At 34.5% G+C, this 72,089-nt stretch overlaps 4 non-coding genes across 4 annotated transcripts; 2 read left to right on the plus strand and 2 right to left on the minus strand.

Annotated features, from left to right (window-relative positions):
- Nucleotides 1-23,246: 23,246 nt before the first annotated feature.
- On the minus strand, nucleotides 23,247-23,318 carry TRNAQ-UUG. Its single transcript has one exon. It is a non-coding gene; the product is annotated as a tRNA-Gln (tRNA).
- A 4,262-nt stretch (nucleotides 23,319-27,580) lies between these two features.
- On the minus strand, nucleotides 27,581-27,652 carry TRNAC-GCA. Its single transcript has one exon. It is a non-coding gene; the product is annotated as a tRNA-Cys (tRNA).
- A 10,153-nt stretch (nucleotides 27,653-37,805) lies between these two features.
- TRNAP-AGG lies at nucleotides 37,806-37,877 on the plus strand. Its single transcript has one exon. It is a non-coding gene; the product is annotated as a tRNA-Pro (tRNA).
- An 8,641-nt stretch (nucleotides 37,878-46,518) lies between these two features.
- On the plus strand, nucleotides 46,519-46,591 carry TRNAV-AAC. The gene has a single exon. It is a non-coding gene; the product is annotated as a tRNA-Val (tRNA).
- Nucleotides 46,592-72,089: the final 25,498 nt, after the last annotated feature.

Raw genomic sequence — 72,089 nt, forward strand, 5'->3', positions numbered from 1 at the left:
GAACCAATAAATACATCAGATGGATATTTGAAAGAAAAAAAAAAGGAAGCTATATTTAATTATAATTTACAAGTGTCTTTATAACATGTTAATTGAAGAGAGCAAACAACAAAAATAAACAAACAAAGGAAATTTGTGTATGTATGATTCTTTCAAATCTTGGAAACTATGAGGATTCCTCTCCTTTCTTGACATAAAGACTTACTTTTTGGGGACTTGGACCATAAACAGTCATCTAGTCTTACTCCTACTCCCTTCTCTAAGAATCAACATAGCATAATCATTTCATGAAGGCCGAGGTAGTCTTATAAAAGAAGATGAGGGTACCACTTTCAAATCATTCCATGAGGACTTGAGAAAGTTTTGTAAAAGAAGATGAGGGTACCACTTTCTATTGCAGAATTTCTATGTGAATAGAGAATGAACCATATTCTTGGGAGATAAGATAGAGCCTCAAGCCTAACTTCAATGGCATTACACAAATTGTTCTATGATATTTTTTCTAGGAGCTCTTTGTTATGTTGTCCGCTGAAGGTTTCAGGAAAGGGACACAGATTCTCTATTGCACTGATCTCCCAATAGAAGTTTTACCTAGGTCATCTGTCGTCACAACCCTTTTAAGGAAGATGCGCCCAAATAACCAGTGAACAATAACATTTAAAAAAGTTTTAGAGAGCGAGAAGAGGATTGTGATAGAAGTTGCCATAGGTAAAACTTCTTTAAATGTCTTAGCCAATCATGACCTCATAATGAGGAGTCTCTTGGACAACAAATGTCTTAGTCAATTATGACGGTCATGATTGCTCAAGGCGTGTCGCCCAAATAATCGGTAAACAATAACATTGCCCAAAGAACCGCCTTGGACAACAAATCGTTTACAAGAATGGCTGAGACATGCAACATGCAACCACAGGCAGCACGCCTTGGGCAATCATGACTGTGACATTTGCCCCCACACAATTTATTGGATGAGGCTTACTTTAGGTCTCTCGATGCGCTTCCAGCTGATCTCATAATGAGGAGTCTCTTTCAACCTACTAGGTGCTGTTGAAAATCACTTCACGGTTTGTTGAGTCTTCATGTCTTCTCGGTTCGTGTCTTTTCTACTTTCTTCGATTGAAACTTTTTCTTATTTGTATGACGTCATACCACCTGCTTCTGCTTGATGTCTTCTTGGTCGAAATAATAACGTTTCAAGTTACTAAAGGAAGCTCTCTTTAATATCATTAATACAATTATGCTAGACATGAAACTAAAACTGCGTTCAATTTAACTCCATTTTATTGTCATTTTGAATGACGTGTAGGATATATTCTTGATTTACCTTGATATTTCATATTAGTTAAGCTTTTTGCAAAATCACAATTAGACAACAACAAAGATGAACTTGGGTCTGTTTGTTATTTTAAAGAAAATTTCTTTCTCCATTTTATTCCTAATAACTATGTAACTCAATTCATATTAGGTTAAGAAACAAATTTTTTACTCGCAATAAGTAAAATATGCAACTTTAACTAAAATTTCATTGAAACAAATTTGGTTGCCATACAACATAAATGACAATTATAGCCTTTCAACAAAAACTAGAGTAGTTGTGGTAAACGGGATAGAAACTCTAGTGTTCATCCATAATATACAACCACTACCTAAATTATGACCTAAAAATTTGAAAACATAAGTTATAGTTGAAAATTACATAAAACAATCCCCTAAATCCAAGAACTCTCGTCCAATTAGTAAATCCTAAAGATAGTAGCTAACATAGAGTAATTGATGCTTCACATGAAGTAATTTAAAGTTCGTGTCCAATTATCTCGTCTTTAATGAAGCATGAGTTGCACTTGAACTAAATGTTTATAGACTTCAACTCTTAGTACTATTAATGCAATTATATTTCATATAAGTTTGTCATAAATCAAATTATGGTACATTCAATACAACTTCATTTTCTTGTCATACGAAGCAAAATAGAAGAATTAAATAAAAAAAACTAATGAACTGAGCCGAATAAATCCAACCCAACCCAAACTGATTAGTTTGATTCTTTTGTTGGATTGTAGTTTAATCGATAACACTTGCATATTAGAACAATTCAACATTATATGTCTTCTCTATAGTAATAATAACTTCTAACTTACTAAAACTTACCCTAGAAAATAACTTCTATTCTTTTTTCTCTCTCTAAAGTAATAATAACTTCTCACTTACCCTAGAAAATAATTTCTATTCTTTTTTTTTTCTTTATAGTAATAATAACTTCTAACTTACACTTGAAAATAACTTCTATTCTTTTTTCTTCTCTTTATAGTAATAATAACTTTAACTCACTAAAACTTATCTTCTCTTTATATTAATAATAACTTCTAACTTACTAAAACTTACCCTAGAAAATAACTTCTATGCTTTTTTCTTCTCTCAAGAGTAATAATAACTTCTAACTTACACTATAAAATAATTTCTATTCTTTTTTCTTCTCTTTAGAGTAATAATAACTTCTAACTTACTGTAACGCCCGTTGGGTTTAGTTATATATATATGTGTGTGTTAAAATAAAAATAACAAAATAAAGAAAAAGAAAAAAAAACTGACCACCTCCTTTAATCTCTCCGTCCATCCCCTAAAATATCTCCCTCAGTATCAATAGCTCAGCAAAAAAAATACAAAAAAAACAAAAATAGAAAGAAAATATTTTTCTGGAGGAAACCAGAAGGAAGGCAGATAATGGAGAGATGGTAGACAGAGATGTCATTTGAAAAGGTTAGTAGTCAGATTTACCTTTTTTTTTTTATTTTTCTCTTTCTTTCTGCAAAGGATATTAGCAATTATTTAGATCTGAGTTAGAAATTTAGAAATTATCTGTTGCAATGATCTGAATTAGAAATTATATGTCCTAGCGAGGGTCCATGAAAATTGATATAAAAAAAAAAAATAGATAGATAAGGAGGAGAGAAAGATAGAGAAAAGAAAGATCTGGATACATATTCAAAGAAAATAAAATCTAGCAATAGAATTAAAATATGAGACAGAGAGGAAAAGAGAAGAGAGAAAGATTGGAAGACAGATCAAATAAAAATAAAAAATACCAAATTTGGAAAACATAATCAAAAGAGATTTTCAAAGGAGAGAGAGGAGATTAGATTTGGAAACAGTAAAGTTAAAGAAAGTCTGGTGAGTAGAATTAAACCCATTGTAATAAACTGCCTAAAATAATGAAACTAATTAAAAGAATTAAATTTAAATGGCTTAAAATAATTAGATATGGAAGTAGAATTGAAAGGCTAAACAGAATTAGAGTTGAAAGAAACAAGAAAAAAAAAAACAAAGAGAGAGGATTTTAGGAAAGAAAAGAAAGTTAGAACAGTTTGAAAATGGCAAGTACCGTTCATATGGCAATGACAAAATTAAAAGGCTAAACAGAATTAGAGTTAAAAGAAAGAAGAAAAAAAAACAACAGAGAGAGGATTTTAGGAAAGAAAAGAAAGTTAGAACTGTTTGAAAAAATGGTAAGTACCTAAATAGAATTAAAATATGACATAGAGGAGAAATAAGTGATAGAAAAAGATATGAGAAATGGTTATATTTGTATCTATAGGATATAACATTAAATGTTGAATTATCCAAGCCACTTGAAATATTAATAATATTGACATATTATTAATTTAAGTTTTAAGTTTTATTATCCTATATAATTTAGAAACAATGAAAACATGGAATTCGATTTTTATTGAGACCGTTTAGAGCAGTTTTTCACACGGTTAGTTGGATTATTAATTAAAATGTGAAATACTAACAAAATGTGACGAACGATGCGATAGGAAGCAAACCTTGACAACATTTGGTGTAGTTCTCGAGAAACGGGAGCTTACGTAAATAAATTAGGGAATTCTTCGGCTAAGGCCAACCAGGTAAGTGGCCTTACTATAGGATAGGCTAAAAATTGTATGAGTTATGATGATGTATGAACTATGTCGTACGATGCGGTATATGACTTATGATGATGTATGATGTACGAGTTATGATGATGTGTGGGTTATGATACCTGATGATGTGCTCAGTATATATATATATATATATATATATATATATATTGATGAATGTCGTACTTGATATGTTTGATGCACTTTGTGGCAATATGATGAGTATGATGATTGCGTGACGTTTACCTTAATATGATGATGTTTTATGCACTTTGTGGCAATATGATGAGTATGATGATTGCGTGACGTTTACCTTAATATGATGATGTTTTCATATTGAGCATGCTATATGATAATGAGTGTCATATTGCATCATGTCGTTAGATCGACATAGGACACAACCCTAAGAGCGTGAAAATGATATTAATATAAATATCCACGAGTATGTGTTACCTAGAGTAACAAAGAGATGAGACTAGAGGGTTGTGTCAGAAGAGACATTATGATGGATTTAGAGGGACCTCATGCATATTGTATGTTCATAAGCATAGGGCTACTTCCCCTAGAGATGATGAGTGCGGACGCGCACCATATGATGAGCGCGAATGCGCATAGGTGCGAATGCACACAGATGAGGGTGTTCATGAGGCGCATGACACTATGGGGTTCCGCTGACCTCCGGACGTCGCTACAGATTAGCTTGACCAGAGGGTCCAGGGGGTGTGCGAGCGCCCTGGGGATTCACACTCGCACGTGTGAGTCGTGTGTAGGGAAGTACTACACATCCAATTTTCCGAGACTGGAGGCCACCCCTAAGATGATTAGAGATAGGTCCCTAAATCATGATTGCATGTGTTTGCATTTGCATGGCCCCTATAGCGGGGCCACTTACTGATTATTCTTTGAAATACTCAGGCCATGTGCCACATCATTTTTCAGGTAAAGGCAAGGCGCACTTGTATGGAGGACGGCGGCATCGCGAGCAGAGACTGTGGCACGTGCATAGGGTAGATTCATATTTAAATTTCTAGTCTTAAGTTAGAACAGGTTGTTTTGCATTTCATTGTTTTAAATTATTTTTATTTGTTTTTGTTTTTTCTAAATTTCAGTATTTCATATTTAAACACGTAAGACCATGGCTGTGTTTTCCGGAGAAGTTGTTTTAAACGTTTTTTTTTTAATTTACGTTATCAATTATGTTCATGTAAGAGCTATATTTCCGCATTATAGATGAGCATGAGACGTTAGTAGCGACTCTGAGTATGTGGAAATTTAGGGTCGTTACACTTACACTTGAAAATAACTTCTAACTTTAACTCACTAAAACTTATCTTCTCTTTATATTAATAATAACTTCTAACTTACTAAAACTTACACTAGAAAATAACTTCTATGCTTTTTTCTTCCCTCGAGAGTAATAATAACTTCTAACTTACACTAGAAAATAATTTCTATTCTTTTTTCTTCTCTTTAGAGTAATAATAACTTCTAACTTACACTTGAAAATAACTTCTATTCTTTTTTCTTCTCTCTATACTAATAATAACTCCTAACTTACACTAGAAAATAATTTCTATTCTTTTTTCATCTCTATACAGTAATAATAAGTTCTAACTTACACTAAAAAATAACCTCGGTTCTTTTTTCTTCTCTCTATAGTAATAATAACTTCTAACTTACCCTAGAAAATAACTTCTATTCTTTTTTCTTCTCTCTATAGTAATAATAACTTCTAACTTACCCTAGAAAATAACTTCTATTCTTTTTTCTTCTCTCTATAGTAATAATAACTTCTAACTTACACCAGAAAATAACTTTTACTCTTTTTTCTACTTCTATTCTTTTTTCTTCTTTTTATAGTAATAATAACTTCCAACTTACACTAGAAAATAACTTCTATTCTTTTTTCTTCTTTTTATAGTAATAATAACTTCTAACTTACACTAGAAAATAACTTCTATTCTTTTTTCTTCTCTCTATAGTAATAATAAGTTCTAACTTACACTAGAAAATAACTTCTATTCTTTTTTCTTCTCTCTATAGTAATAATAAGTTCTAACTTATACTAAAAAATAGCTTCTATTCTTTTTTCTTCTCTCTATAGTAATAATAACTTCTAACTTACACTAGAAAATAACTTCTATTCTTTTTTCTTCTCTCTATAGTAATAATAACTTCTAACTTACACTAGAAAATAACTTCTATTCTTTTTTCTTCTCTCTATAGTAATAATAACTTCTAACTTACACTAGAAAATAACTTCTATTCTTTTTTCTTCTCTCTATAGTAATAATAACTTCTAACTTACACTAGAAAATAACTTCTATTCTATTTTCTTTTCTCTAAATTAATAATAACTTCTAACTTACACTAGAAAATAACTTCTACTCTTTTTTCTACTTCTATTCTTTTTTCTTCTCTTTATAGTAATAATAACTTGTAACTTACACTAGAAAATAACTTTTATTCTTTTTTCTTCTCTTTATAGTAATAATAACTTCTAACTTACACTAAAAAATAACTTCTATTCTTTTTTCTTCTCTCTATAGTAATAATAACTTCTAACTTCTAACTTACACTAGAAAATAACTTCTATTCTTTTTTCTTCTCTCTATAAGGTATGCGTGGCAATGCACAACTTCAACTTATATAAATTTCATATATTGAGGCACGAAAAATATATAGACTAGCAACTAAGAATTCTAGATCTACTACACAGGCATTTGGTCTAAGTGGTATGATTATTGTTTTGGGTGTGAGAGGTCTCAAGTTCGATTCTCAAAATACCTCTAACAATATTATATCAAAATGAACCTATGCAAGATAATATGATTTAAAATGTTGTTTTTAAACATTGAACCTATGCAAGATAATATGATTTAAAATGTGGTTTTTAAACATTTAACCTATGCAAGATAATATGATTTAAAATATGGTTTTTAAACATTGAACCAAGAAGATGAGAATAGAGAATGAAACATATTCTTGGAAGAATAAAGATGGTCGGACTTCAAAAAGAGCATTACACAAATTGTTCTATTGTATTCTTTCTAGGAACTTTTCAGTCAAATGGGTCATCTGTTGTCACAATCCTTTTAAGGAAGATGCGCCGAAATAACCGTTGAAGAAGTTTCAGAGAGCCATAGGTTCGAATCCTGTCACCTTGATGTGGTATTCTCAGAGGCCGAAGTGCAAAGCCCTGTAGTCTATCCGTGGTCAGGAAGGCAGGCATGTTGTCCACTGTCGTCACATAGGTCATAATTAAGATGCGCCCAAATAACCGATGAAGAAGTTTCAGAGAGCCATAGGTTCGAATCCTGTCACCTTGATGTGGTATTCTCAGGGGCCAAAGTGCAAAGCCCCATAGCCTATCCGTGGTCAGGAAGGCAGGCGAACCGCGCACACTGAAAAAAAAAAATCTTCTTTTCTATCACACGTAGAATTGTCATTCTTTTGTCTTTTGAAACCCCTTACCTTATCAGTCATCAGGCAGGTTTTTGGTATCATATATCGAGATAATTATTATGAAAAAGCTATTCCACTAGTGTGACTTAGATACCCTTTCTTTGTGGCATCGGTCATGCTATTTGAATAGCCTGAAGTCATCATAGCCTCTCACCGGTTTCGAAGACTCCTTCGGCATCAATATGCTCCAATGAAAGAGATCAGACCCTTTCTTGAACTAGAACCAGGCACAAAACGCCGAGGAGAAAGTCGAAAGCGAGCTATTTTCACGTATACGCAATCTCGAAACCCAATTAGCTCACGGACTGTCTCCTCAACCCTGGCGAGTATGAGTGCTTGGTAAGAGAGAATGTCGAATGAGAAAGACATTGGATTACGGCAACATTCGCAACTACCAAAGTGCACTAAACCTAGTAGAGATCTTCGACCTAACGATAATGGAACTTCAAGCCCATTTAATCAATCCGCTTCGTACCTTATTGTTGACCAAATCAGATGCACGCCAGGCCTAAATTCTCTCTCAGTCACCTGGAGACGAAAGGAAGATCAGATCCGAAGTTTTCGAATCTAAGAGAAAGTGGATCTGAGTTCTACACGCTTTCATTTTCAAAAGCTTCGCTTGCCTACGGTATTTTATTCAAGATGTGCAACAATACAGTCATCTCTCAGCCATGTATAGAGAATTCCTTGATAATTTCCTTGGCGGATAACACAAATGGATGCGTATCAGTATCCTCTTTAGGACCGGTTGCTTCCTCTTTTTATTTATACATTTGTTGAAACCTGCTAAGCCCACCTTTCAGCTCAAACTTTACTATCGTCTGACGGAAAAGGTAGGAGTACGACTACCTTTTCCTTTTCTTTTCCGAGCCCAGGGATCATTTAGTTTCTACCAAAAAGTTCGCTATCTATTAGTTGCCGTAATTGAATGTATTTCTCATTTCATGTTAGCTCCAACAAGAGCTTCCTGGTCTGTAGTAGACGAAACCTTGGACTTCTATCGAACTTATAGCATTGCCTGGTGAGCTCGCCGTTGAGGGTTGGCCTTACAGGAGATCGAGCAGCCTTTCTTTCCCTACCTGGTATGCTTTTCCGCTTATCGTGCAACTAGCCAACTAGCCAAAGAGAGAGGGAGAGGGATCATGTCAATCAATTTGTATGTGCATTTTGTTCGTCCTATACTTGTTTGCTTAGTTTTCTTAGCCAACATCTCCGATTTTCCCCGAACCAAGAGGTCTTGCTTATCCATACCCAATAGTCACACTTTCAGCCGAAAGACTGATTTTTTTCATAAAGTCGGTTCATAGATCAAGAAAGAATGAAGCGTCTTATAGGAAGGTTAGGCGATACGTCTTTTCATACTCACCATTTCTTTAACCCTGCTATCAATCTCGCTTGTTGCTTTAAAGGGTCTCCCCACTGTAGATTACTCGGATAGGAGTGAGTCGTGCAAGGAAGAAGGAACTAGTAGGTTTAATTTGGGTTCGTTTGAACTAAAAAATGAACTAAAATTTTTCAAACGAACCCAAATTTAAGACTCACGAGCCCAAAGTCCATATGTGGTAAAAAAAAAAAAAATCTTCCGTCGCCCAACCCTTATTCGCAGTCCGCATCCAACCATTTCTTTTTCAACCTACACGTATGCTCTAGGTCAAACTCACGTAACTAGTCAGAAGATGCGGCCCACAACTGAATGGAAGACGAGTGTCACAATCGCACTCTTGCAGTAGTGAGACAATGATTATGTGGCATTTGTTCTAATCCAATGAACAAGTCAACCATGCAAAATTTAGATTGAACGAACAATAGCAGTGTATGCTCGAATCACGTTTAGAAGAAATATTTTAGAAAACGTGAGCGAGGAAATACATTAAAAACATTTTCAAATAAAGCAATGTTATAAGCTAAAAGTGAAGAAACAACAACTGGTCACATTCTCCTATAGTACATTTTGGGACATTTTAGTCCTGATGGGTATAGATATGATTTTGAGGACTAATCATACACACTGTATTGGCACAACAATAATAGTAAACGCCTATCTAAGATGAAAGCAAGTAAAACGTGTTTGGAATGAGCATGCCACCATGTACCACAAATCGTTTACAGGAATAGCTGAGACATCTAACATGCAGCCACAGGCAACATGCCTCGGCCAATCATGACCGCGACATCTGCCCTTACACAATTTGTAAATATCTCTATCAACCGACTCTTCATAAACTCAACGTTGTAGGATGAGGCTGACTTTAGGTCTCGCAACGCGCTTCTAGCTGATCTCAGTATTGAAGAGTCTTTTCCAACCTACTAGGAGCTGTTGAAAATCACTTCTCGATTTGTTAACTCTTCAAGTCTTCTCTGTTGGTGTCTTTCCTACTTTCTTCGCTTGAAACAATTTTTTCTTTGCATCACGTCATACCACCTGCTTTTACTTGATACTTTCTTGGTCGGAATAATAACATTTCAAGTTATTGACGTGGACAACAGCGTTAGTCTTTATCCGTAGGAGCAATTGGATCCTATATGATGTCTTCCTAATCTTGTGGATAACTTCGACTAGTCCATAGAATTTTCGCACCAGTCTTTGGTTCTTGTTGCTTTGAACTCAAAGTTGATCTAACCTTAACTTATCATAACTCACTATTTGCTTTGAAATTATCGTGGTCAACCCTTCTCTTCATCCATCTAGATGGTATTCTTGCGTGAACATGTGATGCTTTAGTGGTTTATTTTTGTCTCCCTTCTTCGGTCGAGGTGTTGGCTTGATGTCTTTGCCAAGCATTTGAGTGATCAGTGACAAGAGCCTTTGGTGGTCAAATAAACCCGACTGTGAACATGCCATTTTGCTATTTGTAGAATTCAGCTAGCTCAGGCTGAGCCGCATGACATCTATTTGTGGTAGGCGACATAAAACTAATCTTATGATTTATCTCTCTTGGTGGGGTTAAACCCAATATCTGACCTTCTTGTTTTGGGTCGTGGTATTCTTGTAGTGGCAAAAAAGTTTTTGTTGAGGTTGGCACACTTGAGCTCCCCCTTTTCAAATACAACAATGGCAGCAAGTGTAGATTCATCATGGCTAAGATTCTTTCTCAACTGTACTATCGTCATCATTTTCACCCCTCTTGGTTGATGGATGTTTGTCTGAATGATGTTCTTTGTGTTCTTTGTGTCATTAATCACAAAACCATTAGTCAATATTTCTTCTTACATTTTCTCTATCATGTTCTTTGTGTTCATTTAGATCAAGTGTGTGCGTTGTTGTGTGACTCTAATAACTGGTATCAGAGCGAGGAGAGATTCACCACGATCTGTGAAGATGGAAAGTCAATACTAGAATTGAAAAGTTTGATGGATTCGATATAAGTTTCTAGAAGATGCAGATTGAAGATTATTTATACGAGAAAGATATTCAGGAACCCATTTTGGGGGTGAAGCTGGATACCACGACCACGGAGGAGTGGAAGCTCAAGGATTGTCACGCTGTAGGGTTAATCTGTTGACGCTGCCAGGGAACTAAAGAAAGTGTGATTGGAAATGGTCCATACAGACGTTTAGGGACCATCTCCAGTTTCATGGAATAGAGGTCTCGCACTATGCAACGACGACTCTCTGTTTTTCTAAGGCTAGTCAGATATCTCATGACCACTCTTTTCCTTCTCACCATATCTAGACACTATAACGTTGATCCAGTATTGTCTTATATAGTTAACGTTCACTCTTTAACGTCCAAGGACATTTTAAAACTACCACGAAAATCAAAACATACAATAAATTTATACAAGTTTTACAATATATCATATACTACAAAATAGGGTTAGACTGCTTACTTGGTCGCGGAGAGACGTGTCATCAAGCTGAGTCATAAAGATATACGACTCTTTATCCTAAGAAAAAATCTATATAATTTAAAATCTAGTACCAATCTGTCACAACCCAAATTTCAAGGGTTCAAAACTCAAATAGAAACTAAAATTGAGAGTGAAAACAAATAAAAATAAAAGTAAATTAATATAAAATAAGAAAATGTTGTAAAATTAAAATGAGATTAAGAAAACAACACAACATTAAATATAAAATTAAATTAAATTATAATACGATGTTGTTCAAATTTATCAAAAAAAAAAAAAAGTGTTTGGGATACAATTACAAAAATAATAATAATAATAATAAATATAAAAAAAAAATCAAACACAAAGACAGACTAACGCTACATATCAACCCCATCTGTGAGTGCACAACCTTTGAAGGTTCCCTCATCTCAACGATAAGTTCTATTACGAACCCATAAAAAATAATCACACCTGTGACCGCATCTCCTAACTTTAAACTGCTAGTCTAAACATGGTTTTGTCACGAAAGCTTTAGAGATAAATCTATCTTTACAAAAATATTTTTCTCTTAATTTATAATTAGTCATAAAAAGAAATAATTAGGTATAAATTTGGTCTAGAATTCAAAACTTTCAAATCATACAGTTCTTTAACCAGATTCAAATCCAGATTCTTGATCTCCTAGTACCATATATAAAGTTGGTATCCTCTGATAAAACAGGAATTTCTCTTAAGATCATTAAATTCTTATAGACTCCATGCTCAATATCATTAATACAATTATGTTTTATCTTGAACACAACAAACATGAAACTAAAGTGCATTCAATTTAACTCCATTTTATTGCCATCTTGAATGATGTGTAGGGTATATTCTTGATTTACCTTTAAGTTCTTGTGACATGACAATTCATATTAGTTAGTTAAGCTTTTTGCGAAATCACAAGTTAAAAGACAACAACGATGAATCTAGGTCTATTAGTCAATTCAAAAAAAATTTCTTTCTCCATCTTATCGATGATAATAGTTCAACTAAATCCATATTATGCAAAGAAACAAGTTTAGGACTCATAAAAACAACTACCTAAATTATGTCCTAAAAATTTGAAAACATAAGTTGTAGTTGATAATTACACAAAAACTAAATCCGTATCTAATTAGTCAATCCTAAAGATTGTAACTAGCATATAGTAATTGAAGCTCCACGTGAAGTAATTTAAAGTTCCCCTTACCTAACTAAAGTTTATTTATCTTTAATGAAGCATGAATTGCACTAAAGTTCATGAAATGCTTATAGACTCCAACTCTGAGTACTATTAATGCAATTATGTTTCATATGAGTTTGTCATAAATGAAACTAAGGTGCATTCAATACAACTTAATTTTCTTGTCATACGAGGCAAAATAGAACAAATTAAATCAAACAATCTGATGAACTGAACTGAATCAATCCAACCAAAATTGATTAGTTTATTTCTTTTGTTGGGTTGTTGGTTTATTTGATAACCCTTGTATATTATAACAATTCAACTTTTCGTTTTATAGCCCTCCAACTACTAAGAGAAAAATATATTTGAGTAGAAGCTAAAAATATTTGGTGTTCAAGAAAAGGTATTTGATTTAGTGGTATGATTCTCACTTGGGGTGCAAGAGGTTTTGAGTTCAATTCTTGAAAAATCCTCTATGTTTAAGTCTTTTCTTATCTATGGACTTCATATTCGAAATCAACCTAACTTCATATTCGACATTTTATACTTACCATACCATCATGCTCTTAATACTCAGTCTTTCTTAACATCACATCCCAAGGCCAAGGCTTTATTCTCCCAAATTCTACAGGCCTAAGGGTGAAAATATATCAATAATAGGATCATGCTCTTAATACTCATAGTCTTTCTTAACATCCCATCCCAATGCGATGCTCTAACCTCTCAGCTAAGCGGGCTCACATAACGGAAATGTTACATGCATAGTAATTTAATAATTACTGGGATCTTAGCTATTCCCAATTAATATGAATATAGAATCTAATTCAATTTCAAATAAATATTGAATATTGGAATTGTTCTATTATAGAATATAACAATTAATATAATTATTAATAGAATAGAGCCATAGAAAATTTTGATCTATTTATCAAATGGGGTGTGTATCAATAATTAATGTGTTATTCTCAATTAGATTGTCAATTTTTATTTTTGAATTCAAATGACATTGGAAATTCTTATTATTTTTCTTATTTTTTGTTATTTTGATTTTAGGTTTTTTAGTTCTTTACTCTTTTCTTTATTTATTTTTTTTACTATGCTATTTGAATGTCAAGGCTTTATTCTCCAAGACAAATTCTACATCCGAGGACTTCACGTGTTTTCTGCAATACGACAAAATACGACCTTAATACCTAGGCCTAAGGCTTCATACATACGTTTCAAGTGGTATAACAAAGGCATTTGCTCTAGTGGTATGAAAGTTCGATTCTCAAAATGCCCCTTCAAGAGATTGTAGTATGAAAGACATTTACCAAGTAAATAAATACATTAAAATAACACAAGTGACACATATGTAAACTATGTTATTAATATTTTATTTCTATTACATCTTCCTTATTTATGAAATAATGAGCAGAGATATTTTTCATTTTCACAATTACTGATAACGGGAGGTTTAAGGTTTTCTAATGTAAGAATCGTGGGGATGTAGTTTAGATAGTAGAGCGCTCACTTCTGATGTGGAAAATACGGGGTTGATACCTTGCATCTCCAAATGAATCGATCACTAAATATATTATGTCTTTTCAATTTTTTCTTATTTATGACATAATGAGCATGGATAGTTTTTCATGTCACTATTATTGATGACGAGACGTTTAGGATTTTGTGACATAAGAATCGTGGGATGTAGCTCAAATGGTAGACCACTTGCTTTGCATGCGAGAGTTACGGGGATAGATACCACGCATCTCCAAAATAAAACTATCTATTATTAAATATATTATTGAAAATTATTTCTTTTCAATTTTTCCTTATTCATGACAGGTTGAGTAGCGATATTTCTTCATTTTCACTATTATTGATGATGGAAAATTTAGGGTTTTGTGATGCAAGAATTGTGGGGATGTAGCTTCGCTTAGCATGCGAGAGATACGACTTAGCATACGAGAGGTACGAGGATTGATACCTTGCATCTTGAATTGAATCGATTACTAAATATATTATTTCTTTTCAATTTTTTCTTATTTAGGACATAATGAGCCGGGATAGTTTTTTATTTTCACTATTACTGATGATAAGATGTTTAGGACTTTGTGACGTAAGAATTGTGGGGATATAGCTTAGATGATAGAGCACTTGCTTTGCATGTGAGAGGTATGGGGATTGATACCCTGCATCCCTAGATTTTCTTCATTTTCACTATTATTGATGATGGGAATTTGAGGGTTTTATGATGCAACAATTGTGGGGATGTAGCTTATGATGGTAGAGCTCATTTAGCATGCAAGAGGTAAGGGGATATCCCCCATCTCCAAAAGAATCTATTTGTTATTAATATTTTACTTCTATTCAACCTTTCCTTATTTATGACATAATTAGCGGAGATATTTTTTCATTTTCACTAGAATTGATGACGGGACATTTAGGGTTTTCTGATATAAGTATTGTAGGAATGTAGCTTAGATGGTAGATTGCTTGCTTAGCATGCGAGAGGTATGGGGATTGGATCGATACCCCATATCTCCAAAAGAAACTATTCGTTATTACTATTTTATTTCTATTCAATTTTTCCTTATTTATGACATAATGAATAGCGTTATTTTTTTATTTTTCACTATTATTGATGACGAGATGTTTAGGATTTTGTGACATAAGAATCTTGAGGATATAGCTTAGATGGTAGAGCATTTGCATCAAATGTGAGAAGTACTGGGATCGATACCATGCATCAACAAAGGAAACGATTATTAAATATATTAGTTCTTTTAAAATTTTCCTTATTTACGACATAATGAGCGGGGTAGTTTTTCATTTTCAATATCATTGATGACGGGAAGTTTAGAGTTTTGATGTAAAATCGTGGGAATGTAGCATGCAAGAGATATGGGGATCGATACCTCGCATCTCCAAAAGAAACTATTCGTTATTACTATTTTATTTCTATTTAATATTTCCTTATTTATGACATAATGAGTAGCGATATTTTTTCATTTTCACTATTATTCATAATGAAACGTTTAGGGTTTTGTGACGTAAAAATTGTGGAGATGTAGCTTAGATGGTAGAGCGCTCACTTTGCATGCGAGTTGTACGGGGATTGATAGCCCGCATCTCCAAAAGAAAGTATTTAATTTGTTATTATATTTTTTCATTTTCACAATTATGATGCCCCACATCACCAAACCAAACTATTTGTTATTAATATTTTGATATTTTTTTATTTTCACTATTATTGATGATGGGACTTTTAGGGTTTTATGATGTATAAATCATGGGGATGTAGCTTAGATGGTAGAGCACTCGCTTTGCATGTGAGAGGTACGGGGATTGATACCCCGTATCTCCAAAAATAAGACTATCTATTATTAAATATATTATTTCTTTTCAATTTTTCCTTATCCATGACATGTTGGGTAGCAATATTTCTTCATTTTCACTATTATTGATGACGGAAAATTTAGGGTTTTGTAATATAATGATTGTGGGGATGTAGCTCAGATGGTAGAGCGCTTGCTTAGCATGCGAGAGGTACGAGGATCGATACCATGCATCTCCAATAGAGAGAAATTATTTTTTTAAGTATGAGTTAATTTAACATGTTATGTATAAGGTGGGCACGAGAGAAAAAGAAAAGATGCTTACATAATGATTATTATATCATTATGACTATGCCATTTTTATATAAAAGAAAGCAATCTAGTAGTTATGCTACTTGTGGAGAGGGAATTTGATGAATTTCTCAAAAGAGCTTATAGGATGGCATATGACATAACTTCTATCATGAATATTATTGTCATTTATAGCTTCTATCACAATAATATAAAATTTGGGGTCAAAGCCTATATATGGGATTGAAAAGACCATTTACCACACGCTTGTAAATTAAATTATATTTACCACCTCTAAAATTTTCCACGGCAAACCTTCCAACAGCTTGCACTTCTTCATCATTGACATCCTTAATTGGAACTAGATTTTAAGGCAAATCTTCTCCACGACTCACTTTGGAACACTTTTATAGATAGTTTCAACAAACTTACTTTGCTCGTGAATACTTTGGAGTTCAATATTTATATGGTCGAATCTTACAACAAAGTCTAATTGAGCCTCCCTCTATTAGGAGATAGCTTCTAATCAAATTCTTTAGTTTGGACAATGGTTGCATTGTTTTAGTCAAACAACCAAGACTAATGTTGTCACGACCCGATCTTTTGAGGCTTTGAAAAACCGAATCGTGACTAAAAAGATGAAATCGAAAACAAACAAAAAGAAATGAAAATAAAAGGAAGAGTGAAATAAAAAGATGAAAATCAAATAAAATTAAAATATTTCAAAAGAGGATTTAAGTTTACAAAAAGGAAATAAAATACAAATATAAAAGAAATTAGCAAAAGACTTCAAAAGACCGAAAAGGGACTGATGCTCCGGAACGACCCGCTTTGTGACCGCACAGCTCTCGAACGCTCCTCCACCTCGACCAGCACCTGACAAAAAAGGTAGAAAGGAATGAGTATAAAAATTATACTCAGTAAGCCACCTACTTGTAGGCTCTCTTCGCATCTTAGTTTAACAGAATTTCCACGGTTTCCTACTTCGGTTCTAGGACATCTGGTTCTAATCTTAGTCCCTTAGGGCTTGCCCCTTTGGTTTCACTGGTTCGTCGGCCTTTCATTAAACGCCTAAAGGTTTCTTACGCCAAGCTAATGTGGTCGGTATCTCTCTATAAGGTGCTACCTCTACATGGCTATCTAGGACTACATGGTATCTAGCCTAGGGGTGTGCTGAATACCCCTACGCCCATATAGTCCCCCTATAGGGGGCGCGACCCAACCCATTCCCATGCAGCTAATGGGTTGTACGACATGGGGACACATTTCCTATGCGAAATGGCTAAGAGCAGTAAGGACTGATCAGGGACCCTTGGTCCTCCCACGAAGCTATAGATACCGTTCTCACGCTAGCAATCTATGAACACTCCGAGGTATCCTCTTGCCATGGTAAACCGCTAAGTTCCTAGGAAAAATTAAATCTGGCTGGCGACATATCGCTCCTAACAATAATTTCCTAAGCTTATTCTAGAAATGGGCCCTAGCAATTAACAGAGTGTGCATGCAATCATCTTCTAACATCGTACTATATAATTTATGCAAACTAGGCATACCGGCTCAACAGGCCGATGACCTCCATCAATCACCCAGAGCACGAAGTTCGCGCTCAATGGGGCGAATTCGTCCATCAAGCACCCGGAACATGGAATACACAATTCCAACATAAATTAAATGCATGCATACATACAGCGAAAGCATAAAGCATACGGCAACACTCATGTAAATCACCCAATATAGTCATATCAAATACTCTGACAAATAATTTACATGGAGAGCTAATATGAAGTAAAACTCCTAGCATGCATGTAATCCAAGCGAATCCTACAAGTACTTCTTCCTAAATACCGGATGGTGACTTACCTGGTTGATGCGTGCCCTTTTTCTAGTGTTTCTTTGCGCGTGAGGTGTCCAATAATACTGATTTCTTTAAATTAGGTCCCTATTCAGGTAAAAACAGTATTAGAACAGGAACCGGGACAAAAATCGGGCAAATAGAAAGCAACCGGACCAAATTGGCCGTCCCACGCATACTCACGCGCCAGTAGTGGGCTGGGAGTGTGTGGTCACGCACGCGGGAAGGCGCCAGTCGCAGGCTGCACGGCTTGCAAGCAACACGTGTCGACGCCTCACTGGAGCTGCGTTGCTCCAGTGGATGGTCGACGCGTGTCCGGCGCCTGTCGCCGCCCTCCGCCGCTTGCCGGCCGACTTTTTTTTTTTCTTCTTCTTCTTTCTTCTCTGCCCTCTGAAAATCGAAACACAGTCCTCTTTTCCGATTTTCATATATTTTGATCTGTAGATCAAATCGACATGATTCATTCGGTAAAGTTTTAGATCGTGTTACGGGCTACGTCCTAGTATTTTTTTTGTAATTTTTGCTTGACTACCGGACGAGTTAAGAACGTCGGAAGTTCACTCACCGTTCTCGGACGACTCTCAGATCTCCGCCTTTGGGTTGAGGTCTCGGCCAAACTTCTTCACAGATCATGCGTAGAGTTGTTCCTAGATGAATATATCAAGATTTTAGTTCTTGATTCACAAAGAAAAATCGTAGATCTGAGAAAATGTTCAAGATCCTTACCTTGCAGGTTTTCCGATTTCTTGATGAAAAATGGGACTCCGACCACCCACATTCTCTTTTCCCTTCCAAGAAAGTCTCCCTGTATCATGATCTTCACCTCCTTGCATCATGATCTTCACCTAAATAGACTCTGATGGTAGTTTTCGGTGAGTCTTCTGGCGGTTCATCCTCTCTCCTCTCTCTAGGTTCTCTCTACCCCTTTCTCTCACTATTTCTCTTTTGCAGGACTCTCGATAGGGTTTCATTTGGACCCCTTAGAATTTGCCCCTCTCAACTTTTCCTTTTTTTTTTCTTTTTCTATTTCTATTTCTTTGGGTATTACAAATGTATTACCAATAGTATAAACATTTTGTACGTATATTTTCTTACATATTAACAATTGTATACAAATAATAATTAAATTTATGAGTAGAAGTTTGGATGGAGTTTTATTGAATAGGTAATCTTAAATTATATCTAAAAATATATAATTTTTTTTTTCTTTTTATATACATTTACGAGAACAAAACAAAGATTCAAGAAGATGTCATTCATGCCAAGTTTTAATTTTTATTCTTCCTTATTCCTCAAAGATTAAAAAAAAAAAAATTATCCTCTCTCAAATATGGTTCGTTATTTGATTCTTTTCTCTTGAGTGAATTTTAAGTGAAACACATTCTCTACCCAAGTAATTGCAAGATGGAAGCTTCACACTAAGAGGAATCAAAGTCCTAAGTTGTCAATTTTTATTCTCCATCTTAACATAAATTAAATTTATTTTGGTGAAGATATCTATTTATAAAAGCAAAATTTTAAGTGAAACACATTCTCTACCCAAGTAATTGCAAGATGGAAGCTTCACACTAAGAGGAATCAAAGTCCTAAGTTGTCAATTTTTATTCTCCATCTTAACATAAATTAAATTTATTTTGGTGAAGATATCTATTTATAAAAGCAAAATTTTAAGTGAAACACATTCTCTACCCAAGTAATTGCAAGATGGAAGCTTCACACTAAGAGGAATCAAAGTCCTAAGTTGTCAATTTTTATTCTCCATCTTAACATAAATTAAATTTATTTTGGTGAAGATATCTATTTATAAAAGCAAAATTTTAAGTGAAACACATTCTCTACCCAAGTAATTGCAAGATGGAAGCTTCACACTAAGAGGAATCAAAGTCCTAAGTTGTCAATTTTTATTCTCCATCTTAACATAAATTAAATTTATTTTGGTGAAGATATCTATTTATAAAAGCAAAATATCTCAGTCACAAAAAAAAAAAAAAAAAGATATGGATATGAGAAATAAATATGATACCAAATAGATATGGTAACATGTCATTCATAGGACACCGATATGACAATGATACATTAATTAAAAAAATACAGAATTAATATTAACTTAATCAACAAAAATTTGTATTTTTTTTAATCTAAATTAATAAAAACTACCATTAAACTTTGCAATTTACCTATAAAAAAAATAATCATAATTATTTTTTTAAAAAAATAGGGTTGAATTTCCAAAAAAAAAAAAAAACTTCAAAACTACTCTTTAACTTTCATAAGTGTTTAAAAAAAGATAGATGGGGAGAAAATTGAAGGTTATTTTAGGGGAAGGTTTTCAAGATCAGTATAAGATCCTGAAAACATAATAAGAAGTAATATCCTAACTTAAGGTCGCGATTAAGAACCTACTAGTAGGCTACTTACTAAGTTTTACTCACTCCATGTTTATCATTTGTTTTCAAGTAACTAAGAGTTGGTCGTGGATGAGAGCGAACTTTGGAGTGTGGGCCATGGACTAAGCTCTGTTTTTAATCTAGTATTTTTTGTTCTTCTTTTGAGTCTGCTTCTTATTTTGTGTTTTTAATGAGTATGTATATGTAACACCCCAAAAATGAAGGAAATTATCTCCCATAAGAATAAGCCACTCATGAAAGACCCAAAGGATAGAAAGGAAAAAAATAAAAGGATTAAGCAAGAACAAAGGACTTAGTCAAGTCACTCGTGTACCCTAACAAGTGATTTGAAGGAGTCAAAGGCCTTTTGAAAAGGATTGGAAAAGAAAAAGCAAATCAGAAGGGCAAAAAAGTCATTTTATCAATTATCAAGAATCTTTTTGGATTTGTAATTTTTTATCTAGAAGGAATCTCAAGATTAAAAAAAAAAGGGAAAAATGATAAAAAAGCGATGAGAAATTTGTAGAAAAATTATGGATTTTTCGAGAAAAATAATAATAAAATATTCAAAAAGTGGCAAATTACCAAAATACCCCTGGAAGAATGGATAATTACAGAAATGCCACTCTAATTAGAATAAGAGCATCTACCGTGACCATCCGAGCAAAATCTTTCAAACTCAAATCTCAACCGTCGGATCTCCTCCAAAATTTGATATGATCTAGAACGAACACGCACGGTTCATCACATCCAACGACTAGTATTCAAAGCCAAGGTCGGTAAGGATATGATCGGAGTTGATATCTCCAAAAAATTATCCAGAAAGTTCGATCTCTAAATAACGAAGATTCTGGAGCTCTCAATGTTGGTTTAAGCTCCTCCTATAAAGTTTGAAGTAGGAGCAACAATACGGAATAAGAATCGAGAAAGATCGATCCCCCAATCGAAGGCAATAAGCGTTTAGATTGTGGGTCTCCTACTCTCAGATGTCTTCCAAATTCGAGAACAATCCTCCACCATTTCTCTTCAAACTTATTCCTACCGTTTCTCAACAAGATTACCCACAAGTTCTATGAAGGAATAGAGTATTGAAAGTGCCTAGAAACCATTCCCCCAATTCAATCATTCATTGAAGAACTTCAAGAAAAACTTGAAAATCCAATCTGAGGATACATGATGACTCGTCGAGCAAGAATGATTCCAATCAATTTCTGCACCTCCAAGGAATGCTTCCATAGAAGACCACGAAGAAAAATAACCTCGAGAGCCTGCCAAATTGAAGGAAATAGGTTTCGAAATTAAATTGGGGATAAGACTCAAAATTTCTATCTACAATCTCTTTTCCTTCAATTAAGGATTCCTCTAGCTTCAAAGGAAGAAGTTGAGTAAACTTGATGAAGGAATCGAGAGCTGAAACGTCGTAGAATAAGCTACCCACGAGATCGAAAATCTGGCGTTTCGAGTGAGTTGCATACCGAGAACGATTTCTGGAAATTAAGGTCCTACACTCAAAGACGTTCGTTCCTCCAAACCAATTCCTTTAGCCTGAAGATAGGATATGGAAGAGGTTCAATGAAGAAATAGGGCCTTGAAACCCCTAGAATCGGCTACCCAATAAGAAATCCTTTGTTTTATCTCCAGCAATAAATCAGATTTTGGATGAACTTTGGTAGCGAATATCTTAGGCTACGATCCACGAGAAGTTATCAAATAAATCCCTAGCCCTTTCTTGTAACATCCATCTTTAAGTTTCACGAAGAAATCAAGGAGAGAAACGCTGTAAATGTGGCTGTATAGGCCGAGTTTCAGATGCCGGCGATGCGAAAAATACGCATCTTCTTCCTGTTCAGAGGAAGAAAACGATAATACGGCCAGTCCAACAGAATTGTCCAAGTCAACTCAAAATTTGACCTTTTCTCGGGTTTTCTCAGTAGATCTTATTTTATGAAATGTTGTATGAATCCTTATCCCCAGAGGTTATATAAGGTAATGAAGTTTGGGAGTTATTGGAAAACTTTAGTTAGCGAAACCAAGATATGGGAGAAAATGCTCATCACGATCCATATAACTTTACCTCCTAGGATAACTAAAGTGGTATCCCTGAAATAATAGATTCCCCAGATGTACCCTTAGTCTCTAATAGATACTACGTGCCCAATATCATGCTGGGCTATTCCTAAGAACTTATAAGTTCCAAGCTTGACCCAAGACGTTATGCATAACCTAGGATCACCAAGAATCCAAGAAAACACCTAGGTTAATGCAAACATCATGCTTAACAAGTGCTAGGATCCATGCCTGAAGTAACCATTATCTCACTTCACGAGGTGTACCACGAGGCCCCTATTTCTCTTTAGGCGGGATGCTATGGTATATGTACCATGAGCAGGATTCCATGATGAACTTATTATCTCCCTCACCTAAATGAGATGCCCTGCACCACGATTTGCTAGCAGGATGCCACGATTATGACAACGCCCCCTATTGCACTCATGCGGAGAAAAATAAGAGTTACTTCGAAAGAGTTTTCATGGTTAAAATACGAAGCATGACATGACAACCTCTAAGGTTTAGTTCTTGAAAACGAAACAAGAAGTCATATCCTAGCTCAAGGCTTAGACATGCTCCAAATTACCAACTATTTTCTGTAAGGTCTATTCAATGCTCCAAATTACCAACTATTTTCTGTAAGGTCTATTCAATGCTCCAAATTACCAACTATTTTCTGTAAGGTCTATTCAATGCTCAAAATTACCAACTATTTTCTGTAAGGTCTATTTTGTATGACATGAGAATAAATTCAAGATTTCAAGTTGGCATGTTCATGAAGCCTTGGAAGGCATTGGAAGGCATGAAGCGGAGCAAGTTCGGAATAACTCAACAATGTTACACCTTATGCCTCAAGAAAATTTGAACAACTCAACAATGTTGTTGTTCCTTAATTCTATGTTTTCACATCAAGGTCATTTCATAAAGATCCTACCGGGAGTTGAACCCAAGTCGTTGGATTCAAAGTCCAAAGTGCTAACCACTACACCATAGAACCCCTTATAAAAATTTATTTTGGAATGGTTTTCCTATTTTATGCAGATTCCACCAGAAGAGAGATCCTATCACGAGTCAAACTCAAGTTATTGGATTCAAAGTTCTAGAGCTGTTTTATCTAACTCATTGTGATCTTGAGCACCTTTAGAGTGGTTGCAAAAGTAACCCTCCAGTGTTGATTGAAGCTCTTGGAGAACATGTAATTTTATATATTTCTTATAGTTAATTTATGTATTGTTATATATTTCAAACAAATTGAAATAATACTTTACATCCCTGTCTTTCTTTCTTCCGTGCAAAACTTAACATGAAAACTATATTATTTCAATATTCAAGAAACAAGGGGTGAAAACTATATTATTTCAAACCCTCCATTATTGCTTCTACTTTGCGTGAAAATGCTTCCACTAAATCATGTTGCTAACTAGGTTGTTTGGTTCGGTTCAATTCTTGGGTCCACTAGATTGAATCAACCTAGCTCAATTAAACTCTTGATAATATAAAAATCATAAGTTTCTTAAATTACGTTAACTTAAAAGTTTAACCCTAATTTTTTTTAGAATGTTTAGCTTTGTTTCTAGTTGATCTCTAAATGCTTAGAAGTATCTAATAAGACTTCTATTTAAGGAACTTTTCTCTATAAAAGATGTAAGACTTCAGGTTTATTATTAAGGAATTTCAAATGAGTGATTTGATAATCATATAGGACAAAAATATTTATTTGTTTCAAATATCTTATGTTGACCATTCTTTTTTGTCAAGTATTTTGAATATTATCATTGTGAATTACTAATGACATCAAAATATTATTTGTTTCAAATATCTTATGCTGACTGTTCTTTTTTGTCAAGTATTTTGAATATTATCATTGTGAATTACTAATGACATCAAAATATTTATTTGTTTCAAATATCTTATGTTGACCATTCTTTTTTGTCAAGTATTTTGAATATTATCATTGTGAATTACTAATGACATCAAAATTAATACTTTAATTTCATCTTCAAAATTTATTTCCACTTAACTCAGTTGACTGATAATTATAATAGTCACCCTGCACAAATATTTACAACATTAAAAGGTAGAAATTATAAGGAGTACAAGAGAAGAGTGCTTAAAATAGTTTCAAAATATAGAAAAAAAGAAAAATAGTATGATTTGGTCAAAGTCAACATCCATTGATCACTTATGGCACAACACAGCAAGGGTAACATTTTTTTTATATCTCTACTATATTAGGCCCTTTGGTTTATTGGCTTTACAAGAGGGAGACATAAAGTCTATGTTTGAAATAAATTTGGTTTGATTGTTTTCTCATTAGCATTGATACCATCAAAACTTATTTATTTCTTTGAAATGTTTGAGTTTACAATTTACATGTTTTCATTTTTCTACTTTGTCTGTCTTCATTTAGAAATGAAGCAAAATTAGTCGGAGGGTTTTAGGCAGATGGTTATAATTCTAATTTTTAACTAAAAAAAAAATTAGTCTCCTTGTCACGCTTAAAACTACCCTATAGGTATAATCGGCCAATTATCTTATGGCTTTTTTGCCTTAATCTTTTGATGATAACAAACCTACCTTCAATTATTAACAATTCTCAGTATTTTTTTCCACAGTGTAAGGTTGGGAACAACGATTTTAACGTCTTTTTTGGTTCACTCAAATTAGAGATAAAACGAAGAAGTTCTAGTCAAAACAAATACCCGACGTGATGATGTGGTGGCAAAATTGACATCATGGATCAATCAAATTCAAAACAAGATACCTGACGTGATGATATGGTAACAAAATTGATGATGTGGTGACAAAATTGACATCATGGACCAGCGACAAAATTGACATCATAGACCAGTCGAAATATGACATTTATAAATTTGGTAGAGTAACAAATGGTGGAGTTTTCAATTACATTTATAAAAGTTTTCCTTTACTTTTAAATAATAAAATCATTTCAATTATATTTATAAAAGTTTTCGGTTACCTTTTAAATGGAAAGAAATTATAAAGATTTCATTTACATTTATGAAAACTAGGTAAACTAGGTGTTACTTTTAAATGAAAAAAAAATATTATAATGATTTCATTTATGAAAATGAGTTATTACTTTTAAATGAATAGAAATTATAATGATTTCATTTAGTTTTCATAAAGATAATTATTTGAATTAAAATATCATTTCAATTATAAGGATTTCATTTAGATTTATAAAACTTTTAATTATTTTTAAAATGTTCATTAACATTTTTGTATAGTATTACATTTAAATATGTTATATATATATATATATATATATATATATATATATATATATATATATAATAAAAATGAATTTAAAATGTTTTAATATTTATTTAAAATAATATATATATATATATTTATATGAAATATGTGTTCTATAATTTTTTACGATAAATTTAAAAATAAATAAATATTATTTTTCGTGGTTCATGTTTCGATTCACGTTTTAGTGGTCCGTATCAGTTTTAGTGGTCCGTATCAATTCCTATTTTTACAACTTGATCGCTATTTAAACTCATCATCTCTTAGTATTTTTCACAACATAACACACAGAACATTTGTTTCCTCGATCTAAATTTTTTTTTAAAAAGCCTCCATTGTTTCTCTCCAAAGCTTCCAATTCTATCTTATTCGAGAGATGTCTATTATTTCAGAGTGTTGTGGTGTGTTTCTATAAGATTTCAGACAATTGTATTGGTTTGATCCTGAGCCGTGGAAAAGATTGAGTTTGCTCTTGAACTCGTAAAAAGAGCGGTGTACCGGTTTGATCTTGAGCCGTGGAAAGGATTGAGTCTGCTCTTGAACTCGTAAAAAGAGGGGTGTACTGATTTGATCCTGAGCCTGAGTTTGCTCTTGAACTCGTAAAAAGAGCGGTGTATTGGTTTGATCCTGAGCTGTGGAAAGGATTGAGTTTGCTTTTGAACTCGTAAAAAGAGCGGTGTACCAGTTTGATCCTGAGCCGTGGAAAGGATTGAGTATGGTCTTGCACTCGTAAAAAGAGCGGTGTAGCGGTTGGGCTCTGATTCGAGGAAAGAGTCAGAAAGTTTTATTCAAATTCCCAAGAGGTGCTTGGGGAGTGGAGTAGGTCGAGTTTGACTGAACCACTATAAAATTACGGTGTTATATTTTCTAACCCTTTCCTATTTAAGTTCTAAATTATTGTTAAGTTTTATTGCATGGTATCAAGTTTGAAATAATTACATTGTTGAAACCCTATTCACCCCCCTCTAGGGTTGTCATATCGATCCAACATTATCCTTCCACCAATAGGAGCAAAAGGCAACGTTACTATGTGAAACTAGTTTCATGTCATTTATTCAATAATAAGGGTGTTAGCATGCATTTGGAAATGAACCCATATTTAAAAAATTTAGATAAAATAGAAAAGAATTGTTATCTCAAAGACAATGATACTATGCGAAACTAGCCTCAAGATGCTTCCTTAACTCGTAGGGGCCGTAAACCAACGGTTCCTTCACCCAAGACCCATGGCCCAACTCCCAACATGGAAGGGATAATCTAGAGAATCATTCCAAGAACCCTAACGGATGGGTTACAAACTCACATTATCAAGCTCGACGACAAACAATGTCGCCGACAAACTTAGGAAGACTACATGAAATTACGAATATATCAATGTAGGATTTTTTAATTTATCGATTTTTAAAATGTTAAATTATGTGAAATTAGTGGCAAAGAATAATATTTTAGAGAGCTCTTCCTTTTTATTTAAGATTTTGATATTTAAGAAAAGAGAAAATGAATAAAAGTAGGAGACATTTTATAGATTTAGGAGGAGTAAGTGAAAACAAAAAGGGAGTCATGACCCATTTTTGGTGGGTTCTCGAAGCACGGATTATTACAAGTTAAAAGAGGTTGAAAACAAAGTAAAATGTTAACTACTCTTAGTTACATGAAAGATATGGGTAAAATGATTTCTCGAAATAAAAAATAAAATATAATGAACATATATATTTACATTATATTCAAAATAGAGTTATTTACATTATATTCAAAATAGAGTTTATAGGTTCATAGTAACAAATAAGGGAAATGTTGAAACAAATCATTTTAAAACATAAAAAATAGTTGGTGTTCTTTGTCTAGGGTAACTACTCTTAGTTACATGAAAGTTGACTAATTGTAAGTTTTTAACCATATTCTTTTTTTAATGTACATTCTTTTCCCTTTAGACACTCAGTGGTCGGGAGTAAATCGAACAAAGTGTCTGTCCAAAATAAAAGGGCCCAACCAGATTCGAATTGATGACTACTTGATCTGCAGTCAAATGCTCTACCACTAAGCTATGGACCCATTTTGCATGATTTCAACTTTAGTGACACATTCTACAGAGTGTTAGTCCAAAAGTGTAAAAAGTGTTTGTCCAAAATAAAAAGGTGACCGGTCAAATTCTCTACCACTGAACCATGGATCCATTTTGTAGGATTTTAACCTTAGTGGCCCCTTAGACATAGTGTCCGTCCAAAAAGTGTAACAAATTTCTATCCTAGATAGAAGGGCCCAACTAGGTTTGAATTGGTGACGTCTTGATCTGCAATCAAATGCTCTAAAAATTATGGGAAGACCATTGATGAAATTGAAGCAATCGATGCTCCCCTGTATGGGTTTCCAATCAAAGACCTAATGTTTGATGTTGGCTCTTTTGAAGAAAGAGCCACGTGATCGAACAACAAGAAACGTGGCGGTATCTCTGAGAACTCTATCACACACATAAAAAAAACGTGTCAAAGAGTTAGACATTACACAGAAGATCTAGCTTTCATTGAGGAGACCCAAGTTTGATAATTTTATTTTCTTATTTCTTTTATTTTATAGTTTCATTTTTTGTCACCAATTATATTTAAACTTTGCCTAGGTTTGAGAAGCACTATAATGGATGAGTTCAATAGTATCTTAAATTCAAAAGACTTTTATGAACTTGGTTTGAGAGGCACTATAATGGTCAAGTTCAATAGTATCTTAGATTAAAAAGACTTTTATGAACTTTGAACCTTTAATAATGTTATGTCATAGATATTTGGTTCAATTTCAACAAGTGAGGTAAGGTCATTCAAATGGTTAATGTGATAATTCGGTCATTTTCAAGGTCTCTTTTGTTGAACGCCATCATGGTTGAGATGACTGAGATGAGCACCAGAGTGAGTTTGACAAGGAGGGTCGTAGAGAACCACACCCCAAGCCAAGCTCATGTTGGGCTTAACAAACTGAAAATCCAAAAACACAAACCCTTAAATGGGAACTAGGATGCTAAGGAATTAAAAAAAACTTTATTTTTTTACGTTGAACAATACTTGAAGGTTACAGGAACTTGCTCATAGGACCTAAGAGTTACGTTGGCCACAATGCATCTGATGGACGGTGGCGCTCGAAGGTGGATGATATAAAAAATGGGTCATGCACCATAAACTCATGGGAAAACCATTGATGGAATCGATGCAATCGACGCTCCCCTTGATGGGTTGCCAATTAAAGACTTGACGTTTGATGTTGACTCTTTTGAAGAAAAAGCCACACGATCGAACACCTCGAAATGTCGCGATAGCTCTAAGAACTCTATCATACGACCTGAGAGTTGACACACGATCGAACACCTCGAAATGTCGCGATAGCTCTAAGAACTCTATCATACGACCTGAGAGTTGAGGGCTACAGGAACTTTCTCATACGACCTGAGAGTTATGTTAGCCACAATGCATCTCATGGACGATGCAAAACTATGGTAGTGCTCGAAGGTGAATGGTATAAAAAATGGGTCATGCACCATAAACTCATGGGAAGATCGTTGATGGAATTGATGCAATCGACGCTCCCCTGGATGGGTTGCCAATCAAAGACCGAACATTTGATATTGACTCTTTTGAAGAAAGAGCCACACAATCGAACAGCTCGAAACGTTGCGGTAGCCCTGAGAACTCTAACACACACAGGGAAGGACGTGTCGAAGAGTTAGACATTAAGCAAAAGATCATGCTAAAACTCTTCAGCGATCTGACAAAAGACTTTAGAACATCTACACCAAAAATTCATTGTCGTCCAGCGGTCAGGTTATCTGGCTTTCACCAAGTGACTCGAGTTTGATTCTCGTTAATGGAATATTATTTTCTTATTTCATTTTATTTTACAGTTTCTATCTTAGACTAAAAAGACTTTTATGAACTTCGTACCTTTGTTAGAGTTATGTTATAGATATTTTGTTCAATTTCAAATGGTTAATGCGATAATCCAGTCGTTTTCGAGGTCTCTATTGTTGAACGACATCATGGTTGAGATGAGCAGATGATTCAAATGGTTAATGCGTTATGTTATAGATATTTTGTTCAATTTCAAATGGTTAATGCGATAATCCAGTCGTTTTCGAGGTCTCTATTGGTTAACGACATCATGGTTGAGATGAGCAAATGATTCAAATGGTTAATGCGATAATCCAGTCGTTTTCGAGGTCTCTCTTGTTGAACGACGTCATGGTTGAGATGAGCAGGTGATTCAAATGGTTAATGTGATAATCCAGTCGTTTTCGAGGTCTCTCTTGTTGAACGACATCATGGTTGAGATGAGCACCCGAGTGAGTTTGACAAGTTGGGCTGTAGAGAACCACACCTCAAACCAAGTTCATGTGGGCTTAACAAACTTAAAATCCAAGAACACAACCTCTTAAATGGAAACTGGGATGCTAAGGAATTAAAAAGCTTTATTTTTGACGTAGAACATTACTTGAAGGTTACTGGAACTTACTCATAGGACCTAAGAGTTACGTTGGTCGCAATGCATCTCATGGACGATGCAAAGCTATGGTGGGGCTCGTAGGTCAATGGTATAAAAAATGGGTCATGCACCATAAACTCATGGGAAGACTGTTGATGGAATCGATGCAATCGACGCTCCTCTTGATGGGTTGCCAATCAAAGACCTGATGTTTGATGTTTACCCTTTTGAAGAAAGAGCCACACGATCGAACAGCTCGAAATGTCGCAGTAATTCTGAGAACTCTATCACACACATGAAAGGACGTGTCGAAGAGTTAGACATTACCCAAAACATCATAGTAAAACTCTTCCGCGATTAGACAAAAGACTTTAGGACAACTACACAAAAAATTCATTATTGTCCAATAGTTTGGATATTTGGCTTTCACTTAGGAGATTCTGGTTTGATTCTCTGAAATGGAATATTATTTTCTTATTTATTTTTATTTTATAGTTTCATCTTTTGTCACCAATTATATTTAAACTTTACCTCATTTTAAGAGGCATTTTAATGGTCAAGTTCAATAGTATCTTAGATTAAAAAGACTTTTATGAACATCCTACCTATGTTAGTGTTATATTATAGATATTTGTTTCAATTTAAACAAGTGGGGTTGAGGTGAGGTGATTCAAATGGTTAATGTGATAATCCGACTATTTTCGAGGTCTCTCTTGTTGAACGCCATCATGGTTGAGATGAGCACCCGAGTGAGTTTGACAAGGAGATTCGAATTTAAACTTTACCTACGTTTGAGAGGCACTATAATGGCCAAGTTCAATGGTATTTTAGATGAAAAAGACTTTTATGAACTTTGTACCTTTGTTAGTGTTACTTTGTACCTTTGTTAGTATTATGTTATAGAAATTTGGTCAAGTGGGGTTGAGGTGATTCAAATGGTTAATGTCACTTTATTTGATTCAAATTGTTAATGTGATAATCTAGTTGAATAGTTACAGATTATTTCCAAGGTCTCTCTTATTGAGCTAAGCCTTGGCTAAACCTTGGAAATCTTAGTGCCATAATGCATTTCAAATCCTCCTAGCCATTATCCGACTGCAACAATTCTTGCTAAGAAGAACGCCCATGTTGTGTCAATTCCACCCAGAAGGTAATGGGTTACTCCTACAACATGTCCTTGGACAATGCTAAGGCTCTAGGCTGAGTAGCAGAAGCAACTTTTAATTTATTATGAGCCCAAACGATGGATTCAATAAGTTCTTGCCAATAACCACGCCCGCTGAATAGAAACATTAAACTAAAAGCCCATACAAAATGAGCACCTAGGAAAAACAGGCCATATGCAGATAATGAAGAACCATAAGACTGAATTACCTGGGATGCCTGTGCCCATAAGAAATCGCGAAGCCACCCATTAATAGTAATGGAACTCTGCGCAAAGTTTCCTCCCCTAATATGAGTTACTACCCCTTGATCACTTACACTACCCCAAAAGGGTCAACAAGGTTGAAATGATTGAGATGAGCACATGAGTGAGTTTGACAAAATTGAAATAAACTGAAATAAAATCACTAAAAAATCAATAAAATTGAAAAAAATTGAAAAAAAAAATAGCCTTATGACACTTCGTTCAACTCGAAGGGCGGTAAATCAAGGATTCCTTCGCCCACGACCCATGATCGAACTCCCAACATGGAAATGATAAGCTCTAGAATCATTCCAAGAACCTCAATGGATGGGTTACAAACTCACATTACCAATCTCGACAACTGGACGTGTCATCGCCGTTAGAAGAACGACCACATCAGAGCAAGTCATGGGGATAGAAGATCCCGTTGGAGGATGATAGACTACCCGTAATCTTCAGCCCAACAAGCCAAGCTTTTGTAGAAGCAAGAATCTTTGTATTAAAGAAATTAACACCTTCTTATACAAAATTTGGATCAACCAAGAGATAAAGCTAGAATTAGATAATGAGATTCAAGATTGAGAAACAAGATTTGGAACCTTTTTCTAAATTGAATCACTTCACAATCGAACTTGATCAAGGCTTGATTGAATGACTCAGATCAATCTACCACAAGAATTGCATGAAACTTAGAAATGACAAAGATATGCTCAGATTTCTATAAGGGGGATCGTCTCAACTTGAGAGATCAATTTCATTGATCACAAATATGCTTTTACATAATAATTTGTGAGTATTTATAGTCTCCCAATAAAAGAAGTTAGTGGCCGTGATTTAATCTCGATCCCTTTAAATCTCCAGAGAAGACGAAGTCAATTTGAGCATTACAAACTTTATGAAATTAAAATAATAAATAAAGTTTTCTAACCACTCATGAAATGATGCTTGCAACTCCATCCACTACTTCAACCGTCCAAATATTTGCTTTTGAATCTCCAAATGGTCTTGACTCAAACGAATCAGCTTGTAACACATGAAATGATGGTTGAACCTAGCCTATCCAATTTTGTAGATGAAGTATGAATGCTTGTTGAATCATCTTGGTCGTGGGTTGTGTAATAGGTCTAGTTGGAACACCGTGATTCTTATCATCATCCCCCTCTTCAAAAGGATTCGTCCTCGAATAAGAAAAATCATCACCTACATCAAAAGGACTCAACTCAGCAACATTGAAAGTAGAATGTACACCGTGATTCTTATCATCATCCCCCTCTTCAGGATTCGTCCTCGAATCAGAAAAATCATCACCTACATCAAAAGGACTCAACTCAGCAACATTGAAAGTAGAATGTACACCGTGATTCTTATCATCATCCCTCTCTTCAGGATTCGTCCTCGAATCAGAAAAATCATCACCTACATCAAAAGGACTCAACTCAGCAACATTGAAAGTAGAATGTACACCGTGATTCTTATCATCATCCCCCTCTTCAGGATTCGTCCTCGAATCAGAAAAATCATCACCTACATCAAAAGGACTCAACTTAGCAACATTGAAAGTAGAATGTATTGACGATTCTACCCGAACATCAATTTTATTGTTCCATGCAATAAATTGAGTCATTTTACTAAATATCTTATAGAGCATTTATAGTCAAATAAACAATTCTTAAAGAGCATTTATAGTCAAATAAAGAATTAGGAATCCACCTAGACCCACTCCCACTCCAACAGCTATCCACGCTAACATTAAAATGAAAATTCATCCGTTAATCCCATTTTACATAAACTACATAAATACAAATGGAGTAACATGAGATAGAGGTAAATACATGAGATAGAAGTAAACATAGTAATAAAAAGAAACTACATAAACTTAAAAGGAAGTTAATCTCATTTTATAATATAAATATTGTTCAATTGTAGCAGAAGTAGTTTTGAAAACTAGCCACTCGAGATCCATCTATGTTTGGAAAACTAAAATAAAGAAAAATGAAATAAATAAAAATATTTTTCAAAAACTTAGTTTGGTGTGAAATTTTGCTTAAAATTCAAATATTTTTGTTTTTTTTTTAATTTTTTTTATAAAAGGATAAAACACATAATTTTGAAAAAAAAAAAATAGGTATGAAATGGGCCTAATTTTTAACATATCTATCCCAAAGGGATGCATGGGCTCTAGTGGCAATGCTGCTTCAACTATGTGATAGACCATGTGAAGTTAACATGACAATAATAGTAGGTTCTAAAGCACAAAAATATGTGGATAAATTTCATATATTGAGGTTGGATAAATTTCATATATTTTGGTGCGGAAAACATATACACACGGGCAACTAAAAATGATAGATCCACTATAAGGGCATTTGGTCAAGTGGTATGATTTATTTTTTTTTTTTACAAATGAGGTGGAATGAACAAACAAAAATAATGAGTTTAAAATTACCAAACAAAATATCAATTTTCAAATGGAATGAAGACATAAGACCATTCGAAAAAAGAAAAGGACAAAAGAAAAATATTAAATACATTTTCAACTAATGCATTTGGTTGAGACCCATTTTTTTCATTCTAGTTATTGACTTGGGAAGGGGTGAAGAAGATTAGAAAAACAATCAAATATCTGTGACTAATCCCCTTCCCCTTCTTTTTTTTAGAGTTTTTAGACTTAGAATAAGTTAGAAAAGAGAAAGAATAAAACTGGATTCAACTTCCGTCAAACTTGGACTCGGCGCGGGGTTCCAATTGAATTAATAAAAGAGTGAGAACGAAAATGAAAATGTGATATTATGGCCAATATAAGAAAAATATAGCATTAACTAATTTTCATGGACACATATGGATCCTTAGCATACTAAAATGACTGTTATTATTAGTATCAAACTAATAACAATTCAAATCAGCTAAATCTTCCAATTAATAATTAGGCCAGAGAAAGAACTTGAATTTATTTTTATATCTATCAACATGTTTGCAACTTTTATCTAAAACTTGATCACAAGTTTTTCTTATTTGCATTGTAAATTATGTATTTCTATGGATATCATTTCTATTTCTAGAATTGAAACAAAAACATGTAGATAAATTTCAAATATTGAGGCGCATAAAAGATATGGACCAGCAACTAAAAATGATAGATCCATTACAAGGCATTTGGTCTAGTGGTATGATTCTCGCTTCGGGTGCGAGAGGTCTTGAGTTTGATTCTCAAAATGCCCCAATAATTATATCAAATTGAAGCATGCAATATAATAAGATTTGAAATAGGTTTTTGAAAGGTTTTTAAAACCTTGAACCAAGAAGTAATTTAGATGGATATTTGGAAAGAAAAAAGAAGAGGAAGCTATATTTAATTATAATTTACAAGTCTTTATAACATGTTAATTGAAGAGAGCAAACAAAGGAAATTTTTGTATGTATGATTCTCTTCAAATCTTGGAAACTATGAGGATTCCTCTCCTTTCTTGACATAAAGTCTTGGAAACTATGAGGATTCCTCTCCTTTCTTGACATAAAGTCTTGAAAACTATGAGGATTCCTCTCCTTTCTTGACATAAAGAATTAATTTTTCGGGACATGGACCATAAACAATCATCTACTCTTACTCCTACTCCCTTCTCTAAGAATCAACATAGCATAATCATTCCATGAAGGCCGAGGTAGTCTTATAAAAGAAGATGAGGGTACCACCTATGAGGATTCCTCTCCTTTCTTGACATAAAGAATTACTTTTTCGAGACATGGACCATAAACAGTCATCTACTCTTACTCCTTCTCCCTTCTCTAAGAATCAACATAGCATAATCATTCCATTAAGGCCGAGGTAGTGTTATAAAAGAAGATGAGGGTACCACTTTCAAATCATTCCATGAGGACTTGAGAAAGTTTTGTAAAAGAAGATGAGGGTACCACTTTCTATTGCAGAATTTCTATGTGAATAGAGAATGAACCATATTCTTGGGAGATAATATAAAGCCTCGAGCCTAACTTCAAAGGCATTACACAAATTGTTCTATGATATTTTTTCTAGGAACTCTATGTTATGTTGTCCACTGAAGGTTTCAGGAAAGAGACACAGATTCTCTATTGCACTGATCTCCCAATAGAAGTTTTACCTAGGTCATCTGTTGTCACAACCCTTTTAAGGAAGATGCGCCCAAATAACCAGTGAACAATAACATTTAAAGAAGTTTCAGAGAGCGAGAAGAGGATTGCGATTGAAGTTGCCCTAGGTAAAACTTCTTTAAATGTCTTAGCCAATCATGACCTCATAATGAGGAGTCTCTTGGACAACAATAACATATGGACAACAAATGTCTTAGTCAATTGTGACGGTCATGATTGCTCAAGGCGTGTCGTCCAAATAATCGGTAAACAATAACATTGCCCAAATAACCGCCTTGGACAACAAATCGTTTACAAGAATGGCTAAGACATGCAACATGCAACCGCAAACAACACGCTTTGGGCAATCATGACTGTGACATCTACCCCCACACAATTTATTGGATGAGGCTGACTTTAGGTCTCTCGATGCGCTTCCAGCTGATCTCATAATGAGGAGTCTCTTCCAACCTACTAGGTGCTGTTGAAAATCACTTCTCGGTTTGTTGAGTCTTCATGTCTTCTCTGTTCGTGTCTTTCCTACTTTCTTCGCTTGAAAATTTTTCTTATTTGTATGACGTCATGCCACCTGCTTCTTTTTTATGTCTTCTTGGTCAAAATAATAACGTTTCAAGTTACTAACATGGACAACAAGGTTAGTCCGCATCCATAAGAGCAATTGGATTCTATATGATGTCTTCATAATCTTATGGATAACTTTAACTAGTCCATAGTATTTTCACACTAGTTTTTGGTTCTTGTTTCTTTGAACTCGAAGTTTATCTGAACTTAACTTATATGAACTCTTTATTTTTCTTGAAATTATATAACTAGTCCAAAGGATGTTAAAATATTTTGCATCGGTCTCCATCATGAGTTGTGGGTGGCTCTAGAGTTGACAATGGTGTTCCTTACTACTTTATGCTTTACCCAAACCTCAACATATATAATATATATATATATATATTCATTTAACTATAACACATATGGTCTAGGAAAGAATTGTAACTCTTATGCTCATTAATATTATAATGGCTACTACCTAAATTATAACCTAAAGTTGGTAATTGATGTCCAATTAGCCAACCCTAAATTTGTAATCATTGTGGAGTGATTGAAATTACAATGGAAGTAGTTTAAACTCCTAGTACCTTAAAGGAAGTTGGTCTCTTCTAATAAAACACGAAGTTCTCTTTAATATCATTAATACAATTATGCTAGACATGAAACTAAAACTGCGTTCAATTTAACTCCATTTTATTGTCATCTTGAATGACGTGTAGGATATATTCTTGATATACCTTGATATTTCATATTAGTTAAGCTTTTTGCAAAATCACAATTAGACAACAACAAAGATGAACTTGGGTTTGTTTATTATTTTAAAGAAAATTTCTTTATCCATTTTATTCCTAATAACTCTTGCAACTAAATTCATATTATGCTAAGAAAAAATTTTTTACTCGCAAGAAGTAAAATATGCAACTTTAACTAAAATTGTATCTAAACAAATTTTATTGCCATACAACATAAATGACAATTATAGCCTTCAAACAAAAACTAGAGTAGTTGTGGTGAACGGGATAGAAACTCTAGTGTTCATCCATAATATACAACCACTACCTAAATTATGACCTAAAATTTTGAAAACATAAGTTATAGTTGAAAAATACATAAAACAATCCCCTAAATCCAAGAACTCGTGTCCAATTAGTAAATCCTAAAGATAGTAGCTAACATAGAGTAATTGAAGCTCCACATGAAGTAATTTAAAGTTCCAGTTACTTAACTAAAGTTTATCTCGTCTTTAATGAAGCATGAGTTGCACTTAAGTTCATGAAATGTTTATAGACTCCAACTCTTAGTACTATTAATGCAATTATATTTCATATGAGTTTGTCATAAATCAAACTATGGTACATTCAATACAACTTCATTTTCTTGTCATACGAAGCAAAATAGAAGAATTTAATCAAACAAACTGATGAACTGAGTTGAATAAATCCAACCCAACCCAAACTGATTAGTTTGATTCATTTCTTGGGTTGTAGTTTATTCGATAACACTTGCATATTAGAACAATTCAATATTACATGTCTTACTTACAACTAAAATACTAGACCATCAACTTTTTGTTTTATAGTCCAACAACCGCTCAAGAAAATAGATTTCAAACTTGAGAGAAAAAAAAATATTGAGTAGGAGTTAAAAATGTTGCATTATTTTTAGAAAGGGCATTTGGTCTAGTGGTATGATTCTCGCTTAGGGTGCAAGAGATCCCGAGTTCAATTCTCGGAATGCCCCTATGTTCATTTCTAAAAAAATGAGCCTTAGAGAAAGCAGTTCCACTTCGTGTATATTATCATTTCATGATAATGCTCTATGTCTTAAATGGAACTATCAAAGTAAAACTTGTACTATTATAATAATGTCTCATGGATTTCATTAACAAATGAAATAATGATGATAAATTCCATAAACAACTTAATATATAGCCAATAATAAGGGCATTTGGTCTAGTGGTATGATTCATGCCTTTGGTGCAAGAGGTCTTAAGTTTGATTCTTGAAATGCCCCTCCAAAAGAAAAGAAGGACAATTTTGAAAGAAAAAAACTAATAAATAAAATGATTTAGTTATCAATGGGGCTTAACCCAAAGGAGGCACGAAAAATATATAGACTAGGAACTAAGAATTTTAGATCTACTACAAAGGCATATGGTTTAAGTGGTATGATTATTGTTTTGGATGTAAGAGGTCTCAAGTTCGATTCTCAAAATACCCCTAACAATATTATATCAAAATGAATTATGCAAGATAATATGATTTAAAATATGGTTTTTAAACATTGAACCAAGAAGACGAGAATAGAGAATGAAACATATTCTTGGAAGAATAAATATGGTCTGGAGCCACATTACACAAATTGTTCTATTGTATTCTTTATAGGAACTTTTCAGTCAAATAGGTCCTCGGTTGTCACAATCCTCTTAAGGAAGATGCGCCGAAATAACCGATGAAGAAGTCTTAGAGAGAAATAGATCATCTGTTGTCACAATCCTTTTAAGGAAGATGCGCCGAAATAACCGATGAAGAAGTCTTAGAGAGAAATAGATCATCTGTTGTCACAATCCTTTTAAGGAAGATGCGCCGGAATAACTGATGAAGAAGTTTCAGAGAGCCATAGGTTCGAATCCTGTCACCTTGATGTGATATTCTCAGGGGCCGAAGTGCAAAGTCCCATAGTCTATCTGTGGTCAGGAAGGCAGGCATGTTGTCCACTGTCGTCACATATGTCATAAGAAAGATGCGCCCAAATAACCGATGAAGAAGTTTCAGAGAGCCATAGGTTCGAATCCTGTCACTCTCAGGGGCCGAAGTGCAAAGCCCCATAGTCTATCTGTGGTCAGGAAGGCAGACATGTTGTCCACTGTCGTCACATAAGTCATAAGAAAGATGCGCCCAAATAACCGATGAAGAAGTTTCAGAGAGCCATAGGTTCGAATCCTGTCACCTTGATGTAGTATTCTCAGGGGCCAAAGTGCAAAGACCCATAGCCTATTCGAGGTCAGGAAGGCAGGCGAACCGCGCACACTGAAAAAAAAAAAAAAGAAGATCTCCTTTTCTATCACACATAGAATTGTCATTCTTTTGTCTTTTGAAACCCCTTACCTTATCAGTCATCAGGCAGGTTTTTGGTATCATATATCGAGATAATTATTATGAAAAAGCTATTCCATTAGTGTGACTTAGAAAACCTTTCTTTGTGGTATCGGTCATGCTATTTGAAAAGCCTGAAGTCATCATAACCTCTCCACCGGTTCCGAAGACTCCTTCGGCATCAATGTGCTCCAATGAAAGAGATCAGACCCTTTCTTGAACTAGAACCGAGCACAAAACGCCGAGGAGAAAGTCGAAAGCAAGCTCTTTTCGCATATACGCAATCTCGAAACCCAATTAGCTCACGGACTGTCTCCTCAACCCTGGCGAGTATGAGTGCTTGGTAAGAGAGAATGTTGAATGAGAAAGACATTCGATTACGACAACATTCGTAACTACCAAAGTGCACTAAACCTAGTAGAGATCTTTGACCTAACGATAATGGAACTTCAAGCCCATTTAATCAATCTGCTTTGTACCTTATTGTTGATCGAATCGGATGCACGCCAAACTGAATTGGAAGATCAGATCCGAAGTTTACGAATCGAAGAGAAAGTGGATCTGAGTTCTACACGCTTTCATTTTCAAAAGCTTCGCTTGCCTACAATACTTTATTCATGATGTGCAACAATACGGTCATCTCTCAGCCGTGTATAGAGAATTCCTTGATCATTTCCTTGGCGGATAACACAAATCAAATCGCTTCCCTAACCGCCCATCTTATGAGTCCATTCTTGTCTTGTTGGTTTATTGTACTATTCTATACGTCTCTCGATTGATAGAAAAACGTTTGAGAGCTGGGAGGGCCTATCGTGAGGGAACTTTCCTTTTCACGGTAGGCAACAGTAAAGTGGGAGCTGCATATGTCCACGGTGATCAAGGCAGAGCGACTCCTTCTTTAAATGATGTTGGTTTTATCGAAATTGTTAGATCCGCTTTCGTTAAAGAAAAAATAGGAGCTCTTGGTTTGGCCGATGTCGATTCCTATGGCAATGCGGACTCGACTCAAGATGAGGATTCCATTTTTCATACTGTTGCTATGAGCCGAAAGAGCTGGTAAGCTATTTCGCTAAACGAAAGGAAAAAGCACATACACGTTGACCTTATTACAAGGGGCGGGGGCCAGCTAAAGAAGGTCAGTCGTGTGATTTATCTCTCTTGGTGGGGTTAAACCCAATATCTGACCTTCTTGTTTTGGGTCGTGGTGTTCATGTCGTGGCAATAAAGTTTTTGTTGAGGTTGGCACACTTGAGCTCCCCCTTTTCAAATACAACGATGGCAGCAAGTGTAGATTCATCTTGGCTAAGATTCTTTCTCAACTGTACTATCATCATCATTTTCACCCCTCTTGGTTCATGGAAGTTTGTCTGAATGATCGTTGGGTTAGACTCCGTTACTACTACGCATTTTGCTAGGGGCATGTAAATGACTTTGTGTTCTAGTAGGATGTCAATCCCTGACTATTTGGGCTCTAGAATGTTGGATATGAAGGCGGACTATTTCTAGTAAAAATCTGATAGACATATATACTAAATAATTATATATAGTAGGCGGTTGCATATAGTGAAGCTATATATAATAAACTGAAATCAAATGTATACCTAGTCAGTGCTTCCTAAATGTACATTTCTCATTCTCCATATCCTCGCTTTGCATACTTGAAGTCATTAATACAAAACCATTAGTCAATATTTCTTCTTACATTTTCTCTATTATGTTCTTTGTGTTCATTTAGATCAAGTGTGTACGTTGTTGTGTGATTCTAATAACTGGTATCAGAGCGAGGAGAGATTCACCACGATCTATGAAGATGTAAAGTTCAAAGACTGGAATTGAAAAGTTTGATGGATTCGATATTAGTTTCTAGAAGATGCAGATTGAAGATTATCTATACGAGAAAGATATTCAGGAACCCATTTTGTGGGTGAAGCTGGATACCATGACCACGGAGGAGTGGAAGCTCAAGGATTGTCACGCCGTAGGGTTAATGATATGAGATAAGGAATCACTACAAGGGGAGTAAGATTCGGATTACCTTGTTGATCGAATATCTCAAGGCAAGAACATTCTTTGAGATTCGAATCACTCCACAAGAAAGATCGATCATGTCTAGCTTGAATGATTCTTGTTGATCAAATATCTCAAGGCAAGAACACTTGCTTGAGATTCGAATCATTCCACAAGCAAGATTGATCATGTCGAGCTTGAATGATTCTACATGCAACCTAAACTACATAGAATTGCAAAGAAACTTAGCTATTGGCTAAAGAATAGCACAAATGCTTCTTTTACTATATTTTCCAAGTCTACTTACAAATACAACATACATGGCTCTATATAGCCTCAAAATGAAACTATTAAAGGCATACCAAAAGTTGTAACATTCATACTTAATGATCATAATTAGTCATTATGTAAATGTAACCTAAAGTAAATAAAAAGTCTTAAAATACAATAACTCTAAATTACTCTAAATTGTAACCCACCCAAAATTTATAACAATCAAACTTCATTCCTCTTCAATGTGGCATGAATTGCTTTATAATTTTGACAACATTTTCTTCACATCTTCATTGAAGTATATTGTATGATTGATGTCTCTTAATTCATATCAGTTAATCTGGTTGACGCTGCCATGGAACCAAAGAAAGTGCAATTGGAAATGGTCCATACAGACGTTTAGGGACCATCTCCAGTTTCTTCATTTCTAGTACCAAAATTTCATGGATTAGAGGTCTCGCACTGTTCAACGACAACTCTCTGTTTTCCTAAGGCTAGTCAGATATCTCATGACCACTCTTTTCCTCCTCGCCATATCTAGACACTATAACGTTGATCCAGTATTGTCTTATATAGTTAACGTTCACTCTTTAACGTCCAAGGACATTTTATAACTACCACAAAAATCAAAACATACAATAAATTCATACAAGTTTTACAACATATCATATACTACAAAATAGGGTTAGACTACTTACTTGGTCGCGGAGAGACGTGTCATCGAGCTGAGTCATAGAGATATACGACTCTTTATCCTAAGAAAAAATCTATATAATTTAAAATCTAGCTGCTCTGATACCAATATGTCACAACCCAAATTTTAAGGGTTCAAAACTCAAATAGAAACTAAAATTGAGAGTGAAAAACAAATAAAAATAAAAGTAAATTAATATAAAATAAGAAAATGTTGTAAAATTAAAATGAGATCGAGAAAACCACACAACATTAAATATAAAATAAAATAAAATTATAAGAGGGTGTTGTTCAAATTTATCCAAATAGAAAAAAAAAAGTGTTTGGGATACAATTAAAAAAAAAAATACAAAAAAACTCAAACTCAAAGACAGACTAACGCTACATAACAACCCCATCTGTGAGTGCACAACCTTTGAAGGCTCCCTCATCTCCACGGTAAGTTCTATTATGAACCCATCCAAAATAATCACACCTGTGACCGCATCTCCTGAGTTTAAACTGCTAGTCTAAACATGGTTTCGTCACGAAAGCTTTAGAGATAAATCTATCTTTACAAAAATATTTTTCTCTTAATTTATAATTAGTCATGAAAAGAAATAATTAGGTACAAATTTGGTCTAGAATTCAAAACTTTCAAATCTTACTATTCCTTAACCAGATTCAAATCCAGATTCTTGAACTCCTAGTACCATATATAAAGTTGGTATCCTCTAATAAAACAAGAATTTCTCTTAAGATCATTAAATTCTTATAGACTCCAGGCTCAATATCATTAATACAATTATGTTTTATCTTGAACACGCAAAACATGAAACTAAAGTGCGTTCAATTTAACTCCATTTTATTGCCATCTTGAATGATGTGTAGGGTATATTCTTGATTCACCTTAAAGTTCTTGTGACATGACAATTCATATTAGTTAAGCTTTTCGCAAAATCACAAGTTAAAAGACAACAACGATGAACCTAGGTCTATTAGTCAATTCAAAGACAAATTCTTTCTCCGTCTTATCGATAATAATAGTTCAACTAAATCCATATTATGCAAAGAAACAAGTTTACGACTCATAAAAACAACTACCTAAATTATGTCCTAAAAATTTGAAAACATAAGTTGTAATTACACAAAAACTTCCGTAAATCCATGAATTCGTGTCCAATTAGTCAATCCTAAAGATTGTAACTAGCATATAGTAATTGAAGCTCCACATGAAGTAATTTAAAGTTCCCCTAACCTAACTAAAGTTTATCTCATCTTTAATGAAGCATGAATTGCACTGAAGTTCATGAAATGCTTATAGACTCCAACTCTGAGTACTATTAATGTAATTATATTTCATATGAGTTTGTCATAAATGAAACTAAGGTGCATTCAATACAACTTTATTTTCTTGTCATACGAGGCAAAATAGAAAAATTAAATCAAACAAACTGATGAACTGAACCGAATCAATCCAACCAAAATTGATTAGTTTGTTTCTTTTGTTGGATTGTTGGTTTATTTGATAACCCTTGTATATTATAACAATTCAACTTTTCGTTTTATAGCCCTCAACTACTAAGAGAAAAATATATTCTCCAAGACAAATTCCACGTGTTTCCTGCAATACGACCTTAATTCTCCAAGACAAATTCTACATTCGAGGACTTCACGTGTTTCCGGCAATACGACCTTAATACCTAGGCCTAAGGCTTCATACATACGTTTCAAGTGGTATAACAAGGGCATTTGGTTTCAAGTGGTATAACAAGAGCATTTGGTCTGGTATGAAAGTTCGATTCTCAAAATGCCTCTTCAAGAGATTGTAATATGAAAGACATTTATCAAGTAAATAAATACTTTAAAATAACACAAGTGACACATATGTAAACTATGTTATTGATATTTTATTTCTATTACATCTTTCCTTATTTATGAAATAATGAGCGGAGATATTTTTCATTTTCACAATTACTGATGACGGGAGGTTTAGAATTTTTTAATGTAAGAATCGTGGGGATGTAGCTCAGATGGTAGAGCGCTCGCTTCCGATGTGGAAAGTACAGAGATCGATACCTTGCATCTCCAAATGAATCGATAACTAAACTTATGAAATAATGAGTGGAGATATTAGAGCATGGATAGTAGAGCGCTCACTTCTGATGTGGAAAGTACGAGGTTGATACCTTGCATCTCCAAATGAATCGATCACTAAATATATTATTTCTTTTCAATTTTTTCTTATTTACGACATAATGAGCATGGATAGTTTTTCATGTCACTATTATTGATGACGAGACGTTTAGGATTTTGTGACATAAGAATCGTGGGGATGTAGCTCAAATGGTAGACCGCTTGCTTTGCATGCGAGAGTTACGGGGATAGATACCACGCACCAAAATAAAACTATCTATTATTAAATATATTATTGAAAATTATTTCTTTTCAATTTTTCCTTATTCATGACAGGTTGAGTAGCGATATTTCTTCATTTTCACTATTATTGATGATGGAAAATTTAGAGTTTTGTGATGCAAGAATTGTGGGGATGTAGCTTCGCTTAGCATGCGAAAGGTACAGCTTAGCATACGAGAGGTACGAGGATCAATACCTCGCATCTCCAAAAGAAACAATTTATTATTAATATTTTATTCCTATTCAATATTTTCTTATTTATGACATAATATGCAGAGATACTTTTTTATTTTCACAATTATTGATGAAGGGACGTTTAGGGTTTTCTGATGTAAGAATTGTAGGGATGTAGTTCAAATGGTAGAGCGTTCATTTCCCATGTGAAAATTACGGGGATCAATACCTTGCATCTCCAATTCAATCGATTACTAAATATATTATTTCTTTTCAATTTTTTCTTATTTAGGACATAATGAGCCGGGATAGTTTTTCATTTTCACTATTACTGATGACGAGATGTTTAAGACTTTGTGACATAAAAATTGTGGGAATATAGCTTAGATGGTAGAGCACTTGCTTTGTGTGCGAGAGGTATGGGGATCGATACCATTTTCTTCATTTTCACTATTATTTATGATGGAGCTTATGATGGGAAATTTAGGGTTTTATGATGAAAGAATTGTGGGGATGTAGCTTAGATGGTAGAGCTCATTTAGGGGGTAAGGGGATATCCCCATCTCCAAAAGAAACTATCTGTTATTAATATTTTACTTCTATTCAACCTTTCCTTACTTATGACATAAGTAGCGGAGATATTTTTTCATTTTCACTAGAATTGATGACGGGACATTTAGGGTTTTCTGATATAAGTATTGTGGGAATGTAGCTTAGATGGTAGATTGCTTGCTTAGCATGCGAGAGGTACGAGGATCGGATCGATACCCCATATCTCCAAAAGAAACTATTCGTTATTATTATTTTATTTCTATTCAATTTTTCCTTATTTATGACATAATGAATAGCGTTATTTTTTTATTTTTCACTATTATTGATGACGAGATGTTCAGGATCTTGTGACGTAAGAATCTTGAGGATATAGCTTAGATGGTAGAGCGTTTGCATTAAATGTGAGAAGTATTGGGATCGATACTATGCATCAACAAAGGAAACGATTACTAAATATATTAGTTCTTTTAAATTTTTCCTTATTTACGACATAATGAGCGGGGATAGTTTTTCATTTTTAATAGCATTGATGATGGGAAGTTTAGAGTTTTTTGATGTAAAATCGTGGGAATGTAACATGCGAGAGATATGGGGATCGATACCTCGCATCTCCAAAAGAAACTATTCGTTATTACTATTTTATTTCTATTCAATATTTCCTTATTTATGACATAATGAGTAGCGATATTTTTTCATTTTCACTATTATTCATGATGAGACGTTTAGGGTTTTGTGATGTAAAAATTGTGGAGATGTAGCATAGATGGTAGAGCGCTCGCTTTGCATGCGAGTTGTACGGGGATTGATAACCTGCATCTCCAAAAGAAAGTATTTAATTTGTTATTATATTTTTTCATTTTCACAATTATCAATGTCTCGCATCACCAAACCAAACTATTTGTTATTAACATTTTGATATTTTTTTTATTTTCACTATTATTGATGATGGGACATTTAGGGTTTTATGATGTAAATATCATGGGGATGTAGCTCAGATGGTAGAGTGCTCACTTTGCATGCAAGAGGTATAGGGATCGATACCCCGCATCTCCAAAAATAAGACTATCTGTTATTAAATATATTATTTCTTTTCAATTTTTCCTTATTTATGAGATGTTGGGTAGCAATATTTCTTCATTTTCACTATTATTGATGACGGAAAATTTAGGGTTTTGTGATGCAAAGATTGTGGAGATGTAGCTTAGATGGTAGAGTGCTCGCTTAACATGCGAGAGGTATGGGGATCGATACCCTGCATCTCCAAAAGAGAGAAATTATTTTTTTAAGTATGAGTTAATTTAACATGTTATGTATAAGGTGGGTACGAGAGAAAAAGAAAAGGTACTTATATAAGGATTATTATATCATTATGGCTATGCCATTTTTATAGATAAAAGAGAGTAATGTCCCACAAGCACATATAGAGAGAGGACTTATTGTAAGTAAAGAAAGCAATCTAGTAGTTATACTACTACTTGTGGAGAGGGAATGTGATGAGTTCCTCAAAAGATAAGAGTTTATAGGATGGCGGTAGATTCATATGACCGAACTTCTTCACAATTGCAATATCTGACCAATGAATATTATTGTCATTTATAGCTTCTATCACAATAATATAAAATTTGGGGTCAAAGCCTATATGGGACTGAAAAGACCATTCACTACACGCTTGTAAATTAAATTATATCTACCACCTCTGAAATTTTCCACGACAAACCTTCCAACATCTTGCACTTATTCATCATTGACATCCTTAATTGGAACTAGATTTTAAGGCAAATCTTCTCCACGACTCACTTTGGAACATTTTTATAGATAGTTTCAACAAACTTACTTTGCTCGTGAATACTTTGGAGTTCAATATTTATAGTTGGAGAACGCTATTCAAATTGATAGAATCTTACAACAAAGTCTAATTGAGCCTCCTCTATTAGGAGATAGCTTCGAATCAAATTCTTTAGTTTGGACAATGGTTGCATTGTTTTAGTCAAACAACCATGACTAGTGTATTACCAATAGTATAAACATTTTGTACGTGTATTTTCTTACATATTAACAATTGTATACAAATAATAATTAAATTTATGAGTAGAAGTTTGGATGAAGTTTTATTAAATAGGTAATCTTAAATTATATCTAAAAATATATAAGATTTTTTTTTTTCTTTTTATATACATCTAGGAGAACAAAACAAAGATTCAAGAAGATGTCATTCATGCCATGATTTAATTTTTATTCTTTCTTATTTCTCAAAGATTAAAAACAAAAAAAAAAAAGTTATCCTCTCTCAAATATGGTTGGTTATTTGATTATTTTCTTTTGAGTGAATTTTAAGTGAAACACATTCTCTACCCAAGTAATCACAAGATGCAAGCTTCACACTGAGAGGAATCAAAGTCTCAAGTATCAACGTCTTTAAGTGTCAATTTGTATTCTCCATCTCAACATAAATTAAACTTATTTTCGTGAAGATATCTATTTATAAAAGCAAAATATCTTTGAGTCACAAAAATAAAAATGAGATATAGATACTAGACATAAATATGATACCAAATAGATATGGTAACATGTCATCCTTAAAAAAACTAGGACACCGATGTGACAATGATACATTAATTAAAAAGAATTATTTCAAAAAATTTATCAATTTTATATTAGAAATAAATTCATATAAATAAGTTTATATATTTGTATACTTAAAAAAAAAGCTTAATGTACGTTTCATTCTCAAAATATATTCAAAGTCAAGTGTCTGATACGATGGATTATAAATTTGTAATGTATCCATTGTATTAACAAGTGTTCAGTACATGCCCAACACGTGTCAGATTAGTGACACTAAGTTATTCTCATGCTTTCTTTACACCCATTTAAAGTACTTTGAAAACTAGCACGTCAAATATTATAATCGACTAACTACAACTTCAATTTTGTGCTTTAAGGATGTTTTTGACCAAAGAGAAATAAAATCCTTAATTTAGTACATGCTAGCAAAGATGGACATGAGAATGAGTTATTCTCATATGGAAAGAGATTTAACCTTAAGTTATATCTCATATCCTCTTTTAACCCATTATTTAGTTTTATTTAATATGTTTTAGAAAGATACCTCCATCAATTGCAATAAAATAAAATAAAATAAAATAAAATAAAATAGAATAGAATAGATTAAATTAGCCCAAAGTAATGCCTAACATAATTAAAAAAAAAAAAACATAAAGGATGAATTGATTAAATTGGCTAATTGCTAACATAATTAAAAAAAAATGTAACAAACACACCGAAGTAAGATAGGAACAGAAGTAAAAAAGAAAAAAAAAACACAAACGGCCAAAAATCAAGATTTGGAAAGTGTTAAACAGTTTTGATATATAGACATTTCAAGACTTTACTCATGCAATATTCCCATGAAATCTAACACTAGAGCAACATAAAATTTAGAGAAATGATTGAAATTGATGTCATGTTCATATAGGTTGACTTTAATACAAAGGACAAATCGAACTTTCTTAAGGATAAATTGGGGACACCAGCCTAAGCTAATCAGGTAGGTGGCCTTACCATCCGTATGGTTATATTTGATGTTGACTGTGTCCGTGGTTCTGCAAGTGTCGTATATATTGATATGTGTGAAATGTTTGTGAATCGATATGCTTATGATATGTTATAATATGTGAATTGTATGATAATACTTATGGTACCATGTGTTCAATGGTATATTTGAGATAGGATACGAGAAGGATGCACTAAACGTAATGTAACGATAGGAGTAAGACATGTTCATGAAACGTTATGGTTTGGTTACGTATCGAAGTGCTATGGGTATGACATATTGATAAAAACGATATGGTCACGATGGATTCAGAAGACAATACGATTAGGTTATGGGTAGAAAGGGATAGGATTATGATAGATTGATAGAACGATAGCGTTACGATACGTTCCTGTAACGTTATGACTAAGGTACGTTCAGGTAATGACACAACTATGATGTCTAAGGACGTTAAGGCAATGATAAATTAGGGAAGGATATAACCACGAAGTTTTTACGATATGATATGATTATGATACGACATGTGAAGGACGGATATATATCCAACAAGTGTCAAAGAGGGACGTGAGAATAAATTATTCTCAAGCTTTCTTTACATCGGTCAAAGACTATTTGATAAGCTTTCAAAATTAAGGGTTTTCTTTTTTCTTCTTCCTTCTTTCTCCCTTTTCACGTTTAATTATTTTTTTAAAATAAAAAAAAGTTTAATGTGAGAATGAAGAAGTTAGAAAGGAGAAAGAAATGAATGTAATAAAACTTTTCCGTTGGTAGGAATGGAAATGGTGAATGGGTCCTTGACGATAGTCGACCGCTATACTCTGGTTTTGGATGTAAGTGATGATTATCAGCAATATGAGTTGTGTCAATACCACACCGTTATCAAGAGGAAGTAAAGTAGAGTAGAATAAATCAAGCGACCAATTTGTTGAGAGTACTGTAAGAGGCACACAAGTAACAATGTTGGATATAACTACTCTCTCACATCTGAGGGATGAGTCTCATAGATCCAACTACAATATCAAAGAAACTTCAAGTAGCAGTGATTGCTTGCATTGATGGCTCCGTGGTATCCCAGACACATGTAACATGATTTTTCTTGCTCAAATATAGCTTCATTGGTCTTAAAAGTTCACTTTTGAGTAATCCTGGAAGGCTTCTTAATTTGCAGCCTCTGGTGAAGATGATCACTCTGAGGTGGGTTTGTTAGTGAAGATGCAATTATATAATAAGGGTTTTATATCAATGGTTCCATTTATATCTATAAATGAAATTTGTGGTGTATTTTTTGGAAATTCAACAATAATCATGGTTATTTGGTTACCATTCTAAAGAAATTCAATTTTTGACCTTTTGTGAATGCTCAAAGCTACGTGCAAAGTACTGTCGATTATGATCCATAATACTCACCGACTCAAAATTGAGGTTTGTTCATGTTTGAAAATGTGACAAACCAAAAGACATGATACTAATTTATTGTTTGTGATTGTTGTTGTGAATTCTTCATCTTTGAAAACATATTTTGGTTGGATTATGAATTTTTCCATCCTTTAAAAATATTATTTTTTTAGTTCGGGCCTAATTTCATAATAGGCGATTGAATCACAATATTGCAATATTTTAAGTTACTTTTAAGATTAAAGGTCGATGAATAAAGTAATTACGGCAAGTTCTTTTTATGCATTTTATTTTGATCTAACACATAAATGCTTCCTAATTATTTTATTTATTTTTTTATGAATTAGGTTATGAAGATCATTTGAATTATAAACGCTTTAATTCAAACAATATTTAATAACTAATCATTTTAATATTTATACTCAAATATACTAACAAGTACTAGTAACACTAGTCTCAATGACTTAAAGAATATAACTATTATCTCGAACTATAAAGAATTTAATTCCAACCTATTCTAATGAACAAACGCTTTATTAGACTCTATTGTAAGATTTCACTTCATCAATTTAAGTAGCGTTCAACTACAACTATAAATATCAAATTCTTAAGTATTCATGAACAAAATCGGCCTAACAATGTCTCTTGGAACTATTTACCAAAGGTGTTAGAATGAGCCGTGTGGAAGGGTTGCCTTTAAATGCTTTAGCACCAATTAAGGATGTCAATATCCTAGTAGTGCAGAATGCAGGAAGATTCGTAGTTGACAAGAATAACGAGAATAGTGGACATCGTTTCATCTACAAGCGTGTGGTGAACGGTCTGGTTGGTATGACTAGAGAACGTCGTCCTCGCATTATTTATATTATTGTAATAGAAGTTATAAATAATGATGATATTCCTTGGTCTTTTATTACAAAGGTGCAGAACTTTCTTTTTGTGCATGTGATATATCCATCGCCACCTACTCATAAGCTCTCATCTTTTAAAGAAGTTCTTGAGTTCCTTGTCCACAAGTAGCAATACAACTACTAGAATGCTATCTCTACTTATAATAAGTCCTCTCTCTCTCGAAGTTGGATCTGGCTGATTCCGCCATAGAGAAAATTTTGATATTTAAGAATACCAAGATCGGTGCTCTGATACCATGTTAAGAATGAGATAGAAAATAGAATTGGGAAGGTATGTATTATCATTGATATTGATATCCTTTAAATAGGATACAACGAGTACAAATGAGGAAAATATAAAATAATTAAATACGGAGAACAAAATAAAATATACGGTAAATCAAATCATAAATAAAGAATATTAAGATATAATATCTAAGATATATTCAATAAATAATATATACTCTAGATATTATATCTTAATACGATAGCTTCTCGAGATAGCTTGACCATCTTGGTTGTGCAGACACATCCCTCGAGACAGTTTGGCTAAGTGGTCTAAGGTGCAAAATTTAGGCTTTGGTTTGAAGGGGCGTGGTCCCACAACTGTCATTTATTTTCATTTTTTGTAAACCTTCAAGCCCGCTACTAGCACATATTCTAAAAACCTCATGATTCAAAACGCGTCTACTATAGAGAGAGTCTAGCCCTACTCCGACCAGTGCATCGTGTAACGGTCATACTTCTTCAAATGTGCGGCTTCGTGATCTTGACACGCTCGCCAAAAACCTTATGGGGTACACAATCTCCATTCACATTTTTCACCTCGACTTTGTGGCTTTGTTATACCATAGGCAAGGTTTGTCTTCAGCATTCAAACATCACTTATGTGGAATCAAAACTTGTTTGACCACACACGCCGCCTATGCATGCATATTCTATCATGTGAGACACAACAATGTTGCATCTCATCGTTATCTCGGTTCCCAACAACACGATCCATGTATCATGATGCAATCTCATGTCTGAGATACTCGATCATCTTGGTTTTTCTGGACACGTTTGTTGCGACAGTTTGGCCGAGTGGTCTAAAGTGCTAGATTTAGGCTCTTGTCCGAAAGGGTGTGGGTTCAAATCCCACAGTTGTCATGATCATACTTTTTCAAATGTGCGGCCTCGTGATCTTGACATGCTCATGATAAACCTAAAGGAGGAGTACTCAATCCCCATTCACATTTTTCACCGCTTTGTTGTGTTCCTTAGGTAGGGTTTGCCTTTGGGTTTGAAAAATAAATAATGTTGAACTAAAAATTGTTTGACCACACACCATCATTGCATCTCATCGTCCTCCGACCCATGCATCGTATTGCAATCTCATGTCTAGAGATAGCTTGACTATCTTGGTTTGTAAAGGCACATTTGTCAGATTTGGGCTCTAGTTTTAAAGGGCATGAGTTTAAATCCCATAGCTATCATTTTTTGTAAAGCCTCAAGCCCTACTTGTTTTGACTTTTTATGTATCACTATTAACCCCGTGGACCTCGTGGTTATAAAACTTGTCTATTATGAAGAGATTCTAACCCAACTCCGACCAGTGTCTCGTGATCTTGTCACGCTCACGACAAATCTAAAGGAGTACTCAATCTCCATTCACATTTTTCACTCGACTTTGTGGCTTTGTTATACCTTAGGCAGAGTTTTTCTTCAGCATTCAAACATCCATAATGTGGAATTATAACTTGTTTGACCACACACGTTGTCTATGCGTGCATGTTCAATCATGTGCGACACAACATTGTTGCATCTCATCGTCATGTCGGTTCCCACCAGCACAACCCATGCATCGTATTGCAATCTCATGTCTCGAGATAGCTCGATCATCTTGATTTGTCCAAACACATTTGTCAGGACAATTTGGCCGAGTTGTCTAAGGTGCTAGATTTTGAGTCTGGTCCAAAAGGGCATGGATTCAAATTCCACCGTTGTCATTTATTTTCATATTTTGTAAAGCCTCATGCCCGCTGTTAACACATATTGTTTGTTTTGACTTTTTATTTATCGTTGTTAACATCATGGTTTTTAAAACGCGTCTACTATGGAGAGAGTCTAGCCTAACTCCGACCAGTGCATCGTGTCAAAGTCATACTTTTTCAAATGTGCGGCTTCGTGATCTTGACACGATCATGACAAACCTTAAGGAGTACTTAATTCCCTTTCATATTTTTCATCTGGCTGTGTGGCTTTGTTGGACCTTAGGCAGGGTTTGCCTACGGGTTTCAAACATCAATAATGTGGAATTAAAACTTGTTTGACCGCACACGCCGCCTATGCGTGCATGTTCAATCATTTGCGACATAACAACGTTGCATCTCATGGTCATCTCGGTTCCTAACAACACGACCCATGCATCGTGATGCAATCTAATGTTTAGAGATAGCTCGACGATCTTAGTTAGTCCAAACACAATTGTTGGGATAGTTTGGCTTAGTGGTCCAAGTTGTTAGATTTAGGCTTTGGTTTAAAAGGGATTGGTTTCTAATCCCACAACATTTTTTTTAAAACCTCAAGTTTGCTACTAGCACATATTGTCTGTTTTGACATTTTATGTATTGTTAACCTCTTGATACACTCACGAAAAACCTTAAGGAGTACTCAATCCCCATTCATATTTTTCACCCGGCTTTGTGGCTTTGTTGGACCTTAGGCAGGATTTTCCTTCGACATTCAACCATCACTTATGTGGAATTCAAACTTGTTTGACCACACACGCCGCCTATGCGTGCATGTTCAATCATGTGTGACACAACACGTTGCATCTTATTGAAGATGAGAGCCCCTCAATCAGGAAAGACTCACAGTCTGCTCAAATCATCGAACATCATAACGAAAAGACCAGAAGTAATATTCAATGAGAAACAAATTTCCTTTCCAAAGGTAAAGGAATTCTTAAGCTCGAGATCCAATACCTCATGAATCTCTAATACCTCCATAAATCATAAACATGACAAGATCTATGCAAGTAGAGTCTCTTGATTACAATAAAAAAGTAGTTTTAGTCCATTATGAAGACAGTCCTAAATCTCAAACTCAAACTGAAGAGGATACATCTATCTTCAACTGGATAAAGAATTCCTTGCAAAGGGAATTCGCATTAAAAAAGAATACTCTAGAGGGGAATGCATTCTTTGAAGAATTTTTTAAAGAAGAAAGAAATGAGATAAGAAGTCATATGGATGGAATCGTGCTCCCATATGATTACTCAATAAAGATTGAAAACTTTCCTTTGAAGAATCATCCACTCTACTCATCCTCCTCTTGAGGAATGTGAGTTTGATAGTCAATACGGAGAAAATGTCAAAGCCTCTCCGTTCAGAAGTGCTCAAGGGATGACAAAAGCTTTCCATCCTTAAAGGATATCTGAAATATCCAACATTAAAATAACTTCTCAAACAACAGTCTCTCAACCATTGCATGACAAGTTATGAAGATTAAAGAAAAAATTTAGAAAAATCCGCACCATAGAGTGAAAAACTATTACAAATATTACTAGCATGAAAGCCCCAAATATTACTATAGGCTCCGAGGTAAATTTGATCATGCTATTGCTCAAATTATAACTTTTGGTTTCACAGTAGTATTCAAAGACGAGTGGGAGAAGCATATCTCGCGACAAAGAAAAGCAAAGGACACCCAATCATACTACTAGAAAAAAAAAAGTAGCACAAATATAGAAAAAGTAGTACAAATATCAAAAGTAAAGTTAGAATGTCTCAAGTCATGGAGCAGATATAAGGGTTGAAGAGTCGTTAATACCTTTTTACATACTATCTCAAATTTCGCCATAAGTGAACTAAAAATATATGATGAACGCTAGAGATCAAAATAATTAATATCAGTAGAATTGTGGTGGACCCATAACTCACAGGTCTCACGATTGAAACCTAGCTTTGATATCATCATACTACATGTGAAATAACATAGTCAACACATCACTCACCTATCTTTTTTGGTTTGATTGTCCTTCTTTCAGTGTCCCTCCACGAGGCGTCTCCATCATCAAACTGAAGTTAAATCATGCTTCATGATAACGAATTACTTTGTTGATTGAATATTTTAAAGAAACAAATACTTGTTTGAGATTTGAATCACTCCCCAGGCAAGATCGATCATGTTAAGCTTAAATGATACTAAACATACAACCTAAACTACATAGCATTACAAAAAAAACTTAATACTTAGTTAAAAGAAGGCATAAATGATTTTTTTACTACTTTTTCAAGTCTACAAAACAACATAAGTTGGCTATATATAGCCTCAACATGAAACCCTTAACCTAGGAATTTTAAGAGTTGTATCATTCATACTTTTAGGACTATAATTAACCACTATGAAAATGAGAAATTTGAAGAGTTGTAACATTCCTACTCTTAGGACTATAATTAACCACTATGAAAATGTAACCATCTAATTTTTTTTTACTAAGATAGAGTCGTACCATATGCATGATGTGATCTTTTTATGTGGAAATATTCCGTTTAAATGTTTCATCAATCCCATGGACTTACATAATAAAAATAAAATCCATAAATAAATCGAAAACATATAAGAAATGATAATGAACATATATATCCAAAAACTAGAAAACAAATGATGATGGAGTTGACACACGAGTCGTGTGAGTTGTGACTGAGGTGGGAAGCATGTGCTCTGCACATGAGAAGAGCATGACTAGTTTGTCAGGTCACACATGCATTTCTCGGAGAGTGTCCTTTTCAGGTCGTGGGCTGCTGGGGAGTATTTAGTGCTTGTTGGGCCACCCGTATTGAACCTGGATCCAAAATTCTATCGGTTTTGTCTCTCTGACCTGTTTTCTACTTCTACTAGATCTTCGGCGCTCACTGAAAATGCATTAAGTTAATAAAAAGTCATAAAATGCATTTATGTCTATCGTGAGATTTTTGATGCGAGGGTGGTTGCTTCCACGAGATCGCTAACTCTTTTTTTTTTTCCTTATTGTTACCGTAAATGTAACCTAAATGTGAATAAATATTCATAAAATACATTAGTGAGATCCACAAAAAAATTTGTAACTAGGATAAATAAAACTCATCTTCCTTAAGCTTATATTTCCTTAAGCTTATATTGCATGATTGAGATGACTTGATTCGTATCATTCTCCACTTCTTCAAGAGGCTTCATCATCAAATCTATTTGTAAAACTATGCTCCAAAATTAGGTTAAGAAAATACAAAAGACCTCACAACACTTTATCACATGAACACTCAACACTTTATTCACTTGTATACTCAAGGAATTGTTGGCCACTGTTTGCACTCATTTACACAAATGGAGCTCTCTGTAAGGACATGGCTGATGCGATGGCTCTAAAAAGCGGGTAAATTTTTTTGCGAAATAAAATCATTAAAATTTAAAACATAATTTACATTATACCAAAATAGTGTGCGCACATTAGTAATTTAAAATACAACATAATAGTTAAAAGACAGAATAAGGAACAGACGCAAAACATTTTAAAATAAAAGGGTTGAGACGACGGGTGAGGTTAGTCTATGGCACCTGCTCCAGAGTCCGCTCCCAACCTCGACCAGCTCCTTATTACGTGGAAAAAAAAATGGAGAATGAGGAATGAGTACAAGATTCAATAAGTAGCCTACTAGTAGGCTCTTAATCATGTCCTTGATATGCTAGGGTACCACATTCTTTATTCTTGCTTGTTCTTGATCTTGTTCTTGTTGTAAGTACTTAAGCCCCTTTAATTCTTGTTCTTGACTTAGGGTTCTTATCTTGATCTTTCTAGAGGACCTTGGTTCTTAAACCCTAAAACCTTGGTTTTCCTTTAAGGGCCTTAGTACTATGGTTTTTGGTTCTTGGTCCTTTGTTCCTGGTTCTTGTCCTTAGAACAAGGATCTTGATCCATGTTCTAGTCCTTGATATTTCTCTTGTTTTTGGTACTTTCTTGGTTCTTGTTCTATTATTGATTCGTTCTCTAAAACACTCCCCCTAGGATTTATGGCACTAGACATGTACCTGACAATCCTATGTCCAAGGCTTCATGTGTTCCAAGCGACACAGCTTTAACCTATGTCCAAGGGTTCATGCGTTCCAAACGACGTAGTCTTACCGCATCTTAGGGCTTGCCCTTCGAAATGGTATGCTTAACCTATGCTCAAGGTTTCATGCATTCCAAGCGGCATAGTCTAAAAACTTACATCCAAGGCTTCTTACGTTCCAAGCGATGTAGTCTTAAAACTACATCAAGGGCTTGCCCTATAATACAGTCTGCTTAACCTATACCTAAGGCTTCATGCGTTCCAAGCGACATAGTTTTAAAACCTACATCAAGGGCTTGCCCTATAATACAGTCTTCTTTACCTATGCCCAAGGCTTTATGCGTTCCAAGCGACATAGTCTGAAAACCTACATCCAAGGCTTCTTACATTCCAAGCGATGAAGTCTTAATACTGCATCAAGGGCTTGCCCTATAATTCAGTCTGCTTACCTACACTCAAGGCTTCATGCGTTCCAATCAGCGTAGTCTAAGTCATGAGCATGCTGTACCGTGGGAGGTCTTAGGAGGTTCTTGATTCGTGGCTAAGGTAACTTACTCTCTTCTTGTTCCTCCGTGACCTTAGACTACTCCCCTTGATAGACCATAAAGGTCACTTGCTCGGTGCATACTTGAACATGGCATCCTGCAAGTCTGCAGGGCATCTCTAATAGGTGAGGAAAACTTGAGGCATGACATCCTGCAAAGGAAACATGGTGCAAGGCATCTCACCTAGAAGAGGAATTCTTGGGCACCGCTTGGTGGGAGGTCATGGGTCACTTTGGACATGATTAGAGTATTACCTAGCATTCTTGAGTTTTTGTTTCTGAGTTTGGGGACCTTGATCCCTCGTCCTTGAGTGTTACCTAGCATTCTTCTTACTTGGATAGTTGTAAAGCCTATGTGTTGTTGTTCTTGGTTCTTAATCTTGTAAGTTTCTAAGGTCCTTAATTCCTTGAGACATAAGTTGTAACTTGTATTTGTAACCATATGAACCCATCTTAGTGTAAGTTGCTCTAGAAGGTCATAGATTCTTAGGGAGTTCTTTAGAGGGCTCTAGAAGAGTCTGAAGTCTTGTGGTGTTTCCTTTAGGTGTTTCTTGGATCCTAACTTGGTTTAGGTTGTATTCTTGTATCCTAACTTGGTTTAGGTTCCAAACTTACTCCAATCAATTTGAAACCTCAAACTTATCTTCATGTCCTTCATAATCGATCTTATAAGAAGTAGCAAATCATCCGAAGCACGTATAAACCTTGAAATCTCATAAAAAAATCCTAGGGACATTTTGGTCATTTCACCCCTAATTCTTGGTTTTGCTACTTAACGTGTTCCAATGCCTTTCAACTTTACCAAATCATCAAACATCATAAAATAGGATCTACTTCAGGGTTTCATAGCATTTGGAGGCTATCTAGGTCATAAACGGTAGGTAGATATCCTTAGGGGCATTATGGTCATTTTGCACCATTTCTTGGTTTACCCACTTATCCTTATCCAATGACTACCAAACTTCATATATAACCTCAAAGTGCTATAATATGCTCAGAATTAAAATTTCATAGGCAACGGAGTTCATCTAGTTGGTTATTCTAATGTTACCTAATTACCGAGCAATTTGATCGGTTTAGGGTCTTAACTCGCGGTTCTTTGAGTTTTTCTTTCATCTGACCCTAGTTCGTACTTGGTTTAGGATTCATATGGAAATTCAAGCGATTCCTGCAAGTATCTCTTAACAAAAAGTCCAAGGTGGCTACTTACCTCGTTGTCAACATTCGGGACCTCTGTTTGTGAGCTTCCGGTATCCGAATTACCTCAACTTTCCTTTCACAGACTCCTTATTGTGTCTACTTTCTAGAACCATAGAGTTTTTCATAAGAATCGGTCTAGAAGGGGGTTAAAATTGAGAAAAATCAAGGGAAGGTCGAGTTTTGGGTTGACATGGCCAGTTCAAGTGAACTGGTCACGTCATCATCTTCTTCCTCCAGACGGGAAGAAGACGAGTGCAACCGTTCGCGCCGCCGTCTGAAACTCGCCCTCCCCAGCTCCAATTACACTGTTTCTCCCCTCGATTCCTTCATAAAACTTAAAGAAGGTGTTACAAGGAAGAGCTAGGAATTAGTTTGGAGGAATGACTTTGAGTGTGGGACCTTAATTTTGAGAAATCACTCTCGGTCTACAAGGTACTCGACGCCTCCGATTTACAATCTCTTAGGTATCTTGTTCTTTGACGTTTCAGCTCTTTATTCCTTCATCAAAGTTACTCATCTTCTTTTCTGAAGCTAAAGGAATCCTTAATTTGAAGGAAAAGTTGTCGTAGATAGGAATTTGACACTTACCTCCAATTTGAGCCCGAAATGGATTTTCTTCAATTGGGAACGTTCCTGAGGTTATTTCTCTTTGCAGTCTTCTATGGAAACATTCCTTGGAGGTGCAGAAACCTATTGGGGTCGTCCTTGCTCGAAGAATACTTGTATATCCTTGGATTGAAATTTTGAGTTTTTCTTGAAGCTTTTTAATGGCCGATTGGATTGGGGGGAATGGTTTCTAGGCACTTTCAGGACTCTATTCCTTCGTAGAACTTGTGGGTAATGTTGTTTAGAAGCTATAGGAACAAGTTTGAAAGGAAATGGTGGAGAATTGCTCTCGAATTTGGAAGAAACCTGAGAGTAGGAGACCCAAAATCTAAACACAGAATTTATATGGGAAACTTAAACCGACATTGACCCAAAATCTTGCTCGATTCTTGTTCCAAACGATTGCCTCAACTACAGAATTTATAGGGGAAACTTAAACAAACATTGGGAGGTCCAGAATCATCATGAATTGTAGATTGGATTTTCTGAAAAATCCATAGAAAATATCTACTCCGATCAGAGCCTCACCGACCTTGGTTTTGAATCCTAGCCGTTGGATGTGATGATCCATGAGTTTTCTAGAATATATACAAGTTTGGAGGAGATCCAATGGCTGAGAGTCGAGATTCAAAGGATTTTGTGTAGGAGGCACGGTGAAGGTTCTGATTTTTTAGCAGAATGGCAAATCCGTAATTATCCTTAACTTCAAGGGTATTTTGGTAATTTGCCACTTTCCGAATATTTTATTATTATTTTCTCGAAAAGTCCATAATTTTCCTATAAATTCTTCATCTTTTGTTGGTCATTTTTCCAACTGGAACATCTTGAAATTTCTTATAGATAAGGAATTAAAAATCTGGCAAGACCCTTGATAATTGGAAAAATGACATTTTCGTCCCTTTCCCTTATGCTTTCATCCCAATCCTTCTCCAAAGGTCTTAAGTCCTTAAGATTACTCCTTAGGGTATAGAAATGACTCACTAAGTCCCGTTTCCTTGATTAATCCTCATAATTTCTTTCCTTGGATCTTTTAGGTCGTGCATAGGTGGCTTTCCTTCACTTTTAGGATGTTACAATACATGACTAGATGACTCAAATTTGATTGGAAATTGTTTATGTACGCCGGTACAAGTAAACCATTAGGCACAAAAGGAAGCTATCTTAAAGTATTTCATGTAGGCCTTCAGATGATTGCAGGGATAATGTTTTTTGTGATTGTAAATTAAACATCTGCTTCTGTCATGGCAAGAAGCATCCCTTCAACTTCAACTCCAACTCTCACAAGATGAGTAAGAACATTCATTTAGAAGACAACAAGGAGATCAAAGAAGTGCCTCTCAACAACTAATCAATATAATGAAGATGATCATAAAGAACTTGATCGATGTGACCATGTATTTAGATTCTCATAATAAATAAACGATATTTTTGTTTAGTTTGTGTGTCTCTCATGGTTTCAGGTCATAGTATATCATACAAATACAAGATACACTAACATGCTCGTTCCACATGAAGCTATTTAATGCAACAAATTATTCATAATATCATATCATAAAGAATCATATACATGACAAAGAGATCATGAGTCAAAAATCGAGACTCGAATCTATCTCGAACTCTATAGCTCCATAGTTCATACACACTCTCGTCTCGGGTGTGCAGTTCGTTTCTATTTAAAAAGATGAGTAGGGTGATATAGTAAGAATGTTTAGAAAATGCTCAATTTTGAAGGACAAGAAAGAGAGTAATCTAAAAATTATTGTTATAGTTATTTATATTATGATTGCGATTATTATATTATGATGAGACGGTTTAGGTGAGATATACCGTAGACCTAACTTTCAATTCCCTTATGGAATCTAGTCGGTCTGGGGATCATCTCTGCTCCTCTCTTCTTGAGAATTTATACATCCCTCATTATTATATGGACAACTATTTCTCAAGTTCTGGTTTAGGTTTATCCTCAATAGGAAAATAAAGTAGAGCATCTAGAACCCAAGCGAAGAGCATGCGTGTGGAGTGTGTAGAAAAGTACAATGCATCCAAATCCACCGATAAATGAAATTAAAGCCAAAGCCAAAACATGATGTTTTTATCCACAAGACACAAAATCATATTTGCATACGTGCATTTCTCGACCTTAATAGTGGGGTCACTTCTTGAGTATTTTTTAATATTCATTCTATAATTTAAAAAAATTTACAGTAATGAAAAGGACATATAAACGGTTGTTGGCTTCTCCTATGGAGGCTATAGAATGAAATCTTTTATGCTAAATCCAACATTTATTTATATTTTTCTATCTTTTTTAATTTCGTTTTACAGAGTCACTATGGGTCACCTCCCAAATATTTTTCAATATTCATTCTACTATTAAAAAGAAGGTTTGAAATATTTGTTTAGAGGTCCAAAGTATTTCTATTTGAATCACATCCAAAATATAGGATATTATCATCAAATTTAGATTAATTCATTGGCGGATTTGTTTGTTAGTTTTTTTTTTAGTTATTCCCATTTGGGTTATCATACCATATTTTGGTTTCATATTACCTAATTTAGCAAATATTCCTCAATTATATAAAAGTTTTGGGTACAAAATTGAAGACAAACAAAATTATCATCACCCAAAAAGCTCTAAAATCCCTCCCAAAGTCATGGACAAGAACATTTCTATCAAGTTCACTTTCCTAACTACAATCATCTTGTTCTTCGCCGTGATCGATACAAGTTTAGAATATGTTGTAGTTATTAAAATGATATATCTTTTTTTTTTAAATGATTAAAATGATCCCAATTCATTACATGCATCCCTTGTGTGAATTTGTTCATCGTAATATTTCTTCGTGTATTAAATTCATAACATCCCATTTAATGTTGTATTTCTAAAATCAAATATTAGTAAAGGAATTGAATGTCCCATAATGGGATGGATAACAATGAAACTCACCTCACCCCCATCAAACCATTTTACAATATAATGGCAAACAAACTTAGTCTCAACTTGGCTTTGGTTGTTGCAATGATATTGCTCCTCGTCTTTTATTTCGGTAATTGTCAATCTCATTTATTTTTCTTCTTTTTTGTTGTTCTTCATTTTAAAAGCCGATATTTCAATTTTATGATAATATTGAGGGAAATGTCATAAAATAATTGTATGTATAGATATTACGAATTGTATATATAACTTTATGTGTGTTTTTCATGGATTAATTATATGTTGAGTGAGGATAAAATATTTTGAAATGATTCGTGTTGATCTGTGGGGATAGTTTTCACTCTTAGAAACAAGGAGTAAGTAATGTGATCTTGTCAGAGTGGAATGTCGAGGCCATCAGATGTTGAATCTGAATTTTGAATCTTGATCTGAATCTTCGGCGCGAGGCATTATAAATTATATATATATAAAAAAAAAAGAGTTTCAATCGTAGGAACTTTAAAATTAAGTGTGTTTTTCACGAAGCAATTGTTTTTGGGTATCCTCCTAGAAAATTTCCTAAGAAGCATATGATTGAGATCAAATCATGTCGAAATGACCCATGTGAGTCTTTGGTGATATTCTTCACCTCTTAGAAACTAGGTGTCAGTAACTTGACCATGTCGCTAGGGTTGCATAGGAATGTCGGTGCCATCAAGTATCGACTTCAGATTATGAATCCTTATATGAATCCTATGCATGTGGTGTTATAAACGGTATTAGGCGACACCTCTCGTAGTAGATACAAACAACGTGTAAATTTCTTTTCAATGGCTCAATCACATGACCTAAAAAATTAAGCGTAATTTTCATTATGTTGGATGACTTCTAAGTATGTTAGTGAGAACAAAACATGTTGGTATGTTGGGACTGTCTTCCCTCTTAGAACCGAAGACTAGGTAACGTGAGCATGTTGCAGGAGAATGTCGGAGCCTTCAAATGCTAAGAATCCTAGACATCGATCTAAAATTTAGTACTCTTTGATTATATGTGACTAGATGGCTCAAATTTGATTGGAAATTATTTACGTATGCACGTACAAGCAAACCAATAGGCACAAAAGGCAACTATCTTAAAGGTATTTCACGCAGAACTGTAGATGATTGTAGGGATAATGTGTTTTATGATTGTAAATTAAACATCTGCTTTTGTCATGGCAAGAAGGATCCCTTCAACTTCAACTCCAACTCTCACAGATGAGTAAGAACATTCATTTAGAAGACAACAAGGAGATCAAAGAAATGCCTCAAAACAACTAATCAATATAATGAAGATGATCATAAAGAACTTGATCGATGTGACCCTATATTTTGATTTTCATAATAAATAAACAATATTTTTGTTTAGTTCGTGTGCCTCTCAAGGTTTCGGGTCATAGTATATCATACGAATACAAGATACACTGACATGCTCATTTCACATCAAGCTATTTAAATGCAACAAATTATTCATAACAACATATCATAAAGAATCATATACATGACAAAGACATCATGAGTCAAAAATCGAGACTCGACTCTATCTCGAACTCTACAGCTCCATAGTTCATAAACATTCTAGTCTTGGGTGTGCAGTTACTTTCTATTTAAAAACAAAGAGTAGCTTGATATAGTAGGAACTTTTAGAAAATGCTCAATTTTGAAGGACGAGAAAAAGTGAGAAAGAGAGAGAAAGAGAGTTATCTAAAAATTATTGTCATAATTATTTATATTGTGATTACGATTATTATATTATGTTGATACGGTTTAGGTGAGATCTATCATTGACATAACTTTCAATTCCCTTATGGAATCTAGTCGGTCTAGGGACATCTTTGCTCCTCTCTTATAGAGAGCATATACATCCCTTGTTATTATATTTATGACTATCTCTCAAGCTTTGATTTAGGTTCCTCAATAGAAAAAATAAAAAATAAAGCATCTAGAACCCAAGCCGGGAGCATGTGTGTGGGCAATGTGTAGAAAAGTACAATGCATCCAAATCCACCAAAAAAATGAAATGAAATTAGAGTAAGATGTAGAAAAGTACAAGACATGATGTTTTATGCCACTATACACGAATCATATTTGTATGTGTGTATTTCTCGACCCTAACATTGGAGTCACTTAGTGATTATTTTTCAATATTCATTCTATGGTTTTGAAATAATAATAATAATAATAATTAAAAATACAATTACTAATACCTCTCTCCCATCCAATCTCTCACATCCATGGAGATACAAACAGAAAAAGAAAAACTGGAGATTTATTTGGGGAGAGAAAAAGGAAATCCCTAGTACAATCATTTAACCGAAAGGAGATAAAAATTTATTGGTAAGATCTTCTTTTTCTTTCAAATTAGCAAAAATTAATTGTGAATAGAATTAATGAAAAATGTGTTTAAATGAAATATATATTTGATGTTGACATGCCCGGTGGTTCTGCACGTGTCATATATATCGATATGTGTTAATTATTTGTGGATCGATATGCTTATGATATGTTATGTGTATATTATAATATGTGAATTGTATGATAATACTTACAATACGATGTGTTCAATGATGTGTGTGTGTGTTTACGATATGATATGATTATGATACAAGATGTGAGTGACGGATGGATATATATATATATAAAGATGTTGTGATATGATATGAAATATGTTATGGTACAAGATATGGGATAAATTTACATGTTTATGATATCATATATTGTGATGCGATATATTATGGTATGAGATGTATATGATGAGATGTTATGTTAAAAGCATGAAACGTTATGTTATGTCTCTTAACTTGTATGTATACAACATGATATAAATGACATGAAATATAACCTCGTTAGAATTATGTATGATACGAGAACTGAAAAATGAGAAATGATATGATATGAACGATATACGATATGTGAAATGATATGATATGTATGAAACGCTAGCGGGATTGTATTAAATGATAATGAAATGAAAAAATATTGGGACTTCATGCATTACGCTCATGCATTGGGAGATACCCCTATTCCATCACGAGGGTATGGACACGTACACCACTAGATAGATGAAGTTTTATTATGTTTTATATAATGTTGCCATGACGATTACTAATTCTAATGGATGTCCGGCATAAGGAGCTACTAGAATAGGCTCGCCCGACAAGAAAAGGGGTCCAGTGGTGTGCGAACTGTCTAATGAGCTTGTACTTGCACGTATGGGCTGTGTGTAAAGTATATGGCACACATCTAAGCTGCCCATTAGTATAGTATCGTGGGAAAAAAGACTGATATGATAGATCCCGTCATTGCATTCGCATGTTTCTTGCATTTAACCCCAATAGTGGGGTCACTTCCTAAGTATTTCTCAAAATACTCAAGCCACGTGTTACCACTATTTCAAGTTAAGGCAAGGAATTTCTGTACGGCTGACGACGACAACGCAATTCGAGACCATGGCACATGCATAGGGTAGTTGTATTATTTTCTTAGACTTAGGCTAGAATAGGATGCTTTTAATATAAACGTTTATTTATTTTTTGTTGTGTCGTTTTTAAAAGTGTTTTCAAAACACGTAAGAACATGGCTGTGTTAAAATGAAGATGTCATCTTATGAAAGTTTAAATAAAGTATTTCTGCATTCAATGTTCATGATATATATACAGTGACGACCTTAAATAAATTCATTGGTTGATTTTTACATTAGTTTTTTTCTTTTTTTTTTTAATCTTCCCATTTCAGTTATCATGCCATAAGAGTTTGGGTTGAATTATCAGTACCCAAAAAGCTCTAAAATCCCTCTAGTCATGGACAAGAACATTTCTATCAAGTTCGCTTTCCTAGATGCAATCATCTTGTTCTTCACCGTCTTCGATACAGGTATCTTGTAGTTATTAAAAAATGTACGAGTGCTTGAGGGTTGAGTCGGGTCAGGTCAGATTATGACATTTTTTAGACCGAACCCAATTATTTGCATTATAAATTTTTCAGCATAAACAACCGTTGTTATATAATGAATCTAACTCAACCCAACTCGACCATAAATTTTTTGAGATAGATAGTTGGTTAAGGTAGTTCGAGTTATTTATTCAATTTTTTTTATTTGGATAAAAATAAAACATTAGTTTGTAAAATATATGTTTATTAAAACATTAGTTTGTAAAATATATGTTTATTTATTTTCATACGTTTGGTCACGATTTGCAATTCAATTTTGTGTATATTTTTTAAGCAAACATGTATTCTTAAAATTAAAAGTAAGTTTGATTGTATAAAGATTCAAACCAATAAGTTTTAGGGTTACCAAAGAACGAACTCAGTAGAACTCAATTCAACATAAATGCTTATATATAATTGTATTATACACAAAAATGTATATTTTAAAATTAACAATAAATTTAGATTTTTTTGGTTCAATCTAGTTTTGGGGGAAGCATAAACCAACTCAATCATAAAAGTTTTTAGTTATTTGAATATAGTCCAAATAAGTTCATGACTGAACTCGAATCAGTTGACTTACGATCATATTAAATTCATTTATATGATACACAACAGATCCACCTTCAGACATCTGTAGATTGAACAATCTCCACATCAAATACACCTTGTTCATAGCTGACAGTTTTTCATACATATTCGACAGCGCCTTCATCAGATATGACGTTGTCTTCTACTTGATGATGTTAAACGCCACGTTTCTGGATAACATCAACCGGATCATCCCCAAGGCTTTTCGATCCTTGAGCTTCCACTGCTCCGTGGTCATGGTATCCGGCATCACTCCCAACTGGGGTTCGTGAAGATCTTTCTGGTATAGATAATCTTCAATCTACATCTTCCAGAAACTGAAATCGGATCCATCGAACTTCTCAATTCCAATCTTTGAACTTTCCATCTTCACAGATCGTGGTGACTTCCGCCTAACTCTGATACCAGTTGTTAGGATCGCACAACAACGCACACACTCGATCTAGATGAACACAAAGAACAGGATAGAGAAAATGCAAGGAGAATTCTGGCTACAGGATTTATATTGATGACTTCAAGTATGTACAGTAAGAGAGAATACAGAAAGTACATTTTCAAAGCTCTACCCGTGATATATATCCGGTTCAATTTACTGTATATAGCTTTACCAGATTTAACCATCTACTATATATATAGCTATTTACCATATATAGCTTTACCAGATATAGCTTAACCGGATATAACCGTTGACCAAGCTATAAATAAGAGAGTAGGCTCCACAACCTAACAATAAAATGAGCACAATTCATTAAACAAAACAATACAATACTATGAAAGTTATTAAAAGATCAGAATAAGTTCAATCTCCTCGTCCCTCTCGTGCGCCACGACCTTGTCTATACCCGAAAACATAAAACAAATTGAAGTAGATGCATTTTAAAACACAAAAATACTGCAGTCGTCACATGGTTGATGTTTTCACCTTCCTCACCAGTCCCGTACTACGACCTTGTCTTAATTAAGCCTAAAACCAGAATATGATTTTAGGTCCCATTAGACATGGAAAGACTTACATGTGTTTATTTTTTTATCCTAACAATAGGGTCACTTATGGTGTTTTTTAAATAGTCATTGTTTTCCTAACATTTTTTCAGTTAAAAACATGATTCATAATTACTACTATATATTAATTTAAATTTTATTGTCATGTAAATATTTGAAATATTTCTATAAACGCTCCAAGGTTTCATGAAAACATTTGAAAACTCTCCTGATATGTATATTGCATACCTTAAAATTAGAGTCGCTACACATGATTTACATTTTCATCCATGAATTTTTACTAATTACGATGTTTTGGTTCGTAAGATTAATATCTATAAATGTTTAAAAGAATTAAATAAATTTTAAAAAAATTTATGAAGAAATTAACGATACTTTTTATCTTTTGAGTTGTTCTGCTGGATCGGTCGTTCAAGACCTTTGGTCTCCATTCGGACCCGATGAATAAAATGGGAACACTTCTTATGGACTCGTTGAGAATGATTCTGATCTAGTTCATGACCTATTAGAAGTAGAAGACGCTCTGTTGGGATTGGGATCCTCACGGACAAAAAAGATTGCAGTCGGTTTGATAGTGATCGAGTGACATTGCTTCTTCGGCCCGAACATAGGAATCTCTTCGATATGATACAAAATGGATCAGCATCTTAAATATTTTAAATTAATTAACCAAAAGATAACGCTAAAGACCAAACTGAGCATTACTGACAACTAGGAGTAAAATGTAAAATATTCGAACCAATAACAAAATGAAACTAAACTTCGAAGTATAATAAAAATGTAACGGTGAGATCTCACATCGGTTGGAGAGGGGAACGAAACATTCCTTATAATGTCGTGGAAACTTCTCCCTAGCAGACACGTTTTAAAACCATGAGGCTGAGAGAAATATGTAACGGCTCAAAACGGACAATAATTTTTAGCGGTAGGCTTGGATGGTTATAACATATCAAAGAAGACAATTTTTGTTACCAGTGAGCTTTGACTATTGTAACAGATCAAAGTAGACAATATCTATTAGCGATGGACTTGAGCTGTTGTAACCGGTCAACCCAAAAAATATTTCTTAGGGGTGAGATTAAAATGATATATATATATTTTTTTATTCTTTCCATCCTTTGGAAGAAATAAAAACTTGATCCCAATTCATTACTTGCATCCCTTCTGTGATCTTCACATTAAGTTTGTAAATGGTAACATTAGTGTATTAAATTCATAACATCCCATTTAATGTTGTATTTCTAAAATTCATATTAGTAAATTAATTGAATATTGTCCCAAAAATTATATAATGAGATGGACAACAATGAAACTAACCTCATCCCATCAAACCATTTACAATACAACATAATCGCAAATAAACTTAGTCTCAACTTGGCTTTCATTGTTGTGATGATATGGCTCCTCGTCTCTTCTTTTGGTAATTTTCAACCTTGTTTCTTTTTCTTCTTTTTTTTCGTTTTTTGATAACTCTCCAAAAGTAGAGTTATATCAAGTCTTGTTGCCGTTAATTTTGCACTTATACTCACTATTTTCTCATTAATTGCTCCATTTATTCTAATTAGTATACATGAAATAGCCAATTGTGGTTTATTATGAAAGAAGATTAATTTTCATAAATCGAGCTTCATTGTACACTTAATTGAACTATTTGGTAAAATTCTAGAACATTTATGCTGAACCATGATGTTATAGCAAATCTGGAAACAACACTGCTTTCAAATCTGGAAATAAATTGCAAACCTTGATGGCAATCAGCAAATCTAGAAATAAATTGCAGACCTTGATGCTGAAGCAATCCAGAAAGCAAACTTTTCAGGGATGACCTAGAAATTTTAATCCACATCAGAAGTCCACGTGGATCATTGGCTACCAAATTAGAAACATCCTAAGTGGACAATTTTGTCCTTTCTCAGCCCTAAATTAGAAGAAACAAGCATTATAAAAGGAAAAGGATACCTAAAATAGGGAGGGGCCACACTCGAGGAGAGAGATCGGATTAGACAGCCGCAGCCTTCGCTACTGTGAAACAAAAGAAGAAGAAGAAAATCCTAATCCAGCAGCTGTTGACAACAGAAGGAAAAGGAGACCAACAAGGATTGATTAGGGTAAAGAGGTGGACGTGAGAGCTCAAGGGAAGGGAACTTCCATTGACGAACGACAACAAAATGGGATAACTCTCTATTTCCTTATTCTCTTTTCTCATTTCATCAATTTTACATGATTGAGATGCGAATTCCTCTGTTTAATTCAGTTTGTATGGAGAGCTTGTTGGATCGATATGACAACCCTAGAATGGGTGAAGAGGGTTTCAACAATATATTTTTTTTTTAATAACAATAAAACTTGATACCATGTAATAAAAATTAACAACAATTTAGAATTTAAATATAAGAGGAATTTAAATAGGAAAAGGGTTAGAAAATATAACACCGTAGTTTTATAGTGGTTCAGTCAAACTCGACCTACTCCACTCCCCAAGTGTAACGACCCGGGAAAGAGAGGAAGAAATATATATACATATAATAAAAATAAATAAATAAATAAATCAAATAAAGTAAAAAAAAAAAACTCAGTCGCCGAAAAACCCGCGAGTTTTTCGGCGACCGCCGAGTTTCGCGGAACCCACGCGAAACCACGGCCACAGCACGCCCACCCTCAACCCACGACACCCTGCAAAGTTTCAGAGACCTGCAAGGGGAGAAAAGAGAGAAAATTTGGAGAGAGAGAGAGAGATTTCGGACAAACGTCGGCGAGTGTCCAGTTTCTCCGACGAGCCCTCAAACCACCCTCAAAGTAACACCAAACGGCCTGTTACCACCATAAGAGGGATCCCAAACGAAAGCACAATAACTCGGGGTGCGTTTTGTGTTATTTCCTAAGCGTCGTCGTCGATGACCGAGGTCGGAAAGATTAGGTTTCTTAATCAATTCTTAGATCCATGGCTTTTAGGAGCTTTTAGGCCGCAAAACTCCCAGAAAAGAGTGAAGGACGACAAACAAAGAGGAAAAGGGAAGGAAGAGGACCGAAATCGGCGACGGAAACGCCGCGGGAAAGAGAGAGAAAGCTTGCCGGAAAATCGGCCGAAGTCAGGTAAGGAGGACGAGATCCACGGATCCGGGTCAACCCGAACCCAGAACCCGGGAGAGCCAGCCCGTTCCTCCCTTGGCCTCCACCTTCGGCCCAGCCCAACTTCAGCGGCCCAAACCTCAAACCGGCCCAGAAGCTACGGTTCAGTTGAACCAACCCAGACCAGACCCACGGTCCAATTGAGCCGGCCTGCAAACCAAACTCCTGCGGGCCAGCCCAGTAAGCCGAGGCCCAACGATTAGTCTTGGCCCAGTAGCCCTCCACAGCCCACGACCCGAACCGGGCTGCGACCCGTGCTTCGACCCGACACTGCCGCCCGACGTGGCTTTCTCTGCTACTGCCACGTGTCACTCAACGGCGCAGGCAGTCCCTCGGCTCGGCTCGGCGCAAACGGCTCGGGCTCCCTCCGGTGGCTCTAGCGGCTGTTCGGCTCGGCTCACCTGTTTTCAGCCCGGTTTCCACTGTTTCGACCCTCCCGAATCTGTTTTCGGCCCCGATTAAGGTATCCGAGGCCGTTTCAGAGCCGTATTTCACATTTATTAAATTATAGGTAAATTAATTGTGAAATACTAACGGAAAGTGGTGGACGGTGTGATAGGAAACAAACCCCGAGGACGTAGGGAGCGGCTCTCACGGAACGGGAGCTTACGTTTAGCGATGTAGGGAGTACTTCGGCCAAGGCCAACCAAGTAAGTGGCCTTACCATAGAATAGGCTAAATAATTCTATGAGTTATGATGATGTGTGGATTATGATGCTTGATGATATGCGCGGTATATACATAATTTGTTGAGTGACGCTTGATATGTTTGACGCACGTTGTGGCATTATGATGAGCATGATGATTGCATGATTTTTACCTTAATATGATGATGTTTTCCATATTGAGCATGCTAGATGATGATGAGTGCCATATTGCATCATGTCGTTAGATCGAC

The sequence above is a fragment of the Cucurbita moschata genome, unplaced genomic scaffold, assembly GCF_002738365.1.
Source record: "Cucurbita moschata cultivar Rifu unplaced genomic scaffold, Cmos_1.0 Cmo_Scf00065, whole genome shotgun sequence".
NCBI classification, from domain to species: Eukaryota; Viridiplantae; Streptophyta; class Magnoliopsida; order Cucurbitales; family Cucurbitaceae; genus Cucurbita; species Cucurbita moschata.